The 58,707-nt window shown below is 37.7% G+C and overlaps 3 protein-coding genes across 4 annotated transcripts; 1 reads left to right on the top strand and 2 right to left on the bottom strand.

Moving 5' to 3' along the window:
* Window positions 1–6,735: 6,735 nt before the first annotated feature.
* Window positions 6,736–29,152, bottom strand: LOC124639340 (apyrase-like). The gene is made up of 12 exons (XM_047176650.1): window positions 28,942–29,152; window positions 22,971–23,193; window positions 17,983–18,180; window positions 14,717–14,847; window positions 12,548–12,698; window positions 11,928–12,054; window positions 10,797–10,954; window positions 10,368–10,449; window positions 9,765–9,923; window positions 9,143–9,291; window positions 7,788–8,652; window positions 6,736–7,469 (listed from the first exon to the last, which is right to left on the bottom strand). The coding sequence occupies exons 1-11, from the start codon at window positions 29,049–29,051 to the stop codon at window positions 8,527–8,529; spliced, it is 1,614 nt and encodes a 537-aa protein (XP_047032606.1). The 5' UTR covers window positions 29,052–29,152; the 3' UTR covers window positions 6,736–7,469; window positions 7,788–8,526.
* Window positions 29,153–36,694: 7,542 nt separating this feature from the next.
* LOC124639592 (probable ATP-dependent RNA helicase kurz) lies at window positions 36,695–54,885 on the bottom strand. Of its 2 annotated transcripts, XM_047177032.1 has the most exons (20): window positions 54,669–54,885; window positions 54,218–54,400; window positions 53,497–53,677; window positions 52,677–53,195; window positions 51,988–52,203; window positions 51,076–51,317; window positions 50,441–50,587; window positions 49,796–49,945; window positions 48,303–48,468; window positions 47,056–47,185; window positions 46,622–46,711; window positions 45,987–46,215; window positions 44,563–44,688; window positions 44,058–44,198; window positions 39,957–40,112; window positions 39,348–39,543; window positions 38,612–38,836; window positions 38,039–38,180; window positions 37,326–37,528; window positions 36,695–36,835 (listed from the first exon to the last, which is right to left on the bottom strand). In XM_047177032.1, exons 1-20 carry the CDS (start codon window positions 54,741–54,743, stop codon window positions 36,756–36,758), a joined length of 3,597 nt encoding a protein of 1,198 aa, XP_047032988.1. In that variant the 5' UTR covers window positions 54,744–54,885; the 3' UTR covers window positions 36,695–36,755. The 2 variants fall into 2 exon arrangements, with proteins under 2 accessions (XP_047032988.1, XP_047032987.1); XM_047177031.1 differs by lacking the exon at window positions 47,056–47,185 and having other exon boundaries at window positions 46,622–46,841.
* Window positions 54,886–55,232: 347 nt separating this feature from the next.
* LOC124639787 lies at window positions 55,233–57,324 on the top strand. Its single transcript, XM_047177255.1, has one exon. The coding sequence runs from the start codon at window positions 55,333–55,335 to the stop codon at window positions 57,283–57,285; it is 1,953 nt and encodes a 650-aa protein (XP_047033211.1). The 5' UTR covers window positions 55,233–55,332; the 3' UTR covers window positions 57,286–57,324.
* Window positions 57,325–58,707: the final 1,383 nt, after the last annotated feature.

Below are 58,707 nucleotides of genomic sequence, written 5' to 3' on the forward strand. Positions count from 1 at the left end.
ATATTTACCGGTCGGTAGATTGGTAAAAATCTCGTAATGACAAATTACTCTGATTTTCAAAAGGCACGTTAAATTGGCTCTTTGGCAATAGTCAGAGGCCAGAAAGCTTGACAACCAGTCTTACCAAGGAGCATCGATTATCGGGTTGCCCGGGTTGAGGAGGTCAGGAAGGCAGTCGCTCCATGCAAAACACTGGTATACAGCTGCATCAATCTAGTCTGTAAGCCAAATCCAACATAGTTGGGAAAAAGCTAGGCAGATGATACTATAGGTCATTCACAGCTTCTGTATAATTCTGCAAGCAATCTCCTTGACCATTAGGTAAAGGAAAAAAAACAAATAAACACAAAGGACCTTTGTACCAACAGCGAACGTGAATGACAATGAAATAATTATTGTATGTGACATTCGTACATATGTTTTTGGCTCACGGAAGCCGATAAGAGAAGGATTTCATTACATTATCATTACCCGGCAATGTTTGTCGTGTTTGTCATTGATCTCTTAAACGTCTACACTGAATTTGGTGCGGAGGAAACCGATTAAATACAGAAGAATATTTTTATCAAACCTCATCATCTTCCTAGCCTTTTCCCAACTATGTTGGGGTCGGCTTCCAGTCTAACCGAAAGCAGCCGAGTACCAGTGTTTTACAAAGAGCGACTCCCTATATGACCTCCTCAACCCTGTTACCCGGGCAAGCCAATCCGGATCAAACTAACCTTTAATAAATTGGAATTCTATACCTGTTGGCCGAAAAACTGTGTTCAAAAATGTCAGTCCAGAGCAGGCCTTTGAAAATCATGAACAAAAATGTTCATACTTCATATGAAATTCATAGCTGAGAGCATCAAGAGTAATTGTCACGTCCACGTCCTCAAAATGCGAATAAAAAATAATAAGTAGACATTAAAATGTTTTGGAGTAGCAAAAAGGGGATGTGGTATCCATGTTCATACTGATTATAAAGCCGAAAAGTATGCAAGCATACCGATACTTGAACGATCCGAAAAAAGTGCAAACTTTAAGTGTGCCGATAGTCTGTTTGGGCTCATAAATAAGTAGGTAGGTGACTGGTAGTAAACACATTACAAAGATCAGGTATGTAGCTGGTATCAGACCGAGTGAAAACTTCGATCGGAATACATATTTTCTTTTTAAAAAAATTGCCAGCTTTTCCGATGTTGATCCGATGATCTGTCAGCCGATTGTTCACTTTGTACGCGCGTGTCGCGGGCAGAAACTGCTTTTAAATAATTTATATTTGACTCGAATTATTTTTTGTACACTTTTTACCAGCCGGTCTAATTAGACGAAATCTCGCAGCTTAGTTATAGTTTTTTGCGAAACATGATCAGAACTAGCTTAAATCAAAATATTATGAGAGCCTTGAATTAATTATTTAAATATTTCGCTTTTACGTCAATGATTCAAGACAAAAAATATTTAGTCGCTAATTAAAGAGAGCATTATATAAAATTGATTCTTGTTTCGATCTATATAAGTCACGGAGGATGAAAAGGTATTAGAGCTACCTTAAAGCACTGATACTCAGCTACATCCGGTTAGACTGGAAGCCGACCCCAACATAGTTGGGAAAAAGGCTCGGAGGATGAGCTGCCTTAAGGAAGGTTGGCCAGGCACATATGGCAGGCGTGATCAGTTACTAGAACTAACGAGACATTTGAGTTCCTTGACAAATTGATTGATTGGAGATTTAATTAATAATAAAAGAATGTGCGGTTTCCATGAAAGGCGAGTAAAGGCGGAGCTAGTAACGTTCCTCGTCTCCCGAACACCCGCTACGGCTTTGGCGTGCTACTTTCTTTTGCGTTATGACATCTCCGCTAGTCATTTTGTTCTCCATGATTTAAATCGTGAAATATTATGCTAATCCAATCCTTAATTGAGTGATTTATTTCCTAGTCTAAAAAAACATCATATCATGTCCCCTTTTTCTTTACTCCATGACCAGAACTGTTCTTTATCTATACATATAATAAATCTGTAGAAAAGTAATTTTTGTACATTGAAGAAATTGACAAAAAAAAATAGCCAGCATGTTAAAGGATAACTAACAGAACCCATTTCCATCATTTTTGTCATTTTTGTCTGTTTGTCTGTTTATCTGTTTGTCTGTTTGTCTGTTTATCTGTTTGTTTGTTCGGGATTCACGTAAAATCTACGAATTAAATGCAGACAATGCTTATATACAAAAATTCTACGTAACTTGGGGTATTACTTAGTTTTTGTTTCATCGAAATCGATTCACTCTATCAAAAGATATGATTAATTTTGTGAATTCAAGATGTAAAATATAACGACACGCAATCTATTTGTCAAAACTCTACATTTGAATGTTGTACTTATATTAGTTGATCGGCCTATTATTAATCTTTACACAGAAAATCACACTTTTATAAGTAACTTCGGAAGAAAAAAAAAATGAAAATTTTGTTTAGCCAAGGTTAAAGTAGCTCCATCTGTGGTCAAAGGAGCGAGGTGGTAAATTACAATATTACCATACATTCTTTATAGAGGATTATTATTTCAACAGATGGAGTTGTGTATTTTCCGTAATTCACCATATTTTAACACGTAGTGTAATTTTTCGATAGACATTATTTTCAATAATGTTTGTCAGTTTGCCGTGCCACATCAAAATCCAACTATAATTATTACCTTGATGAAAAGAAAATTAATAGTTCTCAGCCAAATTTAAAATGGTGCCATCTAAATTATTTTTTGAACATTATGTCAAAAATGATGACTTTAGTGGAACAATTAATTATCATTTAAAGTTACAGATGGAGTTCATATCAGGATTTTTTCATAAACATAGTTTAGCTTATCTTCCACTAATGTGGTGGCCTTAAAACAAATTACTTTGAGTGAGTAGTATTAAGTAGACCTTAATTATTTTTCTGATGCAAAATATGTAAACTTAATCCTAGAAGAAATGAGGATCTATCTCTCGCAAGCGCTGCTAAGCGTGAGGAAGGTAATGTAGGATTCTGTAGCTTTAAAAACAAGCCCAGATACAAAGTGCAGATAAGAAATGGGAGCTCTCTCTATTTAATACCATACACACGTAAAATGCTTTATGCGTCTGAAAACGTACAAATTACGCGCCGCATACCAGAGACATGCTTACTTTCAACTTCTGATCGCAAATACACTGTTCACGATTACGAACAGTCTCAGTAAGACCCGAGCCAAGTCTAAAAACCCTAAAAAACACCTTTTATATAAAACTACGTTTGATGTCATTTAATCACAAAGACAGAATTGTTCTCTGTTGCAAATCCTATCCACCTATATCCTATCCTGATCCAGAATGCATTGCAGGTGTGCATTGCACAAAAACCAATGGTATCCTATTCGAGAAGTCAAAAGAGTTGACCTGCCAACGTCAGCTTCTGCGCTAAGCAAGTGTTCTTAATAGTACCATCAGAATTACATTCATCGTTGAATGAGGTGAATAAATTTTCAGAAACCACAATAACAGTAGGAGCCAAAGCGTATTATCACTTCATAGAGCTCTGATTGGCCCCAGGTGACCAAGTCAGGTCCGATTTGTTCGTTCATCAGATCTTTGAAAGTGTTTCGGTGGATACTTACTGTCGTCCTGTTTATGTGTGACACAAAATATGGTATATAAACGTCCTCCGCAAGAGCGAAATTTTCCCGGTGTGCGGCAGTGACGCACAGTATACAACACTTATGTTTCTTTTGATTTGCTGGCTCCACCAAGAAATGACAAATTGCGAGCGTACATTCTGAAAATCTTGGCAAAACTACAGGTTTCAAGTACGAACACATGAAGTGGACTCTCACAGATACGTACATTTTGCCTATTCGTGAACTAATGCAAACATTTCGGTGGAGTCCCGGCTTAGGCCTCCCCCACGTTGCGTTGCATGAGCGTCGCGTTTTGCTGCCCTGCGGCATTTGCAGCGCGCTCGCGGCGCGCACGCGCCGCTCTCCTTGACGTTTAACTGCTAAGGCGTTTAGCGGGCGGCGGGGATAGCAAGCGAAGAGGTAAGAACGCAACTCGAGCGCCGCGTGCTCAAAAAACTATCCTACCCTATGCGCCTGCTGATGATGATGACTCATTTTATCATCCATCCAGCTATTCCCCAACTATGTTGGTGTTGGCTTCCAGTCACCGAATCTGTTTGAGTACCAATATTTTGCTTGGAGCGACTACCTATCTACAATCCAGTCAACTATACAAGACGATATCCATATTATGGTAAGACTGACAGACTTTCAGGCTTCTGATTAGTCGCAGCAGCTGCAGAAAATGTACAAATGACAGCTTTGTCAGACTCAAAGCATGTAGACATAGATTATAGCTGTTTCCTGTGAAAATTATTTACGCACCATACGTAATAATTTTCCAAATTGGCTGAACAACGTCACAAACTTTACTTCTTTTGTTTAGATAAATGGTCACATCCACAACACAACCTTGATCAATGAATCTATGCGACTGCTAAGTGCTAATCCTAATTATACTGTCACGTGAAAGAATGCACCTACGGGATAAGTAGTATTTTGACGATTCTATATTGCCCACGCAGACGAAGTTGCGGGCAACAGCTAGTTGCAACATATAATTAAATTTTAGAAGGAAATGTGGATTTTTACGAGTGCCACTAAGAGTACGCTTTAAAATGAAAATTCCTCAGATAATATACTGTGAAAAACTTGCTCGTTAAATAAGTGTTTATCATTCTACTTAATTAAAGGAACTGTACTTAAAAGGGGAAATTGTAAATATTATCATATAAATGAAGAAAATATTATTTTCTTTTTTTATTTGTGCTACAGATAGGTACAATACCTGGGTGATCGTGAACTCTAGAACGTTTTCCTGTGTGCCTACCTCTTTTAAAATTAAAAGATAACATTAACATATGTATATTTTAATCTTTATTGTTTTCTATATCTATCTAGGTTAATAACTTTTAAAAAATATTTATTTAGACTTAGAAGGTGTTTTTGCTGAAAATGTAACAAAGTATATGTGTATATAGGTTGATAATTAAACAAATTGCTACAAAACTAGAAAAAAATATATACTTTATCAGTTATTTAGCCTCGTGCAGTCGTGTAGTCATAAAGATACTAACACTATTGAATATTCACGTTAACTAATACATTGTATTTCATGAACCCTATTCCGTATTTCATTATTTTTACATTACTGCGACTACAAAGGCTGTATCTCAAAAACCGTAATAGCTAGACAGGGGCACGATTCTGCTATTTTACTTAAGCGACATACGATTCACATCCGACTGAGATCCAATCCCGACTCAATTACAATTGAAGCGCATGTGGCATTCCGCTATTTTTTCTTTTAAATAAACGTTTTTATCCGTTTCTGTGATTCAATAATGAATCATTTTGTCTGCAAATGATTTACGATTGCAGTAGAGCAAACTACCGTATAGACCAAAAATCGCAACCCAAACCCAACCCAAACCCAACCTTTTTGCTGACCTAAAAATCCCACCTCACCTACTACAGAAACCTATTGTGATTCAGGTTCAGTCTTGAAAACACAAGCAAAGGTGTCAAATATGGATGTGTGTTCACTCTCATTAGCGACACGACACCCCCCATTTACCTGATGGAGAAATTTTTGTATGTTTCTGTCTTGGATAGTTGAACCTACTGGATACGTTGCCGTTTCAACTTTGCTCGAGGTATAACTGCCGCTCATACGGAAATGTGCATGTGTGAGTCAAGTTGATACTTGTGTTTGTCAATTTTAACCTGACTTAAAAAGGGAGCTTCTCTGTTTGACCAGTGTGTATTTTTGGGTCGATTATCTCACGTTTGGCTGAACCTATTTTGATGCGGTTATCAGCAGACTAGGCATTAGGACTTTTCATAGGTTTTAGGTATTAATATTGAAGTATTTTTTGTAAAAAAAAAACTCTTGTTTTTGGAAATTCATGAATGAGCTATCACTATTTGTTGCATTGCCTCATACTTGGGCAAAATGGCAAACTTTTTCGTATTATACTTGTGACTTGGCGATTCCGGTTGTTTATATGATCTAAGGTTTTTGCATATAGGTACAGGTACGAGGCTTTGGGAAAAAAGTGAAACGAGCCTTTCGGTCGGAAAAAAAGATTCTTTTTTACGATTATGTTTGGCGTTTTTTGATGGCGGGATGTTTTTCAGCTTTTTAGGGGTTTGTGTGAAATGGAGGCACCTTTATGCCTTTGTGTGGAGTTGTGTGCATGTTTGTCACCGATGTGTTATACCTACTTTGAATAAATAATTTGTGTACCTATAGCTATATTTTATGGTAAGGTTAATTATGAACGAACAAATAATATTTTTTACAAGGCACAATTTTATTTAGGTTTATTCCGAGAAGCAAGTCTGACTACTAAAGGAAAACCATTTTTTTTTTAAGTTATTTAATCGTGTCTGGCAGGTTTTTTGCTTCCTAATACAAAGCTGATGTGTTTTTGTTTGTGTTGGAGGATGTAGATGATTTTAAGCATTTGTAAAAAAAAAGTATTTAACTACGTCCATACTTCTATGTCGTATGAATACTTCCTTGTATTTGTATACCTGCATATAGGAACTTATACCGAGATATGTAGTGTTTCCGGTACTACAGAGGCGTAAGTTCCCGATCAAAGGAAATATGTGAAAATTTTTGAAGACATATTTCTGTATGCACTAAAAAAATTAAAAATACAAGTCTATTTACGAAATCAATTTATTTTTTTAACAATCAATTATTAAGGGTGAAAAATATTCACCATAAATTAATTTGATTTAACAAAATCAATGCAACTGACTACAAAATGGCACCGTTAAATTATTTTTTATTTAAAAACTGAAAAATTACATTCAATCTAATTATAATGACTTTACTTCATAAAGAATTACAATTTACAACTTTATTCCTAAAGGGAAATTACACTGACATTGAAAAACTATAACTTTATTGGATACAAGATGAAAATAAATTAGCCAATCATAACACATTGTTTGATTGAACTAGCCAATTAGAGCCAATCAGAACGCATCACTTGATTGAAGTAGCCAATCAAATGGCTTCATTTGTTCAAAGTCAATCTTTACGCGGCTATATTCAAACCAAAAGTATTCTAGTTGCAATAAGGCACAGAAATCCAAATTATATTAAATCCATTATTATTTAGGTTTCTGTGTATCATAGAAAATCTTAGCATCTAGAAACTTTTTGAAAACATACAAAATTAAATGTATCCGTCTTCTTATTTTGAAATCGAGTTCTACTCGTAAATAAAAAAACAAGAATGAAATGTTAAGATTTTGAACCCCCGCACAATGCAGATTAAACTGTCGGCTCATAGTTGGACGATAGTTGATTAACCGTTTATTTTGAAGATAATTGGAAATCCAATCGAACTTTTTAGTCGGATACATGATCATTGTACAAATAAACACGATTATTTTTCCGACCCAAATATCGACCAATAGAATTGCACCATTCGACGTCACGTGGTACAACCTACATGGTATTATACTGAAAATTTTTTGAATATTTTCTCTGGTCGTTGCTACGTCAAACTGACAGGTTGTGGCCGACATTTGGGACGGAAAAATAATCTCCCGAATACCACACGAGCTTCAAAATTATCGGGTATTTTCCGATAGGTTCGTTGCAAACAAATGAAGGAGTCAAGTTTTTCAGGTTAAAAAATAACGAGCGCGAAGCGCGAGTGATTTTTCCTGAAAAACTTGACGACTTGTGGTATTATAAGTGAATAAATGTTTGAGTTTATCGCTGTCGTGTGCGCATTACCACTGATCTCCATACAGATTTATAAGCCCGGTCAAACTATTAGCAAAAAATTAGCCGATTAAAAGGTTGCAGTGTGCGGAAGTTTTTAGGGATCACTGTTTGACAGCGACTCCTTAAAAATCCCACTTTCAAAAGATGATATATATCACAATGTTTGAAATCATACTTTGTCTTATTGTAGCTAAGTTTAAAATCAGGTGCCTAAATATACATACTCCTGTATGCAGTGACAAATTATATTATTAAATGGACAATGCTTTTCCGGAAAAATCCTTTACAATATGGAATGTTGGTAAGATAATTTCCCAGCAATTGATAAGGTAATTTTCACATCTTGGAGCCCAAGATTTCATAAGAAATTAATTACTGACAGAGAAACAAAGCAATACCATAGAAATGGCTCATAAAGAAAACTGAGTTTATGTTTGTTCTTAAAAATGCCTAATTTGCCACTTAAGCATACACTGTAGATACAATTAAAAGTGAAAAATACCGACATTGAAAATTAATGCAAATTGTAACATTGAACACTATTTACAGGAGTATTAGCCACAGAGGAGAAAACAAATGAAGATTTCACACAGAATCCCTAGTCAGGAAAACAAATGCCCATCGAAGCCTCTTGAAATAAAAACGTGTGACTGAATACTCCATTGTTTAACTCCTCTGTGTAATTCGATTAGAAAGTAAAATTAATTCAGTCAACTATTAATAACGATTCTGCCTTCAGTTTTGATTTTCAGAGGCGAGTGAGCTCTGATGTAGAGTTCCAGAATCTTCTGATCGCGACCGATGTCTTTGGAGTTTTGTTTGCCGTCTCTGAACATCTGTAATTAGGGGAAAATTATCTCTTAAACATATGTAAGATGATTAAGTCTTTGATTGGATCTTGAGTGACCGGCTATCTTCTCATGACAAGTTTCTCTGTGTTCTGTAAGGCACTACAAATTGGCAGATTTTGCCTGTCAATTGAACATCTTTTGCAACTAGTCTAGTCGTTACGGGTAGTGAGAAGCCTGACTTTCAGTCTGACAACTAGACTTTCCAAGAGATTTTGGGATGCCAAGGTAACTGGAATGGTTAGATAGACGGTCGCATCATGTAAAACATTGATTACCTACTCAGTTAAGACCAGCATCCAGTTAATACTAAAAGCCGACCTCAACATTATGTTGTGATGCCAACATTCAGTTTTGGAAAAGGCTGGGCAGATGATGATTTCTAACTCCTCATTGAAAATGTGTGCCCAAAAATAATTTTATTCAATTTGGCAAATAAAATATAAAAATAATTAACTCTTAATTATAAAAAACTTACAGAGAACCCATCTCCTCCGTCAGACAGGTATGCTGGTGCCGTCACCCAATATATTTCCTCATCATCCAGTGGAGTAGACTGCTCGCCTACCAGTACTGAGGTGATGCGGTTACCTTCAGGCATCGTCACGTTGTATGTGACTTGGAGTCCTGGAAGATGAGGAAGGTGAGGGTAAGAGGAACTTTAGCTATTTTTTTTTTGTATCAATTCCTCTTGTTGTATAAATGAGCACATACTCAGGTAAATTCCGATTCGTTTCGCCACTTTTCACTTCTGTTAAGTGCCCAGAAACTACAAACTTTTAGTCGGCCAACAGAAGTGTGATACAGTAGTGCCATAAATCAGTATGGGGATGAACGTTGGTGCAAACATTACAACAAACAGGTACTCGGCTGGTATGAGACCGAATTAAAAGTTTAATCATATTTATATTTACGTATTAATTAACTGTCAGTCAACCTTCGAAACCAGCTATCACCTGAATGTCTAGTCTGTAGTTTGCGGGGGCTCTACGTATTTCAGGACCTTGGAGTCCAATTTCAATGAGATACCATAAAAAAACTGTATTTCAAACCATAGAAGATGCTAATTGAATAACCGAAGAAAAAAACCTTCAACTCACCAGCAACTTGCAATAACCAGGGTCCTTTAAAAGGGCTGAATCCCCACGCGTCACTAACACTTCTCTCCAGCGCTAGACGCACATACTTTCCTTGCAGCTCAAACAGCTCAACACGGTCGTTGAACGGCAGCAGCTCGAAGATTGAGCCTTCGGTTATAACTGTAGAAGAATAGAGAAGAAAGTTATTTATGGTATTTGGCTAAGAAATAAGAGGGTCAATAAGTCCTTACTATGTATTTGACATAGGGACAGCAGTTAGTGTGCTTGTCTGTTATGGGCTTGGATTTTGTACAAGAAAGGGAAGTTACAGCGGTTCCACACGACGGAATTTGACCCGCATTTATGTGTTATTTTTTACGCGCGACAAAAAACCTGTCACGCAGTTTCAGGTGTCATAGTTTGTACCGATAGTAAACAATTGTTTGTTTTCGCAAGTATAAGCGTGACACCACCCGTACGAATTAAGCGGAAAATCCGCTAATGCAAAAGCGTTGCTAGGTCTTGGTTTCAGATATCAGAATACCTATATCAAGACAATTAGGAGCTAAATAGAAAGCAGGTACCCATTTCTAGTAAAACGTTCAATAATGTGGCCAAACTTACTTCCTTGCATAATCGAAGACTTGATGTTACCACGCTGAATGAATGACACCAACTGGTGATTTGAATTGGCTGTCTTCTTAGCCTGTGAACAGAATAAGTTAACTTCCAGACGTATATTCTTTCACAATATTTTATTTTTTATCCTGGACAACCACGGAAGCTATCAACCATGGTTTCACCTGCATCTCGTGAAAACAACTCCACGAACCCAGATAAAAATCCTACAGCATTCCCCGATAAATGGGCTATCTATGTAAAACTGAAATATTATATTTTTTCAAATTGGACCAGACTTCTAAACAAACGATCTCTATAGCTTTAAAATATTATTACAGATGTACACTTGATAGCGATAAGTTTGGATTATTATACTTAATTTAAGTTTCATCAACTTCACGAAATTATTGAAAATTAAAATTGTCTACTCACAAACTCCAGCTGAGCATCAACCAGCATGTCTCCAATAGTGCACTCCCCGAAGACACAGTCGTCGAAGCGCATGGTGTTCTCAGTAGACCCCACGGGCACATTCTCAGCTTCGTGCACCATTTTCGCGTAGGGCGCTAGTTTCTCTTTTATTGTTTGATCTGGAAGATGATTTAAATTAATTTTTGCTATGTAGAATTAATAGAAAAGTTGCTTTAGCTAGCTGTCTAGCTCTGCAGAAAGTAGTTCTACAGTTGTACTATTACTATATATTACAACGGCAATATTACAGCCGCAAAACTACTTTCTGCAGATCCTAGCACCAGACTTGTTCCCTTCGTGCTAAGGTTAGCCTTTCACGCTTTAACTTATGTAGGCTTCTACATAATTTGCAGAAACGTCGTTGATAGAATTCCACTATCAGCTATCAGGCGGATTTGAGAAAACTCTGACACGAGGGCTTGCTAGATCATTAAACCTGCATTCGATAAGAAGAAGAAGATTGGTTGAAACTATCTAACAATTTTATGTAGACAATTACATACGTACTTACAATGTAAATTGTACTAAAACAACTACATGATGTTAAATGTTATTGGCTAATCTTAATTGCAACAACTAATTAAGATCAAGTTCACTTCACATAAGGTTATCAATTATATTGATTCATGCAGTATTTATTAATAACTAATTAATAACAATTTTAAGGTTGATCTATGAATAGATGACCTCCAGTCTATCAACAGTAGCAGAACTTTGCGATCAAAATATTTATTAACAAAATCGTCTAAAACAATTTTTTTTTGTATTGACAATCTTCCCATGTGCATCCTTATCTATTTCTTTATTAACTCCGTAATGTACATATTTCCGTATAGATATATTTCCTCTATGTAGTACCCTTATCTACTCTCCTATGTAAATCCACCCCTTCCTTTCTACGTCCGAACATTACTTACCGAAAACGACGGAACCGATTTAGATCAAAGGTTCATAAAATTTTAGAGACTGAAAAAAGACGAAGGATTCTTTTAATCTGATTGAGAGAAGTAGTTCTCCCGGTACATTAAGTTTATAAATATACAATATTAAATGTCAAGGAAATAGTGACTTTCTTTCAGGTTTCGTTCTTACCTTCAGGTATGGATCGGTCCAAGAAGAGAGGGTTGCCTTCCCACTTGACGTAGTCTCCTCGGAAGTCGAAGTAGACCGTCAGGTTGCCCATGTACTTGGTGAAAGCTGAGGCTTGGACTATCAGAACCTGGAATATAATGAGAACAACATGTAATATATGTAGGTAAAAACACTGGCCACCCCAACTTAGTTGGGAAAAGGCTCGGAGGGAGATGATGAACATGTAACATAGATCTTTCTAGTCTTGCTATGGCTAGTGGCACCCTTTATTTGTTATTTCATCGTCAGACTCTTTCGTTGTCCCCACTGTAGGCCTCTTCTCATAAAAAGAAGAAATTAGTGTTAATCACCACGCTGACCCAATGCGGATTGGCAATTTCAGACATCCAAAATTTCAGGGTTCCTCAAAATATTTTCCTTCACTTTCTCAGGTGACTGAGTAATGGCGTAGAAAAGGTCCATAACATAGTTAGAAGGTGAATATAATTTAGAATAGTTAATGAAAAGTGATACTGATAATTGCCTTCTTGAAACACACGCACTTGAGGGGGCTGGTTCTTTAACTACAACGCTACCACAACTTTTATAGAAACATCGAATATTCTCTATTGTTCCTTTACCTGATGCTTCTTATTCTCAGTGCTCTCAATGAACACGGGGTAAGGTCCAGCCACAGGTTCCCCGCTCGGAGCGTCTCCATTCCAGAGAAGGGAGTGAGTATGTCCTCCAACAATGATGTCTATATGCTCTGCGAAGTCTTTAGCTATTTCCCTGAAAAGAGAGAAAATGGGTCACAATTTTGGTAAATGGAGCTATAAGAAAGGAGGCTGGTTTTATGATCATTTGCCAATGGATTAGTGCAATATTTAGACCCAAAATCCACCAAAGAGAAGCAGAGTCTAAAGTTTTTAAACAGAGAAAGAAATGACCGAACTAAAGTAGGGGAATGCCCAAGATCGGGATAGTTGGATCTCATCGGGAGAAATCTACGTTCAACAGTGGACAGCAATTGGCTGATATGATGATCATAGGCTAACCGAATTTATACCTCAAAAATGGCGTCAAATACGTGAAGAAATCACTTAGAAATAGCTAGAATACGAACTTAGTGATAATAATATTCGGAAATAATACGTTAGAATACAATACGAGGAAACAGAATAAGATAAAACAAATAAGACGTGCATAATGAATACATAATGAAATAATTTGCATACTTTATAGAATAATAGGCATTTGTATTTCCCGTACCTAGTTGTTTATTTTAATTGCTTTCCCTGATAATGCTATTGGTGTCTTAAGACTTGAACTTATAAATTCACTGGCTTCTGCCAGTTTTTTAACCCGCATCCCAAGAGAACTACTATGCACATCCGGACAAAAAGGATATAATACCTATATGAGATTGAAATAAGATTTCTAACAATGCTAGTTTTTTTATAAAGCGGTCCAGTAGTTTCTGACAAACAGACTCTTCAATTTCAAAATATTCGCCTAGATAGGCCGTTTTAACGGCAAAAAAAATCCTCTAGACCATAAAATGACATCACCATATCAAACAAATATTTAGTCATTGAATGACCCATTATATGTACGTACGAGTATAGTTCAAGTGATAGACCATCCTCGGAATTCATACGATTAATTGAGCAATTGTTCTGCTCAACTCGACAGAACAAAGGATCCTTTGATCAGATGTTTGATAAAAATAATTTATTATTATTACTACCTACTAGATGTTATTTCAGCTATTTTTCTAGTGCCTTCCGATTTTACAAATACAGATTCTAGAATAAAATCGGTTCAGCTATTCAACAATTCCTTTATCTGATATATTGGAAAAAAATGTTCATGCCGTGACCAAGTCATCACGTTTGTTTAGTCGTAATTAAAAAAGCTGTAGGTGTTTAAAAAAAACATCCAAAAAACTGGACAAACGAGACCTCAGACTGTCCTTTAGAAAGGCACTTGCAACACGTCAATATGGTTTGTATTCTAAAGCCCACAAGGTCCTTTTTTGCGCAACATCGAAATAAGAAAAATAAGGAAGCTTGTGAAGCGTTCCTCTAATTTCCTGCCATGAACCGTTTCCCAGAATGTCATGTTATTTTCTTGTCAAGAAGTATCTTATAGGAAGGAAGACAGAAATCTTCTTGTCTTCATCAAGTAAGTAAATGCCTATTAGGAGAATTGAAGATAACTGTAGATATCTTACAATTGCAAAGTGGTTCAACAATGACAGGTCTTGTCATTGTTACAACATCTTAACCGTTTTTGACCTCAGGAGACAATAGACTCACATTTATTTACTCCTTAGGCGGAAGAACTCCTAGACAGGCCTTTCGCGTGCCGTCTGTTGGGACTGGTCAGCTCCAGCCTCATGTGGCTCTTTCCTCAAAAGGCCATTCCAGACCGTACATGGTGACACTCACACATAATAGTATTTGTAACATGTTTGGACTTTAAAAGAGACTATGACCCTTAAGTTTGTTTCAGCGTTTCTTCTCAGGGATCAATTAGTTAGGAAATGCCGACCTCAGCGTTCTTAAAATGACGTGTAAAAGTGATGTAATGTCCAACTTGCAAAATAAACGATTTCATTTCATTTCGAATTTCATTTAAAATAAAACTTATAACTATCAGTGTAAATAGTCTATAGCCTGAAAAAGGATTTAAGTTACCAGTATAGTTTACTAGGTTGGGGAAAGATTTTCTCTCGGGACGTGGGTGAAACAGCGAAGAAAAATTAGTAGCGCTGTAAGACACAGAATAACACTGAGGAAACTTACTTGTCAATCTCTAATCCACAATGGGACAGCAGGATGATAATATCAACTCCTTTTTCGTACAATATTTTAGCTTCACGCTTGGCCGCCGCCTTGGGGTCAGTGAACTTAACCTTGCCGGGCGATGATAGTTTCTGCAAATAAAAAAATATTCTATGAACACTTTGGAAACATAATACAGGAAACAATTTAATACTAGTGTTATTTGGTATGAAATTATAGGAGACTTGGTTACTTGTATGTAGATACACGGAGAGCACGTAAATGTTAGTCCTGCGACTGATATCTCTCCGTTCGTTTCGGATTACCGCCCCATCGGACTATGAGAGTGCAGGAATAGGAAGTGGATCTATAATATGTCCTGTGCAGTTGGCTGACGTGTTTATATAAGAACAGCTGCCGTGGCCGATAATCGGCTTGGAGGACATCATCATCATTACGAGCACATCAACATTTACCTACACACAAGTATAGCTCACCCGGTCTCGTGAGTTACAAAATATCTATACCAGTGTTTTGCGTGGAACAATTCTATACAATAAAGAATAAGAATATGGAACTGTAGAATGAATCATTTTCCTGCAACATACTTTTAAAAGAATACAGACATAAATTACTGTTATATATTCATGTAAGGACATTCAAAATGATTGCATATTCAGCTGTCTGGTTATGTTGTTAAAAGAAGTACATATTTATTCAGACTGTGCTAAAACAATATAGAATTTTAAGTTTTGTCAAATCATGCAGATCTGTAATTTGGTTAGAATTTATCACCACTTGAAACTGTATGCTTTTTGGTAAAACCAGATTTTTCACGCTGTTTTACACTCAAAATATATCTATAGTATAAAGAAAAACATCTACTTCTGAAACCCCTTATACTCCATTTCACCCATATCGCTCTAACGTTTTCTAAAAGATAATGAGCATTAAGATTTTGATGAATTCAGAACCACCCTTTTGGGAAGTCGGTTAGTGAGAAAAAAAGTAGTAAGGTTGTAGCCTTTCAAAATAAGTTTTCAATATAACCTTTTGATATTTTGTCACCATTAAGTTTAAAGTAAAAATACCCTCGCGTGTTTCACCACCGTCATACGATATATTTCCGCATTAAACATCCGCATAGCCATTTAAATAAAAAGCCAACAAACACGAAAGGTATACAAATCTTAAAATATGAAGTGCTCAAAATTGAGTTGTGTTGGTGAGCACGCACGCGTAATGTTAACTGTGCACGTGTTACACGCTATGTGATAACACGTATATTGTTAGTGTGCACGGACTTCTATGCACGAATGATAGCTGTCAATGGTGTTATCCGTGATATGAGAAAGTAAGATAGTAGATATCTCAATGCAGATCAATATTATCCAAAGTTTCTAAAGAATCCTGTTACTGTATCCCTTATTCTTTTTCCTGCTACGTATCCCTCGTGGTGGTGGGATCAGCTTAGCTAATTTCCTTCTCCACTTCGCTCTATCTGTGACATCGCTCTTGGACACCTGGCACTATTTCATAACTTTCGCAACTATGTTCCGTCATGTAGTTTTGGGGCGGTCTCTAGATCTTCATAAAACCCAGACTAAGATCAGTCAAGATCAGAGATACCTCAAAAGTAATTTCAAAAAGTCTTATTTTAAACCTAAAGAACTATTTTAGTGTAGTATAAGTGCAATATACACGGAAGATACATAGACAAACTTTTTAATTACATTGAACTGTATAGACACTGGTCTGTATAAACCTAATAATTTAGTATTTTTCAAAGTAAAATAAAAAAAAAAATTTTGAAATATTATGTCACAAGTACACATTGTGTACTTGCTTTGTATGTGCATGGGAGAACACGTTAATGTCGGTCCTGCGCCTGATCTCTCTCCGGTCGTGTCGGATTGCCGTAGCCATCGGGCTATGAGAGTGAAGGAATAGTGAGTGCACTAGTGTCAATGTCATGCACTTTAACTATTGCCCCAAACTAAGCATGCCTGCATTTGAGTGAGTCATAAAAAACAATATTACCTATTGAGGGAATTATATCTAACATGAGAATCATACATCACGATGGCTATTCGAAGATTTAAGATTAATGACAGTTTGACACCTAACTATCTATACTGACATAAAAGTTATTTCACTGTAACCATTCTTGGAAATTGATTAAACAATGCTTGATTCCTCTCGAAGATTAAGAGTACCCATACCTACACTGTAAACTAAACAGTCGGCCGACAGTTGTCCTGATGTGGGAAAAAAAAATCTTGATTCCAATCAAAGTTTTCAGTCGGTCTGATACCGGCTAAATACCTGATCTTTGTAATGTGCGTACGACCATTCATCTTCATACTGATTTATGAGCCCAAACAAACTATCGGCCGACTATAAGTTTGCAGTGTGCTCTTAAGATTACCACCGACAGCTTGACATTTGAATATCTCTTTAACGATCTTTATACCTAGGTCTTTGAACATCCTTGGCAGTCGTTACGGGTAGTCAGGAGCCAGTAAGTCTGAAACCAGTCTAACCAAGGGGTATCGGGTTGCCCGGGTAACTGGGTTGAGGAGGTCAGATGGGCAGTCGCTTCTTGTAAAGCACTGGTACTCAGTTACATCCGGTTAGACTGGAAGCCGACCCCAACATGGTTGGGAAAAAGGCTCGGAGAATGATGATCTGTGTACCTAGATACGTAACGTAGTTTTTTCACAATAACCTTTCTTCGAGATAGATAAAACAATAGATCACACGTACAATAGATGAAGAGGAGGAATTATAATAGAATAACATCAGGAATCTTTCTCTATACGTGTATTTTGTTATTTCTATGGTCGAGAGGTATGCACAAACGGTGGATAGTATCATCGAACAATACCTACCAAGTATGTAGATTATTTGAATCTTTGCTCCGTGTATCTATAAGATGAGGTTTGAAACAAACCGAAAATTTTAGATATTTCAGTATTTAGGATTTTAAACGTTCTTGTTGCTTATTTACACGCTTGTGGGCGACACATTTTTGCGCATACTTTCTCCTCTGATTGTTAATTAAACTTGATAATAATTGAGTATTTATAAATTTATCTTTTCTTCTACAAGTTATTATCTTCCTCTGCCTCTCCATGCATCTACACTCATACTCATCCCTCCCTTTATTACGTGTGTTTCATCCCTCTTTCATATTTTTTCTCTATCATAAGATCATCAATCTAGTTTTTAGTTAATTTGATGCATCCTAACAGGGTATACATTTTGCATTAAATAAATTCTCTTACCGCAGTATCAGGCGTAATAAGTCCAATTAATCCGATCTTCCTGCCTTTCCTCTCCGCTATGTGATGAGGCTTATACAATCCTTGCAGGACTGCTTCTTCAGTAGTATCCATGTTCGCAGCCAGCACTGGTGCTTTCAATGCTGAGAGGTACGGTGCCAGCCCTTCGGGACCGTCATCAAATTCGTGATTGCCGATTGCCTGAGGAAATAGTATTGTTTGGATAGTAGTAATAAGATTATCAAGGTCGATTTATTGATGTTTTTTTAAACAGGTTCTGTATAGAAGAAAATGCGTAGGTACCTATGTCAGGAAATTCAGGTTAGCTGTTATCACATTTAACATACCTATTACAAAAGTGAAAGTTTGCATTAAGTACATTTTTGGTACCCTTTCACGCAAAAACTACTAAACGGATTTTGATGAAATTTGACAGTAATATAAGCTTGTAACTTCCGAATAATATTAAGACTGCTTTTTATCCAGGTGTAGGAAAAAATAATTGGGTACACAGGTGAAGCCGAAGGGAACAGCTAGTCAATCTATATTGTATACTACTATACGTAATTAACAGTGCCTATGACGTATATGACTATGACGCAGCCTTACTATCAATTCTTTTAATTTTCTTTTAATTACCACATCCATTATCATTCGGTATCACCCGCAACAGAATTGTATTTCCTAACAATAAACTTAGATAAGCCACATTATTACATCCGATTAAACATTGTTGCTCAATATCTGAACATAATCGTAAAATGCTGTTTCAGCTTCACTGAGTAAAATATAGCCTCTGTCATCGAGGGAATAGTGTAGCTTGATAACAGTGGAATAGTTTTTCAAATCTGTTGGACCTGTTTGTGTACTAGAAGCAATATATTTTTTCTTTTTATAACATTAGTTTAGATATTTTAATGAAACTACTTTTACGGATGTTATCGCGGTTATTATTTTTTGACTCAAAACGGGACATTGTTTTATTTAGGTCAAATCATAGGTAGAGAAAAAAAAGACACTTTTGTAATGTTATTTATTGAGAAAAAGTTAGTTGGCTTAAAAGTTACGAATCACAAAATATATGTAGGTACCCAAAATGTTTAGTTATATTTATATTTATCGGAAGAACAAATTTTTTTTAATATATCTGGTGACGATTTCAAATAAGAATGAAACTCCTGGCATGTTTTTTTTATATTCACCTTAATTATCAACATCGCCTTTAGAACTGAAATTTGTAACTGAGTTTTCTCAGATGTCCACAATTTATTCATAATAGAAAATACTCTTTCTACTGGAGCATTTGTAGCAGGCAAACATAAAATATATTCAATAACAATACAAAAGTTTTCATGCTGAAGATTATTGGCGCGAAAGTGTTTGAATATTTCCACCCAACGGGTTTCTGTGGAAACATTTAAATTATTCCATTCCGTTATTTTTTGTGATGTAATGTAATTTGAAATTAAGGAAAATTCGTCAAAAACTTCAGTATCTTTATTACAGTCAATATATTGCTTTTCAATTAATAAATCCAGAGATTTTTGAATGTCTTCCCATGTGGGAACCTTTTTTAAATCTGCCCAATAAAATATCTCCATTTCTTTGGTAAGAAAGGAAGTCCACTGCTCCAGATATTCACGGCTTGTTTTATAAAATTCTGTAGCCGTCCTTTTCACAAATTCTTCATCAATATTAGTACCACTATCTTTCAATTTTAATATTAATTGACGGACCATAAATGGAAGAAACTGATTGGTCTGTTTCTGAATTAAATTGTCTTTTAATTGATTGATTTCTTTTGCAGCTTCTATTGCCGATACAGTCTGACCTTCAAGTTTCAAGACAGCTTGATGAAAACTTGCTGACTGGGCGTGTAAAAAATAAAACCACAATTCTGATGTGGGATCTTCAAAAAAGATTTTTAGTAACTGGGGACATTTTTCAATACTCAAAAAGTAGTTTTTTAACGGCTGATACATTTTTAAAACCCTCTCTAAAGCAGGCATAAGAGCAAGCCATCTGGTTTTGCTATAGCCGAGCATTTGTTGATATTCCGTTTCAGTTTCGGCACAAAACTCTTTTAGAGCTTCAACTCGAATCGTATAGATATAAAAAAATGAATATATCTTCACAATAACGCTTTCGTAATCTACGGGTAGTCCATCTGCAGCGGATTTTACTGCATTGTGAATAACATGGGCTCCACATCCAATACCTATTAATTCTTTTTTCAGAGATGATTGTAATTTCGTTAATACATTGTTAGTTCCTCGCCTAGCTGCACCTCCGAAATTGACGTTGGCATTGTCCCCGCAAAATGCTACGACTTTTGCTGTCAAATTATTATCTGTCAACACTTGGCTTAAATAATTGACAATGATGTCAGACGTTTCACCGGGTTGGTCTTGTAAATCTAAAATTTTTACTTGCACACCTACGTAAGGTTGAAAAAAGCGCACTACAATGGGGTATATTTTCTTGTTACCGTGGTTTGACGCGTCGTTTAGTATTGTAATGCAATTGCACTTATCAAGGTCATCTTTTAATTCTTTCATTGCTGTAGGCGTCAAAACATTTACTACAATAGCTTCTGATTTCGTACGCGCGCATGTAAATTTGGGATCAAAACATGATTGAATCAATTTCGATGCACAATCATTAGAACGAAAACTGTGGTTTTCTTGTACCGTGTGATAAGCCCAGACGCCTTCTGCCGCGGCGATATCCAAGTCCTTCAAAGTTGGCGCGTCCGATTTCTTGAAAAAGTTTAACATCGTAGAACTCGAAGCCGCGGCACGATCGGCATTTTTATGTTTGTCAGACTTTAAATGCTGTTCAATATCACCGCCACCGCTGTGGGCAACACTAAATTCTGTACGACACTTTTCACATCTAACATCTGATGGAGTATTTATTTGCTTGATAAACGGATATTTTGCTTGTAAGCTAACATTGAACGAACACTTGCGTTTCGGCATTTTAACTTGTGATTCCAAACCAAAAGAAATTTAAATTATTTACTACACAAGCACCAAACAATAACAAAACAAATAGCGAGAAATGGGCAAATGAAAGTTTTTCAAGCAATAGTCAATAAGTCAACAAAACACGAGCGATAATTATTATGAGTTGACGTCTTGGCCACTATCGGCTGTCGCTGCGTCGACGACGACGCGGTCTCGCTCTCGCACACCGCTAGCTCGCGTCCGATTGGTGCGGGCGTCACATCGCGGCGGCGGGCGGGCGGTGGCCGGCCGTCGGCTGTTCAAATTTTCGCGCGGTTTCTGAAAACGGGACAATTGTGCGTCCCACAGTCCATTTCGGGGACACCGGGACTCGTAATTGTAAAAAGGGACAGTCCCGTTCAAAACGGGACGTCTGGTCACGGTGATACCGTATCACCCGCAACAGAATTGTATTTCCTAACAATAAACTTAGATAAGCCACATTATTACATCCGATTAAACATTGTTGCTCAATATCTGAACATAATCGTAAAATGCTGTTTCAGCTTCACTGAGTAAAATATAGCCTCTGTCATCGAGGGAATAGTGTAGCTTGATAACAGTGGAATAGTTTTTCAAATCTGTTGGACCTGTTTGTGTACTAGAAGCAATATATTTTTTCTTTTTATAACATTAGTTTAGATATTTTAATGAAACTACTTTTACGGATGTTATCGCGGTTATGTTAATATTAGGCCTTAATTATTGTATGCCCAACAAGTCGTGGAGGCCTAGTGGGCAAAGAACCAACCTCTACAGTATGAGGGCGCGGGTTCGATTCCAGGTCAGGCTAGTACCAATGCAACTTTTCTAAGTTTGTATGTACTTTCTAAGTATATCTTAGACACCAATGATTGTGTTTCGGATGGCACGTTAAACTGTAGGTCCCGGCTGTCATTGAACATCCTTGGCAGTCGTTACGGGTAGTCAGAAGCCAATAAGTCTGACACCAGTCTAACCAAGGGGTATCGGGTTGCCCGGGTAACTGGGTTGAGGGGGTCAGATAGGCAGTCGCTTCTTGTAAAGCACTGGTACTCAGCTGAATCCGGTTAGACTGGAAGCCGACCCCAACGTAGTTTGGGAAAAAGGCTCGGAGGATAATGAATTATTGTATGCCCAAACGGGCTGATTGTTGTAGGTACTGTAACTATATCATTATACCTTTTTTTTTTTTTTTTTTTTTGTTGTCGCTGGGTAAAAAATGCTATTACGCATGCCCTTCCCGTCGGGGGACGGGAGAGGGGTATGTGGGACTCCCCGGTAACGACGTTCCCGGTATACCCACTAAAAAGGCCCAGCGGCACTCCGACCTCGCCTGAGTGGAGGGGGTCTGGGAATCTAGTGCATCCAGTCCCTATATCATTATACCTAACACCTGTAACCAACACAATCAATACAATAAAGATTACTTTTACTCTTACTATTATTTAATCCCGACGTTTCGGATCCTTTACAGCATCCATTAAGTGTCAGAAATCAATTAGTTTGGAATGTTTAGATGTCCTTAACGTCAACTTTAAACAGCCCATTCTTAATAACTTCCCTGTCCTATGAGTTATAAGTTACAAACACCAATTGTTTCGGTAACTATTTTGTCTGCATCAAGGATAGTGAAGAGGATAAAATTATTTCCAAAAATCAATACTTTTGTTGCTTTCCACATGTATTCATAGGTGGTAATACTTGTAAATAGTTCACATGGACCCTGTCGGGCACAGCAAAATAAGTAAGTTAGGAGAGAGGAAGCTCTTATTGGCTATGTTGCTTATTATTGTTATGACTAACGGCCAGTTTCTTCATCAAAAGTTAAAGTAATGTCTAAAGTAAAAGTAACGGTCAAATTCGTTTTTTCAAGGCTAAAGTGACAGCAAAACTAATAGAAAAATTGAATTTAACCGTTACTTTTACTTTAGACATTACTTTAGCCATAACTTTAACTTTTGATGAAGAAACTGGCCGTAAGACTAAAGTAGTTTTACTTACATGAGCATCATGAGGTATCAAATTCATGAACTCCTGGGTCACATTCCACTTCAGCAGAGTATACCAGTATGTACCCTGGAAACTGTCACCAGCATTCAAGACTATGGAGTCAGGTTTCTCTTCCAGGAGTGTGTGGATCTCCTGGTAAAGCCTGGGAAAGCCGCCAATGCAAGAATTGTTGTTGTACCTACAGGTTGGCGTGTCCACTGAGGTTTCTTCAAATCTGGAACAGGAGTTTTTGAGATGGTTAGTGATAAGAAGACAGGATAATGTTTAGTTGGATAGTCTTTTGTTTTGTGTTTGTTGTCAGGTATATAAATATTTGCAGGTAATTTAGAGTAAATGACGTCACACAAAAGTAATTAGGAATATTACGGTGGAAGTGGTCGCCTTATATTTTTAAATGATGATGGTACAATAAAATTCATAGTACTTAAGTAAATGATTAAAAAAAGTATAGGTGTTGTTATCTATTATATTGATTTATCACCTGTGGTTATTATTAAAGACCAAATACCATTTGTTGGTAGAATACAAAAACAATTGAATTATTCATCCATTGTTTTGAGCATTTTGCGAACTGACTTTCCGTGTATTCGCAAAATTATTATCAACAACAAAAATTAACAAAATACTCTCAGTTTAATAAACGAGTTTCTCGCAAAAATACCAGTTTGGTTTCGTCACAGAATCTTGACATTATATCACTTAGTGAATTGTATCAAGGTTGATTCTGACTACGACAACTTACAACATAATAATAATTGCGACCAGACCGATTGTCAGTCCAGGCGGCTGTTCTCAATAAGGAGATCAGCCAGCTGCGCAGGACATATTACCAACTAGCCGTTTTCCCGCGGTTTCGCCCGCGTCCCGTAGGAACTACCTATGTACTGCCGGTACCGGGACCAAATATAGCCTTTGTTACTCGGGAAGAGTGTAGCGCCCCAACAGTGAAAGAATTTTTCAAATAGGTTCGGTGGCTTCGGAGCCTTTAGGGTACAAACAAGAAAAAAAGAATCATCTTTATTACATTAGTAGATAACCATTTGCACACAGACAGGTCACAAGGGACACAAGACATTATTACTGCCCTCTATATATATCTTGGACACCGATGCCTGAGTAAAAGTGAAGGAAAACATTTTGAGGAAACCTGGACATAAATTCTGAGATCGCCAATTCGCATTGAGCAAATGTGGTGATTAACGCTCACTCCTTCTCTATATGAGAAAAAGCCTATGTCCTGCAGTCTATTCTAGGTAATATTATAAAGCTGAAGAGTTTGTTTGTATACTTGAACGCGCTAATCTCAGGAACCACTGGTTCGATTTGAAAAAATCTTTCAGTGTTACATACCCCATTCATCGAGGAGGGTTATAAGCTACTTTTTGTCCGGGTTCGTGCAGAGGTTCCCACGGGATGCGGGTGAAACCGCTGGCAGAAGCTGGGTGGACAATAAAAAGGCTGATGTTGTCATTCATCATCATCTCAGCCATAGGATGTCCACTGCTGAACATAGGCCTCCCCCTTAGATCTCCACAGATATCTGTTGGAGGCGACCTGCATCCAGCGTCTTCCGGCGACCTTTATAAGGTCGTCTCTCCACCTTGTTGGTGGACGTCCTACGCTGCGCTTGCTAGTCCGTGGTCTCCACGGATGATGTCATTATTCTAAACTATTGTTTCATGAAACTGATACGCAATATATTATGACGATTCCATGACTATCAGTAGGTAGGTATTATGTTTAGACTATAATAAGCTAAAGCTTTGATCTGGTTTCTTTGATTTCTAAGAAACATGCCTAGGACGAATATAAAACAAAAGGATTTGTTATGGTTAAAGTAAGAAGGTCTTTACCTATGTGTCTACTCTACTTGGAAAACTACAAACCTAGGTAGTAATTGTTTTTAAACAGATGTTCCTTTTGTCTATATTATTGTAATATTAGAAAATTAAGTTCTTTCTGAACACCGGCTGTTCCCCGCAGTTCCACTCGCGTCCCTGAATAACTACTTCCCGAAGATGGATAAACCTTACCTTATGTTCTTTATCAAGCTTTAGACTATCTATGTAGACTGCAGGCACCAGATTTGATTTACATCGGTTCAGGACTATTGGCGTGAAAGTGCGATAGACGGACAGAAATACTTTCGCATGTGCAATATTAGTATGGACTTACTTTACTCAAACTTGTATTGACTAAACATAGACTAAACATCTGTTAGTCTGCAACGCTCTCAAATCTATATTTCACGTAATATTTTATTGTAGTCGTGGTGGCCTAGTGGGTAAAGGCCCAACCTCTCAAGTATGAGGGCGCGGGTTCGATCCCAGGTCAGGCAAGTACCAATGCAACTTTTCTAAGTTTGTATGTACTTTCCAAGTATATTTCAGACACCATTCACTGTGTTTCGGATGGCACGTTAAACTGTAAGTCCCGGCTGTCATTGAACATCCTTGGCAGTCGTTACGGGTAGTCAGAATCCAGTAAGTCTGACACTAGTCTAACCAAGGGGTATCGGGTTGCCCGGGTAACTGGGTTGAGGAGGTCAGATAGGCAGTCGCTTCTTGTAAAGCACTGGTACCTACTCAGCTGAATCCGGGTAGACTGAAAGCCGACCCCAACATGATTGGGAAAAAGGCTCGGAGGATGATGATTTTATTGTAATAGTTAGGTTTAGTTATCTTATTAAACACTCTGTTAATGTTTGTAAAGATTTAGAAGAAACATCTACCGACCTATTGAAAAAGGTAAGACCTGTGATGATAGTTGTTGATTTGGTCAATAAATTAATGAATAGAAAGCATTATTAAACGGGTGAAACCGCTGGCACAGCTAAAGATTAACATACTCATAACTATTGTTTATAATGGGTGAAATTATTATTATAAAATGCTTATACGTCACGCCATTGATACCTACTTAGGTATGCATCACATGTTGCCTACTATAATATAAAAAAGAAAAGGTTTTATAATCAATTATAAATAAAAAGGTCATTTATAGTTACCTATTATAATCGCTTGTTTTTATAGAAAACCTCACTTATAGTTTCTAAATTTCTCTCTCATTATGAAAACAAAAGACAGCCGGTCCGTACCTACCTACCTATAGTTTTCACAAAGCAGCCCGGAGTCTAGAAGTTGGTGATTGATACACCCGTGCATCGGAGAGCACGTTAATGTCGGGCCTGCGCCTGATCTCTCTCCAATCGTGTCGGATTGCTATTCCATCGGGCTATGGGAGTGAAGGAATAGTGAATGCACCTGTGTCTGCGCAAATGCTTGTGCACTATAATAATGTCCTGCGCAGTTGGAATATCTCGTTACATGAGAGCAGCCGTCGTGGCCGATAATCGGCTAGGAGGACATCATGATTTTCAAAGCAAACGGAAGAACGAACTACCCAAAAAGCTAATTAAGGACGATTCGAGACCTACCTCTACATTTACCTAGTTGAAAATAGGCGGAGTTCCCATTCGTCCCACTGACCTCGTCACCCGTCACGTTTTAAGCCTGCCATTCATCAGTGTTAATGAGTTCACTAAGTTCCTACGGTTCGCCTACGGTTTCACCCACATTCCAATCGACCTATCTATTTCTCGTATCCCAATAAACAGAACCTAGTCAAGTTTTACCTAAGTGCTAGCTGTCGCAAACGCGGCTGCTGAGATAAAATAATATAATCACCCTAAACGCATATACCTGCTCCGTTCCGTCGTGGGTAAAAAGGAACCATTTTTTTTGTTTGTTTATACCCTAAAGCCCGAAACTAAAGAACCGATTAGAAAAACTACACTTTCCCCGAGTAACATGGGCTATATTTCATCCATTTACGGAAAGAAGTTCCCTCAGGACTCGGGAAAACCACGGGAAAACAGCAAATATTTCATATTCTAATCTCATTCTACTAAGTCATACGAAGTCGCTCCTTGTAAAGCACTGGTACTCAGCTACATCCAGTTTGGAAGCCGACCCCAACATAGTTGGGAAAAAGGCTAGGAGGGTGATGAGAATGATAAGTCATACGAAGAACATGCGTCAGTAAAATGTTATTTATTTACAAGAGCAGACATAACGTGCTATTGAGTATTACGAGTACGTGTAGATAAGTTGATCTCATCTCTTATTTGATAATAATATAGTTTTATCAGCTGTCTTATCTGTAGAAACGTGAAAGGCGTGTGATGTGCGGGAGCTGATTATAATATACTTTTGATTATTTCTAAGTAGTTATTTCCCGACAATTTCAGGAGAACCAAAAATACCCCTCCCGCTATGGGTGCAGCGTGAAGGAGTGTCAGACTCTTACTGACTAAAACCCATCATGTTCCTTCTTAAGCCCTTTATGTACCAGGGCCGCGGTAACTCTTTGGAATAATCCCGCAGCCTCGGCAAGAGGACCTTGTTCCAGGATCAGAAGTAGCTTCTATGCTATCCTGATGTTGACATAAGCTATTTCACGGCCAAGTGGCATCTAAATCCATTCGGTAGTTTTAGGGTGGAAGAGTTACAAACATCAACATTAGATTTTTATGGCCTTACTACAAAAACTTTAACGTCTGTTTTACACTTGTCTAAAAAAATTGTGGCTGCAAAATGAACCATATGTCAACGTCATAATTTGACATTTTTTTAGACAAGGCTTAATCTGACGTTTAAAAGTTTTTGTGGTAAGACGGTTTATGTTTGACAATTATTTAAACAGTTTCCTCGCGTGAATAATATTTTCCTGACCTTCCTTAAAGTTTCAATCGATTCTCATACCAAGGTTTTACAAACATACAATTGTAGATACTAAAGTATGGGAGAAAGGGGTTTGTTGTAACAAGGGTAGGTAGAAATAGCGGCTTTTAAACAATTTTTCAAACATTGTTCACGGTTATACGACTGCAGAATCCGCATAAACTTAGTAAATATATTTTACTTATTTTTGTAATGAGGACAATCATTCTTCACACTAATATTATAAATACGAAAGTTTTTGTATGTTTGTTGCTTCTTCACGCGCAAACGGCTGAACGGATTTTAATGGGCTGTGATAAATAGCTTATCAACATCAAAATACCACATAGGCTACTTTTTATTTGGGTGCTGAAATTAGTTTCCTCAGGAAGCGGCTGAAACCGCTGGCGGAAGCTAAAAGGTCGAAAAAAGGCATTGCGACCAGGAAGAGCCTCTCTCTGCCTCTTAAGTAAATAATATACTTAACACTAATAACATAAATGCGAAAGTATGTTTGCTTTTGTACTTTCACTATACAACAAAACTGAAAGTTTATCCTGGAACATTAACTGTTCCTACTTACATACTCTGACTCGGGTGAAACCGCGGGAAATAGTCAGTCATACTTATAAATTTCAGTATACCTATTATATTAGGTATCTAACTCCTGCCAGCGGTTTCACCCGCATTCCGTGGAAACCTCTGCACGAACCCGGATAAAAAGTAGCCTATAGTCTTCCTCGATAAATAGGCTATCTAACACTGAAAGAATTTTTCAAATCGGACCAGTAGTTCCTGAGATTAGCGCGTTCAAACAAACAAACAAACAAACTCTTCAGCTTTATAATATTAGTATAGATTATCCTTTAAAATTACACAGGAGAAATAATTATATACTTAGCAGGAACGCAAACCTTATTGTTTATTTATACTAACAATTTGACGGATTACTTGAAAGTAGTGACCTTTACAAAAATCGATAAACTTGCTATAAATAAATTAGAGTAGGCACTTCATTATTCCAATTGATTAAACAACATACAGATAAGTTATTTAGACAGTACTTAGTTAAACCGCCTTGCTTATAAATCGATTTTTGTTAACTCTTAAGCTACTGAAAAATATAAACATTTACTGCGTTTATTCTTTCAGAATTTCGTGCAATACAGGAAGTGATACCCTTCCGAAATTAACGAAGGATTTTTTTGCGTAATTATCCGCAAAAATATGTTAAAACTTACCTAGCATGAAAATCATTATAGTGTATTATATCCAACTTGTACAACCCTTCGAAAGGTAACGCAAATCCATTTGTGTAACCACACAAAAACACTAAAGTCACGAAAAACATTTTAGGGTTATTTAGTACCTAGTTCATATATTTTTTTATTTATTTTTTTACATCGCGCGCGTGCGGTCCCCTCGGCTGTCGGATAGGTACTGACCACAGAGTACATTTGGTACTGACCATCAGGGGTGACAATCTTAATGGCTGATTTACATTGAGTCAGTAACTGACGTCAGTCCACTGACAAGTCAGTGCTGACCCGGCACTGCCATCGTGTAAATTGATTTGAAGTCAGTACAGTACTACTGACGAGACACTGACACCACACTGACTTCGTGTAAATAGCACGCGTCAGTTTTCGGCGCCTACACTGACGTCAGTTACTGACTCAATGTAAATCAGCCTTAATAGTGGCAAACGAGAAAACGTATCATTATAGGTCTGCAAAATGAAGTGAGACAGTAAATACATTGAGGTCCTTACATGGAAGTGTCATTTTAATTTGGTAGTATTATAATGTAAGATATTAAAGAAACTGAAATATAGATGGCGTTATTTGTAATGACGATGATGCGCGATTGCGTAGTAGTTATGCTTAGGTGTGTAAGAGGGCGCTATCACATCTTTTATTGGTTCTACTCTTACCCTATCTTTTTTTTCAGCTAAAATAAAAAAATAAATAATAAAAATTTTGAGTTGCATATTGAAGCAATTACTAAAATTTAATGTTTATTATCAATTAGCCAGAAATAAAATAAAATTCAAGAATTTATTTTCTACTGGCAACATTAAATCCATTTTCTACATGCAACATTATGCAAAAATTGTCAATCAAACAAATTTGGCTGCCGGTTTGCGCTGAAGTGCTTTTCGGTGTCTTGTTTGTTTTTCCAGATTTTTATCCCTATTAGTGCTTTATCCACCTAAGTCCGTTAAGTTGAGCCTCTGCTCCTTCGGCCGTGTCGATTTTGTGCTTGAGGTGATCGAAATCTTGTGAATTTTGTGCTTGAGATAGGACTCGTTGACCCGTTTTGTGATAATTAATATTTATCATGTCTAATAGAAAGTGTTGTGTTCCCGGATGTACAAATGGCTTAGGTAAGCATTTATCAACATCCTTAAAACAAATAGTCGTCATTTTGTCACGACTCCACTGAATTCTAACTTGTTACCCTTTTTTTCAGACACTACGGGGTATTTACATAAATTCCCTAATCCAGATAAGGATAGGCAGCTATTTAATACATGGGTCTTTCATATTGGTGGTGACATTTTGCAACTTGAAAATAACCATATTTTCAAATACCGCCGCGTCTGTAATGATCATTTCGAACCAAAATATTGGTGCCGGAATAACCGACTTGCCAAAGGAGCTGTACCTACAAAAAACATGCCAGGTTAGTTTTAGTAAAATACCCAAATTAAGGTACCTGTTTACCTTAAAGAGTACCTAAGTCTCAAATTTCTAGAGTTGATGTTAGAAAGAAATAAACAGTCATGTTATTTGAGTTTAAAGTAAACTTTCCAAATCACAAAATGAAAAGCTGCAGTAAGTCTAAAACATCTGAATAGAGATTTCTTTGGAGCCACAATTTCTGTATGTACGCAGTATGTCATACAAGAGTTTCTATATTACATTTCAAAATTTACTATATTTATAATTCATATTATTTTATCGTTGTTTACAGGATTATCTTGCTCGAAATTCAGCATTGAAAAAAGAGCACTAAGACCTCTTCAGATTTCAGGACCGTCTACATCAAAAGGTATATTTTATCATATACATATAAACAAGCAATTCATTTTTATACATACATACATACATTTACATTACGTATGTACTAGCTTCCACTTGCGGCTTCGTCCGCATGGTGTATTGATAAAAAGTGGCCTATGTCTTAATCCAGGGTATCACCTATCTACATACCAAATTTCAACCAAATCGGTCCAGCCATTTTTGAGTGAAGTTATTTCAAAGATCATTTATTCCTACAAATTAGGCTGAAATTGAGTAACTTGAATGTCACATTTACCAAAAATCCTTTGCTATTTTTAATTTGTTGTAATACTTAAATAGCACTGCATTACACAATTTTGGTACCCTCTTGACTGAATGAATAGGTAATGAATCATAGATCAAATGTTCCAAACATAATATGTGGTATCCATAACGTCTAGTTTTCAAGGTACATGTCAATTATGATTTCTACTACTCTCACTTAGGCATACAAAAAACCATTACCATGTCTGAAATAATTTACTTTTGTATTACTTTGTTTTGTTTAATACTTGTTTCTTTTCAATAATGTCAACATATTTGTGCATAATATGCGGCACCCATGCGGACAGCATATAGTGTAATTGATAGATAGACACTAGCAATAAATGATGTAATAATAACATATACTAATCACTGAATATTATTATTTACAGAACCTGCGCATCTACATATACACTCACAAGGTTCAATTGAAGATGTACAAATGAAAGAGAATCTTGGTGAGTGATCCTACATACAAGCATTTAATCAGCAATTATTTTACACATATTCTGTCCTGGAACTCCTTCATGCGCCCGGATAAAATGTAGCCTCTCTCGATAAATGTGCTAATTTACCTTAAAATCATCTTAAATTGAATTATTTTTGTTGTTCCTGAGTTATAATTTTGCAAACAATTAAAGTAAACTAGCCTCTCTATAAACCTATCCCTTAAGACAAGAGTGATTGATGAAATACAGTTTGTTAAATTACATTTATATGTCATATGCATAAGTCCTAAAATGTTAACATCCTTATCACTACATAGTATAAAACAAAGTCGCTTTTTCTGTCATGTGTCATGTTGTATGTCCCTATGAACGCTCAAATCTTTAAAACTACGCAACGGATTTTGATGCGGTTTTTTGTAATAGGTAGAGTGATTCAAGAGGAAGGTTTTTATGTATAATAACATACATTAAATACTGGGGAAATACTGTTATCCCGTGCGAAGCCGGGGCGGGTCGCTAGTTGATATTATAAACTATATAAAAGAAAAAGTAACTTTGTCTAGTAGTGGGCTGGCTTTAATTAATTCAATATGATTCAAATAATGGTTACTCAATATGAACTGCTACATTCATGATGATGGTAATGATCATCAGCTTAATTGGTTTGTATATAATAGGCACACATTTCTTACCAAATATGTTAATGACCTTTCAGATCCTGTCACTTCAGAATCTCAGTCTGTACACAGTGATAGACAGCCTCATAGTGAAGAAGAAAATGTTGAGGTGGTGAAAGATCTTGGTAAGCAACACAATTGTAATCAAACTTAATAACTTCAAAGCTGAGTTTGCTTGTTACACTCACTATCATGGTTTATTAACTAGGTACTGATTTATAGATTTAATACATATTTCAATCATGGGATACTTTCACACACAACTAGCTTTGATGCTATCTCACTCATATGTACTCTTAAATTCTGCAATTTTTATTCATATGATTCTTATTATTTTTTCAGTGCATCGCAAAGTTAAATGTGTTAGTAAGAAGGCGGTAAAACAGGTTGCTGTTACGAAAACTGAGCGTGCTCTGTATCAGAAAATGCTGCAAGTTGGTGTGAAACTCAGCAAATGCCGTAGCAAGGTTAAAAAGCAGGCAATCAAGATCAAGGCCCTGCAAAATATTACTACAAACCCTCAATTTTTAGAAACTCTAGACAAAATGTCTAGCACATCAAAAATTTTAACTTTGCTGCAGTTCAGGGAGCACAAAAAGGAAAAAAAAGGCCGGCGTTTCACATTAGAGGAAAAAATTGTAGCTTTGACTATCCTCAAGCAAAGCCCAAAAGGATACAGATTCCTGAGGAAAATCTTTATCCTGCCATCACGCCAAATTTTAATAAAATTAATTAATATGGCAGATATAAATGCTGGTATCAATAAAAATTTGATGGCACAAATAAAAAAAGCCACACTTAAAATGAAACCAGAGCACAAATTATGTGTGGTTCTTTTTGACGAAATGTCACTAAAACCGAATGTGGCATACAATGAAAGGAAGGACAGAGTGAGTGGGTTTGTAACCAATGGGCAAGAGACACTGCCTGAGTATGCAGATCATGCGCAGGTATTTATGATAAGAGGACTTATAAAAAATTATAAGCAACCCGTTGCATACACATTTTCTCAGTCTGCCACAAAGGGACCAGAACTGGCAAAACAATTAAAGGCTGTCATCACAGAACTACAAAATGCTGGTCTTAATGTGGTAGCAACAGTGTGCGACCAAGGAACAAATAATGTTAACTGCATTAAATTCTTGTTACAAGAAACAAGAGGTATTCTGTTAAGAAAATCAGAAGAACCTGAGGGAAATATTATTTTAATAAATAAACAGGAAATCATTCCCTTGTATGACCCACCTCACTTAATGAAATGTATAAGAAATAATTTAATAACGAAAAATCTACTATATAAAAAAGACAACAAAATGCTAATGGCAAAGTGGGAACACATAACTGCACTGCACCAAGAAAACCCAGGCTACAAAGGCATAAGACTGGTGCCAAAATTAACAGACTCCCACTGCATTCCCAGTAAAATTCCACGGATGAAAGTTAAATTTGCTACGCAACTATTCAGCCAAACTGTAGCATCAAATATGGGCTACCTAGCAGGTAAATAAACTTTATTACATAATGTTTTCACATTGCATTATTTTATCGATACTTATATATTATAAAGCTGAAGATTTTTTTGTTTGTATGTTTTCTTAACCATGCTAATCTGAAGAACAAGAAAAGTTTTCACAAATTAAAAACTGCTCCCAGTTCAGATTTAATAATAACAAGTTTCTTATTGATGACTAGATGCCATAGTAGCCAGTGTATCTGCCTGCCACAGGAGGTCGCGGGTTCGATTCCCGCATAAGTCAAACATTTATGTGTGTGGGTGTTTCTACATATGTACACTATGTTATGTTATTTATAAAATATTTATATTTATATAAGTTCATTTATTGGTTGTCTGCTGTACCCAAATTACAAGCAAGCAATGCTTTGTTTGGGACTAGATTGCGTTGTAAGAACGTGTGAGGAATATTTATTAATATTTTTTTTCTTATTTTTTTGCAGAAAAAGGAATAATCTCTCAAGATGCGCAAAATACAGCGGACGTCATCTTGTTTTTTGACAAACTTTTTGACTCCATTAACGGAAGCTTCGGGAAAAGGAAGCACAGTAAACCACTGCTGGGACCTGCGACGCCGAACTCAATACATCACAAAACATGGATGGAGGCAAAAATATTTTTAAAAAATATGAAATTTGTGAATGTAAAAACCTCGAATGTGGAGTATGTTCCCACCTTAAGTAACTGGGTATGGACACTAGAAGGAATAGAACTGCTTTTAAAAAAAATTGCTGCGAAGTACGGAGTGACATCGGTTTGGTTGCGGCATCTGAATCAGGATCCAATAGAAAATTTTTTTGGATCGATAAGGAGTCAAGGATGCCGCAACGTAAACCCTACTCCAGATGGATTTGAAGCAGCATTTAGCAGCCTTTTAATAAACAGCCTATCTAGTGTCCATGCCCCAGGGACAAATTGTGAGGCAGATAATTGCCACGCTTTGCATGAAGTTCTCATCACAAGCGGGGCCTGCAAAGAACAAATAAATTGTGAGCTCTCTGAGATTCCGGACATTGAATTTACAGCCCTTGAAGACAAAAGCGACCCCCGTATAATTGGGGGGCTACAATATGTTAGCGGTTATTTTATTAAAACCGCTAAGAAGAAAGTCTTCAAGGGTTGTAGTGAATGTAAAAAAAATTTAATGTCCGATCAGGAACACGATTATTTAAAATATAGAGAGTATGCTAATAAAAAATGGCTTTGCAGTCCCAGCGACTCTCTCTTAAATTGTGTTTCGAATCTGCAGGATATAAATTACACAATAATTAAAAAATGTTTGGAAAAAAAATATTTAAAAGATTTCATCAAAACATTAATATTTATACATTTGAAATTCGATTTCATAAAATGTGAAATTCATAAAGAAAAATTAATAGACTTTTTAATCAATATATCCTGCAGATTCTTTATTTACAATTACTGTAAAGATATTAATAAAATATTAATAAATAGGAGAGAGTGTGATGATGATACGGATTCCTATAAGCTAAAAGCGAAAAAATTATACATGAAATGTTTTAAAAGAAAAAAATAAATTATATTAAAGGTTATCAGTGTTTTATTTATTGAAAAACATCTTATAAATATTAAACAAAAAGAAACAAAAATCTACCTAGACCCAGTAACCACTGCTTTATGTAGCTATATGTATATATATTGACAAATAGTTTCTTAAACCTGCGTTCAGAAGGCGCCACTTGTCTTACTTAGTTTGGTAGTCGAGTTGGACCTCTATTTCATAATATAAAAAGTACTCTGTGCTGACCATAGAGTAGTTTATTATATAGATAGGTACTGACTGACGTTTTGTTAGGAGGGGCGCGCGTAGATATTGATGTAATTTTGTGAATGCGCAAGGAATGACTTGAACAAGTATGAAGTACATTGTACGTACAGTCAGCTTTAAAAGTAGGTTTACATATCGTCGTTTTCCAGTGTGAATAACAACGTAATCTATACTTATATAATACCATTATAAATAAGAATAAGACCAGTCTAACCAAGGGGTATTGGGTTGCCCGGGTAACTGGGTTGAGGAGGTCAGATAGGCAGTCGCTCCTTGTAAAACACTGGTACTCAGCTGCATCCGGTTAGACTGGAAGCCGACCCCAACATTTTTTTTAATTCTTTCACTTTTGGAAAACTACACTCTTCCCGAGTAACATAGGCTCTATTTTATCCCGGTACGGGCAGTAGTTCCCACGGGATGCGGGTGAAAATGCCGGAAATCGGCTAGTGCATTAGAATTTCTTAATAAAATAAACGCTAAAATTTACTTAACATTCTTTTATATAAAGTAGGTGAATATTTTAGTAAGTTATCGACTTTATGGACTTTATGTAAACCAGTTTTCAAAATTCCGATGTTTAGCTACTTTTGAGGCTGACTGTACCTAATAAATGTATATGCAACAGATTTAAGAATTTGCAATCGCAATATCTCCAATTTTTTCGAGTATTTATGCAAAATCAAATAGCAACACAGTCTGTCATAGATAATAAGATCCGAAATTATTTAGGGTGCGTTCATCTAATAAATAAATGAAGTATAACTTCGATTAATTTCTGTACTATATTACAAATTCTTCTTACTGCTGTTTCCAATTTTATTTGAGATTGTGCGAATATGTTTTGTGCACCCATCCCTCTCTGCCACTAAAATTAAAACATCAACATTCTCTCTCATCTTCAACTTTTCTTACTGCAGAATTTTATGTCAAAACGAAACTGGGTTTTTACATTAAAAATGTATGTAGGTATATTGTATAGAGTCTATAGAGATGACTTTTGGTTTGCAAGGGAATTATAAAAAGGCCCTTTTTTACATATTATAAATTAAAAAATAATTGTATAGGCATGTTTTTAGCAATAAATATTACGATAAAAACTATCAATTTCCGGATAGGTACATAAAAAATGGTTTATAGGCAGCGTCCCTATAATTTTCCGAGCCGCCATTAAGTACGCCTCGAAGTACCTAAACATATATTTAATTGAAGGAAATTATTCAATGAAACTCCAACATAAGGTCAATATAACATTTATTTACAATATTTACAAGTACATATTATTATTTCTTGTTTATTTATTTCAATGGCGGCCAATATAAGCTGACTTCATTGTGGGCTGATTCCGGCACCCATTTTAGGTACTCGTCGAGAAGAACTGAAAATGAAAAAAAGTTGTTTTAAAAATACTATAGGATAGGACTAATATAATATTTCTTTTTGTCAAAAGAAGGAAATCGTATGGGACAATGTCACAAAATCGTGTTACATTTTAAGGCGACTTACACTATTTAACTATAGCGATAACCGAACAATTTTCAGTTTTGCCGATTAACGATTTGACAAATAAGGTGACAAGTACATAAACGGCTGGGTACGATTTGTTTATCGTAATAGTCACAACGGTGCAACTCACCCTTAACAGTAAAAATACATTTTAACAACAACTTATGTTATGGCAATTATCAATTCATAATCTTAAATGACTTCGCCTATTTCGTTACTACAAAAAAATATGAAAAGTCCAATCCCAAATCTTTAGTATTATGACAGTCAGACCGACAGGATCAAGACCCCATTTTAACCAACTCAAAAAAGAGGCTCACAACACAACAAATTTTGAAAAACACATCAAAATAAATACTTACAATTACTATGTGTCTCCCAAACTTTTTTCAAAGCATCTTTAGTACCAGCCCTCCTAGATATTAATGCTTTCAGGAACACTTCTGTCCTAGGCTGTAGTTTAGCCCAACTTTTGACCATAGTTGAAGGCGGTGATAGGAGAGAACTCGTGTATTTCTTTAGTTTAGGAAATACTACGCCTTCTAGTATGAAGCGAGCGAACCATCTGTGGAACAAAAACAAAATATAATTAATCAGTTAAAACGCTATATTATATATTACAATGATATTTAAATTCCTATGTATACAACTACATACCTATTCAATATATTACAAATAAAATTAACATATTTACAAAAATAATAAGAAAGAGGAAAAATTAACCAGTTGTTCTTTTATAGCAAGTTGGCTGGTTTTTCGGCGGTTCAACGACCCGGAGGAACTTCTTAACGAACTCAGATACAATATACTTCGCAACAATCAAAGAACTTTTCAAATCGATTTAGCAGTTATACAACAAAAAACACACAAACAAACTGAGGGTACTATTTTCCGCACATGAATACATTGTCTAAGTATTTATTCATAACTTTCTCCAAATTTCATCTCAATTACTTCAGTTTACCTCTGTGCTAGTTAGACCATTTATCAAGGAAAGCTATAGACTACCCAGGTACGTAAATAGCTTCCACGGGACGCGGGTAAAACCGCTAGCTGCAACTAGTTATCAACACACCTGTATCTTTCAGTCTTCTCAGGATAATCGACTTCTGACGTGGGTAGCTCCCAGCCAGCTTTGCCGAAGGTGCCTTTAAAGTGACACTTAACACGGCCTGACTTCTCATCATATCTTGGAGGCGGGTCATCCAGGGGCTCACCTAGGAAATAATTATAATTAATAACTGGCTTTAATGTGGAACTTTATTAATAATGTACCCTGTAGAACAGTTTATTTTAGAAATGTTTTATTTCTAGGGATCTATACCCAAAGGGTAAAGCGACCTTATTATTAACACTTCACTGTATGTTTGTCACCAAACTGTATTTCCAGAACCGTGATAGTTAGACAGCTAACATTTTCACATGTAATGTATTACATTAAAGTGACGTTAAAGCAACAGATACTAAAAATTACAATAAACTAATTATTTTAGACTTTTAGAGGTCTCCCATACAACAAACGTAATATTTTGGTCGTTTTACAGACAGTGGTGAGGAACCAAAGGTACGCAAGTGTGACTCGCTTTAATTTCCCCCATTTCTCAAAACTCCCTTTTAAGATACCCAAAAAAAAAACAGATTTACTTACCCAAATTACACAAATGCGGTACCAACATAGCTAACCACTCCGGTTCTATCGCAGTCACATTCCTCATTACCATCTTCCTCCGATCCTCGCCACCAGTTTCATACAACTCCTGGAAGACCACCCACTCAGGTATGGTCTTCCGGAGTATGGAGTCGGAGTGAAGATGCACTGGTTCTTCTAGCTCGCCGCAGTGGTAAGCGTATTTGAATTTGCGCTTGTCTTCGCCTGGTGGATAAAATTGTAGTTATGTAATGTGAAGGTAAATAACAGCTGCAAGGGTTGATGAATTATAAAGCACAATTTGGTGCAGTCGGTCCTTGGATGGGTAATCATTTTGTCATGTCGGAATGATATAATATGAGGAAGACAGGAATGTATGAGGGGAAAAGGGGCAAGTATTAGACATACAGTTCAAGTTTATATCTTACGAAGAGAATCTATGATTACTGACCTTGATGGCTGTGGTTACTCTATCGACTTATACTGTAACAGTAGAGGGGAGATAGGGAGGGGAAGATATAAAACAGGAAATAGGGAGATATATTGAAAACGAGGGGAGATGGTAGGAGAAAATTGGAAGACAGAAAAGGCGAAAAACGTATAGAGCATGACGGAAGAAGGGGGCAAAAGGGCGGAAAAGAAGGAGTAAGTGAGACAGCGTAAGACAGAGACAGTTTAAGGAAGGGAGAAAGATGACGTGGTCTTTATCCCGGTGATTGAAAAAGAGGAAAATTACCTTGCTTAACCTCATCCAGCGCGATCTTCTTCCCGACCTGGTCTCCTAGGCCGCTGAGCAGCAACTGCCGCAGCAGCCGCGCCTGCGAGTCGTTCGGCGGCTGCATTTGAGGGTCTACCGTCACATCCACCCCCGATACACTCAGGTTTATCTCGGAAGTTAACTGTTTGCGAAGTTTACGGATTTCTTTGATGGCCTGGGCAAGAGATTAGTTGAATTAGGAACTTCAACTTAGGCTTAGAAGTTTTATTTTTTTCACAGGTCCGAATGACAGCAGACCTGAATATTTGATATAATAATTCCAACTTGTTACTCGCGTTTCTGAGTAAAAAGGCCCGTAACAGACACAAATGGACGGACAACAAAGTAATCCTTATAAGGGCTAAATTTTTTTTCTTCATGAGACACGGAATTTTAAAACAAATATTTACTTAGCAATTTATGACGAGACGAATAATTTCGTACTCATTGTTTCGTCAATTATTTTTTATTACTTTGAATAGTAAATGGCAGGGTACAATAAAGATGATTTGATTTGGAATGCGTGGAGAAAAATTTTTGTCTTCAGGGAAATAATTCAATCGCAAAATAAGTATATAAGAACCTCACCTTCTCCCTCAACCCATATTTAGCACAAAACAGTTCTTCCTCCCCCTTAACGAACGCGTACTCAGCAGCGCCGACGGCTCGCAGCATGACGCCCGGGTCGCCTAGCAATAGCACGTTGCCCGTCGCCGGCCAGCTGTCTGATTTGCCTGACATTAGCTGAAAGATAGATTGGGTGGTTAAAAGGAGTCGAATAGAACAATCGAATTGTGATTGTTCTGCCTTTTTGGAAAGTCGGTTGGGAAAAGATTATAGTGAAGAACAAGTATGGTAATCAGTCTTTTTATTTTATTGCTATACATGTACATTACATAGAAAAGTCGTGGTGGCCTAGTGGGCAAAGAACCAACCTCTCGAGTATGGAGGGCGCGGGTTCGATTCCAGGTCAGGCAAGTACCAATGCAACTTTTCTAAGTTTGTATGTACTTTCTAAGTATATCTTAGACACCAATGACTGTGTTTCGGATGGCACGTTAAACTGTAGGTCCCGGCTGTCATTGAACATCCTTGGCAGTCGTTACGGGTAGTCAGAAGCCAGTAAGACTGACACCAGTCTAACCAAGGGGTATCGGGTTGCCCGGGTAACTGGGTTGAGGAGGTCAGATAGGCAGTCGCTTCTTGTAAAGCACTGGTACTCAGCTGAATCCGGTTAGACTGGAAGCCGACCCCAACATAGTTTGGGAAAAGGCTCGGAGGATGATGGATGATACATGTACATTACATACAGCCACACTAGGTTACAAGCCTCTTCTCATACAGATAAGGAATGAGCGTTAATCACCATGTTTGTTCAAGTGATTGGCTATATCAAACTGAATGATCTAGGAAACCAGGCCTATCCCATTATAGTTTCTTAACCATTCGTGACAAAAAAAAAATAGAAAATACATATGACTAATAGAAGTACTATGGTATTTCATAGATTATACCAAGGCCGAAGTTCACTGACAACATAAACGTCGCACACGTCCTATATCAATTTTCAAATAACTGGAATTATTCAAACAGCACAACTAAAGTAGTAGGCGTCACTTCGCCGCACCCGGGGGAAATATAATGGAGTTGATAAACCTCAACGCCAACATCTTGCCGTATCGGGGGAACAGGGGGAACATGGGGGAAGACGGGGGAATAGATAAACCAACTGACCTCAGGCACAGTCAACGCCGACACGAGCGCGATGGTATACGGCAACAAGTCCTGCTGATGACTCAACGCCAACATCTTGCCGTATCGGGGGAGCAGGGGGAATGCCGACACTGCCTTACCTAGGGGAGTCACTTTAACTGCCTGGGGAATAATGGGGGAATAGATAAACCAACTGACCTCAGGCACAGTCAACGCCGAGACGAGCGCGATGGTATACGGCAACAAGTCCTGCTGATGACTCAACGCCAACATCTTGCCGTATCGGGGGAGCAGGGGGAATGCGGACACTGCCTTACCTAGGGGAGTCACTTTAACTGCCTGGGGAATAATGGGGGAATAGATAAACCAACTGACCTCAGGCACAGTCAACGCCGAGACGAGCGCGATGGTATACGGCAACAAGTCCTGCTGATGACTCAACGCCAACATCTTGCCGTATCGGGGGAGCAGGGGGAATGCTGACACTGCCTTGCCTAGGGGAGTCACTTGGTACCCGGGGGAAAGATGGGGGAATTGATAAACCAACTGGCCTCAGGCACAGTCAACGCCGACACGAGCGCGATGGTATACGGCAACAGGTCCTGCTGATGACTCAACGCCAACATCTTGCCGTATCGGGGGAGCAGGGGGAATGCTGACACTGCCTTACCTAGGGGAGTCCCTTTAACTGCCTGGGGAATAATGGGGGAATTGATAAACCAACTGGCCTCAGGCACAGTCAACGCCGACACGAGCGCGATGGTATACGGCAACAAGTCCTGCTGATGACTCAACGCCAACATCTTGCCGTATCGGGGGAGCAGGGGGAACATGGGGGAAGACGGGGGAATAGATAAACCAACTGACCTCAGGCACAGTCAACGCCGAGACGAGCGCGATGGTATACGGCAGCAAGTCCTGCTGATGACTCAACGCCAACATCTTGCCGTATCGGGGGAGCAGGGGGAATGCTGACACTGCCTTGCCTAGGGGAGTCACTTGGTACCCGGGGGAAAGATGGGGGAATTGATAAACCAACTGGCCTCAGGCACAGTCAACGCCGACACGAGCGCGATGGTATACGGCAACAGGTCCTGCTGATGACTCAACGCCAACATCTTGCCGTATCGGGGGAGCAGGGGGAATGCCGACACTGCCTTACCTAGGGGAGTCACTTTAACTGCCTGGGGAATAATGGGGGAATAGATAAACCAACTGACCTCAGGCACAGTCAACGCCGACACGAGCGCGATGGTATACGGCAACAGGTCCTGCTGATGACTCAACGCCAACATCTTGCCGTATCGGGGAAGCAGGGGGAAGCTGGGGGAATAATGGGGAATAGATAAACCAACTAACCTCAGGCACAGTCAATGCTGACACGAGCGCGATGGTATATGGCAACAGGTCCTGCTGATGACTCAACGCCAACATCTTGCCGTATCGGGGGAGCAGGGGGAACATGGGGGAAGACGGGGGAATAGATAAACCAACTGATCTCAGGCACAGTCAACGCCGAGACGAGCGCGATGGTATACGGCAACAAGTCCTGCTGATGACTCAACGCCAACATCTTGCCGTATCGGGGGAGCAGGGGGAATGCTGACACTGCCTTGCATAGGGGAGTCACTTGGTACCCGGGGGAAAGATGGGGGAATAGATAAACCAACTGACCTCAGGCACAGTCAATGCTGACACGAGCGCGATGGTATACGGCAACAGGTCCTGCTGATGACTCAACGCCAACATCTTGCCGTATCGGGGGAGCAGGGGGAATGCTGACACTGCCTTACCTAGGGGAGTCCCTTTAACTGCCTGGGGAATAATGGGGGAATAGATAAACCAACTAACCTCAGGCACAGTCAATGCTGACACGAGCTCGATGGTATACGGCAACAAGTCCTGCTGATGACTCAACGCCAACATCTTGCCGTATCGGGGGAGCAGGGGGAACATGGGTGAAGACGGGGGAATAGATAAACCAACTGACCTCAGGCACAGTCAACGCCGAGACGAGCGCGATGGTATACGGCAACAAGTCCTGCTGATGACTCAACGCCAACATCTTGCCGTATCGGGGGAGCAGGGGGAATGCTGACACTGCCTTGCCTAGGGGAGTCACTTGGTACCCGGGGGAAAGATGGGGGAATAGATAAACCAACTGACCTCAGGCACAGTCAATGCTGACACGAGCGCGATGGTATACGGCAACAGGTCCTGCTGATGACTCAACGCCAACATCTTGCCGTATCGGGGGAGCAGGGGGAATGCTGACACTGCCTTACCTAGGGGAGTCCCTTTAACTGCCTGGGGAATAATGGGGGAATAGATAAACCAACTAACCTCAGGCACAGTCAATGCTGACACGAGCGCGATGGTATACGGCAACAAGTCCTGCTGATGACTCAACGCCAAAATCTTGCCGTATCGGGGGAGCAGGGGGAATGCTGACACTGCCTTGCCTAGGGGAGTCACTTGGTACCCGGGGGAAAGATGGGGGAATTGATAAACCAACTGGCCTCAGGCACAGTCAACGCCGACACGAGCGCGATGGTATACGGCAACAAGTCCTGCTGATGACTCAACGCCAACATCTTGCCGTATCGGGGGAGCAGGGGGAACATGGGGGAATAATGGGGGAATAGATAAACCAACTAACCTCAGGCACAGCCAATGCTGACACGAGCGCGATGGTATACGGCAACAAGTCCTGCTGATGACTCAACGCCAACATCTTGCCGTATCGGGGGAGCAGGGGGAACATGGGGGAAAAATGGGGGAATAGATAAACCAACTAACCTCAGGCACAGTCAATGCTGACACGAGCGCGATGGTATACGGCAACAGGTCCTGCTGATGACTCAACGGCAACATCTTACCGTATCGGGGGAGCAGGGGGAATGCTGACACTGTCTTACCTAGGGGAGTCACTTTTACCTACCTGGGGAATAGTGGGGAACTGATAAACCAACTGACCTCAGGCACAGTCAACGCCGACACGAGCGCGATGGTATACGGCAACAAGTCCTGCTGATGACTCAACGCCAACATCTTGCCGTATCGGGGGAGCAGGGGGAATGCCGACACTGCCTTACCTAGGGGAGTCACTTTCAGTACCTGGGGGAAGATGGGGGAATTAGGTGAAATTCAATAATGTTTGTTTGTCATGCAGGGAGAAACTAGCTCTTATCCATTCACATTTATTAAATTAAGGGCTAAGAGGAAGTACATAAGAGAGTATATAGAGAGAAAACATGAAGTTGTAAAGAAGTATATAGAAGTAATGAGAGCGTAGTACAAAGGCAGATAACATAAATGAATACATAATGCCAGTACATGAGGAATTATATACATTTGTATAGTACATTATTTACCGCCATAAAGGAGTATATAGTACTCAAAGAATATTTAGGGGGGTATATATGGGTATACATAAGAAAGTTCAACTATAACTAAGGAGTTAACACTTTATGTGACTTACTTCTTCCTCATCTTTCTTGATATTCTTCATTGGAGGCTTCTCCAGTATACCGAGGGCTTCAAGTCTTTTCTCGGCTAAACGCAGCTGCATGCGATCGGGAGCAGTCGGGAATGGGAAGTTAACCACCTGTGGACAAGAGAGAAAGAAAGATAAGATTAAATCATCATTATTCCCATCATCATTGATACTGGGAATTTTGTTTATCACCGTTACTTCTTCCCTGCCAAACCAGGAGCGGTAAATGGGGGGGTAATTGGAACCCTAAAATAATGGACACGTATTTTTTCCCTTCTCTCACAAACATATAACAACAAAGATACAACACGACAGAATTTTGTATTACGTCACTTTAAAGTACATATTTTACATAGTTGTGACGTGACAACCCCCACTCCCAACCAGTAATGCCTTATATCTAACGTAAATTTTTAATTTTTAATTAAAATAAATAATACGTGTATAATAATAGAAAAAAAAGACGGCCTTATGAAAATTCCTTTTTTAACCCTGTCATCACGCCTGTAGTCAATTTTCTTGTAACAAAAGTTACCTCATCGATCCCCATACACTTCATGGTCAGCACGAGGTCATCGACGGGTCTCCTGCACAGATCTGGCGGGTGCTGTTCCGGACACTGGTGCTGGAACACGGCGCTGCTGTAGAGGCGGCACGAGTGTCCGGACCTCACTGTACCGCTCTGTACTTACTGAGAGTGTTGCTCAAACTGATACTGCATATGTCAGGATGTTGATGTAAAATGGTTGGAGAGATTCTGATGGAATTTGGTATGGATATAGCCAGAAACTTGAGGAACGATATAGAATACCTTTTACATCCAAATGGAAAAAGTAGCCACCTAAAAACTCCGCTGAAAGACTGATAAAAAATTATGGACCCAGAAAGACACTTGTTTTTACAAAAAATCCTACCTTATCAATCCCCATACACTTCATGGTCAGCACGAGGTCATCGACAGGTCTCGTGCACAGATCTGGCGGGTGCTGTTCCGGACACTGGTGCTGGAACACGGCGCTGCTGTAGAGGCGGCACGAGTGTCCGGACCTCACTGTACCGCTCTGTACTTACTGAGAGTGTTGGTCACACTACTGTGTATGTCAGGATCCTGTGTATGTTAGGATTGCTCTGTAAAGGCTGGACACATCCTGATGAAATTTGGTATGGATATAATTAGAAACTTGAGGACTGATATAGGATACCTTTTACATCCAAATGTAAGATTTAACCACTTAAGGGACCTTTAAAAGGACGTAGCTGAAAACACAGAAAAGAGCATAACATAGTTGTTTTACCTGAATAGAAGAAGTAGCTACCTAGAAACTTCGCTGAAAAACTGACCAAGGATTTCTAAAAGACCACCTCAAGATATTGCTAAAATTGCACAAATAATATTTAAGGCTACCTACCTTATCGATCCCCATACACTTCATAGTAAGCACGAGGTCATCGACGGGTCTCCTGCACAGATCTGGCGGGTGCTGTTCCGGACACTCGTGCTGGAAGACGGCACTGCTGTAGAGGCGGTAGGCGTGTCCGGCGCTGACGCGTCCGGCGCGTCCGGCGCGTTGGGCGGCGCTGGCTTGTGACGTCCATACTACGCGCCATGCGCTAGCGCCGGTTAGGTGGTCGTAGACTCTGGAATTAGTTAAAAGAGGAAATATATCGCATCTTTGTCAAAAAGTGCAAAAATATATTGAAAACTAATGTGATAAAAAAAAATCGAGCTCTGGGTCCCAGAACCATGTATTGTCAGGACCTATTTCATTTGGGACATCCGAAAATTATATTGTACCGATCATTTTATACTAATTTCTTAATTGTTTTATTACATATATTACGTACTGGTCAGTCTTTCAAAATCAATCCAGGTGTTTATGAGACGAAAGATTAACACGGAATAAAGTATCTAAAAAAATAAAATATCCAAAATCAGAAAAATATCACTTCTGTCACAATTGCCGTTATTACAATCTATCTATCAAAGAAAGCTTTTTAGTATCACAATTTATTTTTTTAAATCTGTAAATTTAATAATACTCACCGCATCTTCTTCTTCCCAGTATCAACCACATATCTGACAGCGGGTATCGTAATAGAGGTCTCAGCGACGTCAGTGCTGACGACACACAGCCTGGCCCCAGCCGGGGCCGGCGCGAACACGCGAGCCTGCTTGCCCTGGTTCAGCATTGAGTACAGAGGCAGCACCCACAGCGGCTGACGACAGGCCTTTATTGCGGGGGCTAAGGAATCTTCTTCCGCATCTGAAGATATAGGAATCAATTTTATAGCCCCCCAAAAATATCTACAATCACTTTGTCAGACAAAACTGTTCATAACTTTTAAACCAGTCATCGGATTGTCTTCAATCATACCTATGAATGATCCCTAATAAACTAGCTATCGATTGCAAGAAACTGCATCAAAATTGGCTGAGCCATTTAGGAGCTATCAGCATTTAAAGTCTCGAAACACAGCCTGGCCCCAGCCGGGGCCGGCGCGAACACGCGAGCCTGCTTGCCCTGGTTCAGCATTGAGTACAGAGGCAGCACCCACAGCGGCTGACGACAGGCCTTTATTGCGGGGGCTAGGGAATCTTCTTCCGCATCTAAAGATATAGGAATCAATTTTATATCCCCCAAAAAATTACAAAAATTACCCTTTCGTATAAAATCGGTCATAATTTGTAAACCAGTCAACAGATTTTCTCCAATCATCCCCAAGAATAATCCTTAATAAACTAGCTATCTATTGCAGGAAACTGCATTTAAATAAGCCGAGTCATTTGGCAACTAATCCGACTGGAACAGATTCCATTATAACAAAAAAACCGGCCAAGTGCGAGTCGGACTCGTGCACGAAGGGTTCCGTAAATTACAGTTAAATCAACCTATCTCAAAAACTATAAGAGATACTTTGATCAAACCAAAAATCGTTGAAAGAGTTAATTAGCATGCATCACCTCTATTTTTTTTAGAATTTTATACCCCGTAGTTATAAAAATAGAGGGGGGGGGACATACTTTTTACGACTTTGAGAGCTGATATCTCAAAAACCGTTCACTTTAAGAAAAATGTTTTTTAGAAAACTTTATATCATTTTAAAAGACCTTTCCATTGATACCCCACACGGGTATGTACATCGAAAAAAAAAATTTCATCCCTCAGTTACATGTATGGGGGGCCCCACCCCCAATTCTTTTTTTTACTATTTAGTGTCATATTTTTGTAGCGGTTCATACAACACATATTCCCATCAAATTTCATCACTGTAGTACTTATAGTTTCCGAGTAAATCGGCTGTGACAGACGGACAGACGGACAGACGGACAGACGGACATGACGAAACTATAAGGGTTCCGTTTTTGCCATTTTGGCTACGGAACCCTAAAAATCGTATGAAATTGCAACTATGCATTGCAATTTTTATGCATAGGTATATTTAGAACAGATATTTTATGTTTGTAGCTTAATGTGCATATACTACATACACAAGTGAAAGTAAATGCACATCGTCTTTGTATAACTCGGCGACTCGGCCACTACTACACACCCGAGAATGCGCATACAAATATGTATAATGTGACAATACATTTATTTATGCACTCAATTATGGTTCGCCCACCTTCGAGAAATGAAACATCATACATAGCTGAAAAGTAATAAACGTTTTATCCCAAAACATACAAAAAACAACGTACAATCCTTCTAACAACTATCACCAACCTGAATCACTAAGATGTCCCTCGCTATCCTCTTCATCATCCACCAGGTCAGCCTGGCCATCGTCCTCCGGCATGTCATAGTCATCCAAGTTGATCTTAGGCAAGGCTTTGGACTTCTGTTTAGCTTTCCTACGCGCTTTGCGGGCGCGTTTCATTTCTTTTTCGACCTAATTGGTGAAGAAAAAAATTACAGCCGCACTACAAAAACTTAAACATCTGTTGAACGCTTGTCTAAAAAAAGTGTGGCTTCAAAACGGACTTGTATTTCAAAGTCATAATCTGTCATTTTTATTTAGACAAGTTTTCAACAGACGTTTAAAAGTTTTTGTGGTACGACGGTTAGTTTAAAAAAACACGCTTTTAGCAATTACTAGATTTTTTGGATTGATTGGATTTGTAATGACGTTTCTTAGCTAGTCATGTATTGTCATCAGAATTAAGAGCGTGTGCAAAATTTCATTCTAATCGAAGGCCGGGAAGTGGGTCAAATTGAGATTCCAAGATTTTCTTACATACTTAGTTACAAGTGAAACTAATATAAGCGTTAATAAGGTTGTTTTTAGATAGGGAATTTGATTTTTGATTGGCATTATATTTTCATGGGAATTTTCAATATTCAACTATATTAAGAACGTATTGCATGTTTTGGAACTAGCATGCCATAGTCACCCAGGTTGATCTTAGGCAAGGCTTTGGACTTCTGTTTAGACTTCTTGCGCGCTTTGCGGGCGCGTTTCATTTCTTTTTCGACCTAATTGGTGAAAGAATAAGGTTCAATTTTGGTAGTTCGAGAATTTCAATTGAATCAGTTTTCGTGTTTTAAGAATAAAGTTACCTGATTTTTTATTTTTGTTATGAAACTATGTCACTGTAGAATAAAAATATAACTTTTTGAACATTATTACACTTGCTAACTTTAACTACTTTTGCTATAGTTCGGCCATTCAGAGAATGCGTTCCTGACACGTCGCGATTGAACTGACGACGTAACTTTGCAATGGCGTTGCAGTTACGATAAAAATATTTTTGCTGGTTGTTTACCGTTTTAACAATTGAGGAGCATTAAAACAACATTATTATATCAATAATCAATGAATGTAGTTACGTCGTCAGTTCAATCGCGACGTGTCAGGAACGCATTCTCTGAATGGCCGAACTATAGTTTTAATCATTAAGTTTCAATGAACGTTCTGTTTCCATACCAAAGCCAATGGAGGGAAAACATAACAGATTTTACTCAACCATATACCTATGTTATACACTTTTACAGAAATTGTATATTATGTAGGTAGTTAAAATACATTAAATAACAAAAATCAAGTTTAAGTACATTAAGTAGATTTTTCAGTCGCCAGATAACTTATCTCAAGAATATGTTTTACTTTTTAGCAGCTTTTATACAGAAAATATATCAAACCGCTACATTTACTCCTTAGATATAAATTAACTGAAAAATCGGCCCTAAAACATACCCCATATATAAATTATTATTACCTCATCATCATCAGACTCAATATCCTCAGGTTCCGAGTCCAGGGCTGCATCAGCATCAGACACAGGCTTAGTCTTCGTTATTAACTTGGTATAATCCACGTCTTTGCGGTACGGGAACGCTGCCCTGAGTTTTCTGACTAGATAGTGTACCTTGAATTTTAAAAGGGAACAATTTATTTATATATAATAGACACAAGTTGAGTAAAAAGTTGTGGAAAAGTAGTAGCAGTATATTGAATGATAATAAAAATAATTGATTTTTGGAATGTACAAAATAGTTTCGAGCATAGGTACACACTAGGAGATAAAATGACAAAAAAGGACGAAAAAGGTTTTCATATAATTTTATTTATAACACTGGCCGCTTTTTTATACCTCCCGAGGGAACTACTTCATGTACCCGAATGGGAATTAAAAAGTATCCTGTGTCCGTTTCCCGGTTCTTTGCTACATCCCAATCAGTTTTCATCCAAATAAGTTTAGTCATTCTCGAGTTATAAATAGGTAGCATAACTATTAACTAAAACGACTTTCGTTTACATTGTGCAAGATTACATTCAACGAATTTTTATTCAGAGAGTACTAACTAAGCAAAAACTTTTCATTTTATTTTATGCTTTCTTTTCGTATATTATAAAATCTTACCTCTTGTTGTCCAGTAACAAATATAAGAATTCCTCCTTCCGGCAACCGGGTGTGTATTTTAACTGCTTTCTTATACGCCTCCTTTAGATAATCACTGTTTGTGTTCTTATTGAAATGAGTTGTCACTGGGAACTGTCGCGAGTCAATCTGGGAAGGAAAGAAAGTGATTATAGGAAGGAAAGAAAACTATTTTTTAGGGACAATCCGTCAGTTGCACAAAGCTTCATTAAATCTATTGCTGCCACTTTTTATCTTGTGGACAAAGAAAGAGTCAGCAATAGATTTAAAGAAACATTAACTTTAATGGAGCGTTGTGCAACTGACGGAATTTCTTTTAAATAGTATTTATTTATTTAATTTTAAAGTCTAAATACTTAGACTGTTTATTTATTTGCACACCAATAATAGGTAACAACATAAATTTTTATTCCTGCAGAGGTATCAATCTTCGCGAAACAAAACTTCATCTAAAGTGGTTTAGCCATTTTAAAGTTCATAGTGACAGACAGATAAAGTAACCTTTAATTACATTATTAAGTATTAAAGCTTTTTGTGCACGCTCTCTTTCATCGAGCGCTTAAAAATCTACCCCTAAGATGTCCCACTGACAAAAAAACTCCGTAGCCGTTCCTTACCTTAATCACTGGAGGTGGTTGCTTAAACAGCCTAGTATTTTCCGTGAAATCCTCGACCCTCAAAGTAGCAGACATGATGATCAGCCTCAGAGGCGACCCTCGCTTCCTCCTCAAAGGTATAATCCTGGACAGTAAGCCTAGCAGTATATCCGTGTAGACGCTACGTTCGTGAGCCTCGTCGATGATCACCACGGAGTATTTGCTCAGAAGAAAGTCGGATTGGATCTCTTTGAGAAGTACACCTGGAAGTAATTTTTAGTTTTTGGGTGTATTTGGTAATATACGTATAAAAGAAGGTGATTTAATAAAGGTTCTTATCCTCTTACATTGCAATTATGAAGTTAGCCATTTCACTCTTTGGTTGTCTCATCATCCTCCGAGCCTTTTTCCCAATCATGTTGGGGTCAGCTTCCAGTCTAACCTGATTCAGCTGAGTACGTACCAGTGCTTTACAAGAAGCGACTGCCTATCTGACCTCCTCAACCCAGTTACCCGGGCAACCCGATACCCCTAGGTTAGACTGGTGTCAGACTTACTGGCTTCTGACTAGCCGTAACGACTGCCAAGGATGTTCAATGACAGCCGGGACCTACAGTTTAACGTGCCATCCGCAACACAGCCAATGGTGTCTAAGATATACTTAGAAAGTACATACAAACTTAGAAAAGTTGCATTGGTACTAGCCTGACCTGGGATCGAACCCGCGCCCTCATACTTGAGATACTGGTCCTTTACCCACTAGGCCACCACGACTTTTTTTGACTCTTTGGTTGTCTGATGTTGGTTGGAAAAATGTAAAAAATGCGACGAGAACGGTGCGCGTTTCGTGATGCATTTTAGCAAATCGGGATACATTATAATATAAAAAGTAATTTAACTTTAATGATTCAAGGATACAATTCCCATACTAACCGTCAGTCATAAACTTGATCTTCGTATCCTTAGTGACATTGCCTTCGAACCTCATCAAGTAAGACACCTCTTTGCTACTCAGCCCCAGTTCATACCCCACTCGAGCGGACATGGCTACCGCTGCCACTCTTCTTGGTTCTGTCACGGCTATCATTTTGTGTTCAGCGTAGCCAGCTTCGTAGAGAAATTGGGGTATTTGGGTTGTTTTTCCACTGCCTAGAATTGAAAGAAGTTACTATGTAGTAAATACACACATAGGAAGTGGTGAAGGGCAGGCGTTCTGGGGGCTGTCTTTGGTAATTTTTGATGTTCAAAAAGTATAGTTTTGCAGCCAAGTCTGAATGAATGATATTTGAGTTTGGATTTAAATTAATAATTGCATTGAGACACCTTTTGACACATGGTCAGTTAAGGCCACGTGCTTATGTGATAAAATGGATTAAAATCTTAAAGTAGTAATATATGATGCCTTAGTTAAAAATTACCATAAGAATCTCTTCTTTATTCTCTTCATTATTTACTTTTTTAACGTTAATAATATATCTAAAATTAATACAAATACAAACAAAATTAAGAAAATTGTCACCTTTGATCTAAAAATGCACAAGCATAATTACAATGCATAAAACATGTATTTTTTTATCCATTTTTAAAAGGACTTATATGAATATCTCAATTAATTATCTTACCTGTTTCACCAGCAACAATAAGAAATTCATTCTCGTTGATTAACTCCATAATCCTTTGCTCCTCACCCAGTATTGGTAATTTCAACCTTGCTACCTGTATCTTAGGGTCCCTTTTCACTTCTACATGAACTGTATTATGTTCTAGCAAAGGTTTCTTTTCGATTTTAACTTCCTCAGCTTTCTTCTTATCATTAGCTTTATTTTTATTCTTATTTGCAGTTTCTATTTTTGGATCATCTGATGATTTTACATCACTTTTGGAAATATTTTCTTCAATTATATCAGTATTTTTTGTTTCTGCATCAGGGATTTCAATAACAGCGTCAGAATTTTCATTTTTAGTGCCTTCATCACCTTCTATTAATTCTGGTTTATCATCATCATCATCATCATCATCATCAGATTCTGATGTACTTTCATCAGAGGATTCCTCTAGACCAACAACATTTGGATCATATTTCTTCTTTTTTATTTTCTCAGCATTATCCATCTTTAAAAGGCGGAGACGTTTTTTGGCACCTAGAAATCAATTAATACCAAATTATTACAAAGTTTTTTATTGAATACTTTTTATTTAAAAATTCTCAATTCCTCTACATGCTATGAGAGCAAGTTTTAATAAGAAATGTAAAAATTAATCTATACTAATATAATGTAGGGGAAATTTTTCTGTTTGTCTCTACTGAAGCAATTTGAAAAATTATAATTACACTCCTCTTGGGTAACATAGACTATATTTTAACACAAAGTAGTGGGATGCTGTTGAATAGGCTAGTAATCAATATAAACTCAAATTACTACAAAAAAGCCTAAAACATACCAGCAATACTGCTAAACTTTTTATTCTCATTTTCCTCTGAAACCTCTTGCGTTGTCAATTCCGAGTTCAGTTCATTGAGCTTCCTCAATCCTATCGTCTGTACTGCAGATATGCCTGTTAACTGTTTGACTTCTTCTGCGGTAGCTTGCACTTGTGATAGTGACTCTAGAAGGGACGCTCGCTGGAATATTGAAAAAGTATGTTTAGTAAATGGTGGTAGGCAATTTTGAAATCTTTGTGCATGAGTTAGGGAACTGTTTTTCACTGAATTCTTTGATCTTTGATAAATATTATGAAGAGGGAAACCGGCCTCGGCAAACGTAGTGTAGGACATCCTCAGGCACGGTGGAGTGATGACTTGCGCAAGACAGGCAGACAGACTTGGCAGGAGCTGGATGCGAGAAGCTGAAAATCGATCTCAGTGGCGTGCACTTGGAGAGGCCTATGTCCAGCAGTGGACTGCGATAGGCTGATGATGATGATGATGATGAAGAGGGAACATTTTTTCTCTGTTTTTAGGTACCCTAGAGGCTCAGAAAATACATTTTCTCACTTTTTCCTGTTGAAAAAATGTTCACTATTGGGAAGCTACATTATCAAATCAAATGATACTCAATAGAGCACTCAGGCAATACAAGCTGTGCTTAGTAAGTGGTTTCATGTAACCACAGTGTAAGGTAACTTTTACATACATAATATTAATAAAAATATTTGTACTTACATTTTCCTTCTTCTGTTTCTTCTCGACAATCTTCTCTAGTCGTTTCCTCTGAGCTTTGGAAAGGAATCTGGTCTTCTCTTTCTTTTCTTTGACCACCTTAGTGTCACGTTTCTTCGATGGCAGAGCCAAAAGATTGGTAGCATCACTGGATCCATATTCATTTGTTGCAAACTCCAGTTGTATCTGAAATTACAAATAAACATGTGAGTGGGTAATATATTAGTATATTTTTAGTAGTAACTAACAGCTTCATATGATTCACATTCTCACAGTATGATCCAAAATTTTGAAAATAAGCTTATAATCAAAACAGGTTAATTTTTTCTTATTTAAATAATGTCCTGCTGCTAGATATTATTAAAACACTTGTACGTAATTATATTCCTAGTCAAGACGATTTGAGATCTCGGAGAAGGGCACATTTTCAAGAAAATATTGTTTAATATTTTACCTCATTGGTTTGAGAGTCATCTATGTTCGTCTTCACAACTTGTCGCGCTTTAGCGTTGTAGCGTGATTTACCCATCGTTAAGGACTTAAATTGTAACACTACGAATTAAAGTTTAGCTACGGTTTTTTAACATTTCATTTAAAAAACATAACCATCAGAACCGTGAAATAAAATCCATCAAAATCCAACGTGTTTTTGTTATGACTTTATTTTTTTTAATTCGTCTATCTACTAGAGATTGACCAAAATTAACTTACTAAATGTTTATGATGTCACAGATAAAAATATATGTACGTTGATATTCTAGCAGAACAAACAGAATACTGAAAACAATATTAAGTGTATTCATTTCAATGTTATTATGCTTTAAAACCAACAAGGCAGAAAAAAGCGTAGGTAATTAAATAAAACAAAAAATAATAGTAAAAAGTTGCATATTTCGTGACATTTTTGGAGTCGTTCAGGGTATTTTTTACTAAATAAGCGTATAATAGAATCTCTTAACTTTTGATCATTCGGCTACTGAAAAGAATGCTCCCAACACATCTTTGCAGTGACACTGAACCATCTGTCACTGTCACATTCACGTTTTTACCTAGAAAAAATTTATAAACAATGTGCGAAGTGCGATTTTATTTCTAATTCATTATAATAGTATACGAAAATGGGTCAAGAAACGTATTTCGAACTGACAAAAAGAGCTGTACCTATCATCAAGAACGAAACTTCTCACATAAAATGGCGAAATTCAGTAATTACTGTTGTCACCAACAAACGCATACATTTTCTCGAATATGCTTATAATTTGGAGTGTTTGGAAAGGCATATAGACTTCAATGAATTTTCTATGGCTAGCCCTAAGAACAGTCCGGCGACAGGTGTATGTAAAGCCAAGTTTTTGAAGTCAGAAATGCGGAATTTGGACTACACAGAAATGATAGTCGACTCAGCCTTTTGGCCACATAATCCTGCTTTAGCTCAAGAAATGACCAGTGCGGTGATGTGTAAATGGTCACCACTGAATAAATCAAAAGGTGAATGTGTGTTAGCAGTCCTAAATAACATTGGTGGGGTTGAATTCTTGACGGAACAACAATGTCAGTGGACTAGCATTTTGAATCTATCTCCTTACATGATAAAGGTTTTAGAACATAATAAAGCAGTAAAATCCTTTGAAGAGCTTAAAGAATCTGTGTATATACTTGAAACATCAGCCATATGTTGGGCAAGAGAATTCAATGCAAATAATTCATGCTACTTCGTAACAGCGCAGAAAAGTGGCACAGTTCTATTTTGGCAATTATTTGATAATAAAGATGTAGATTATGTTAAAGTGAAAGGACGCATAGAAACTAATATGAAGGATATAACTGCAATTAAATGGATACCAAAATCAGAAAACACATTTTTTCTAATATGTGCCGACGTGTTGGGGCAAATCTACGCTTTTGATATGCAAATAGAAAATGAGACTTTAAGTCTTATAGATGGTGTCCCGCTTTGGCCCCACAAAGATAGGATGATTGCCATCAGTTTAAAATACACCATCATTAACAATCATATTGTTTTCATATGCGGTAAACATAGGCACTTACTTGTCCAAGTCATTGACGATAAAGGAAAGAAAATATCAGAATACATAAATAATATTAATGACCACCGAATAACAGACATCTGCTACACAGAAGAAGGAATTTATTTATCAACAGTGAACGTCAAAATATACAAAATTAATGTAACACTGGATGACAGTAATTTGAACGTGGGTTTAACACAATTACACCTCAAAGATCCGTATTCAACATACGAATTGTATAGTATGCAATTCTCAAGGAACAATGTTGTGTGTGCATTAGCAATGAATGACCGAAAAGTTCTAAGCAGAAAAGAAGCCTACCGATTAGAAGTTATTTTCATCAGTACAGAATCAAAACTTGAATCAATGCTACCAACACTCTTAAACAATCCGACAGAGAAATTAACATACTACTGGGATTGCATTGAAGTTCTACGATTTCAGATCAATAAGTTCAGAATAATTCCTAAGTTAGACTATACTAAACTGTACGAAGAAGCCAAACAAAATCTTTATAAGCTAAAAGTATATTATATACTCATGATTTATATTACAAACCTGAGAAAGGTTTTAAGAATACATTCAGAATTAATTTTACCAGAAACGTCTCGGGATACCATAAAAGAAAGAATGCTATATTTACATGCAAACATATTGCTTAGTAAGTTATGTAAGAAATTCAAAACTGAGGGAAACCGCAATAATTTGGATATGGAAACTTTACAAGGTAGTAAAAAATATTTAGAGTTTTATGAGAAAAAATATAAAATCGAGATCGGATGTGACAATAATGTACGTGAATGTGAAAATTTGTTCACGGAGAACAAATGTGAGTATATTTGTCAATGTTGTGATGAAAAACTTGAAGGATTGACATGTAAAGATGGACATTTAAACATGTTGTGTATGATCACTTTTACTCCGATAACGGGCGATGATTATTTGTACTGCCGGAGCTGTGGGTCTACCGCTCGATCTGATTTAAACAGTGAAAATGTGTTATGTACTTTCTGTGATCTACACTTAGTTAAAACTGATTGAATTCCTTTGTTTGTGGAATTAAAATTGAGTTGTTTCTAATATTTGTTTTATTGGATGTCCAACTCTCGAATCGACTAACTATCGACGATGACCGCCTTGGTGCAATGGTCATAATGCCGAACTGCCGAACTGATTCTCCCGGTTTCGATTCCCGGTACGGTCAACATTTTTGTGATGACCAAGCATGCGTGGTGGCTGTAGTTTGGGTGTTATAATATGATATGTATTTATAAGTATATATAGTTTATCAGTTGTGTTAGCACCCATAACACAAGCTAACAAATAGCTTACCAACTGTGTGTCGCGATATAAACAAAACTCAAATATCCTAAAAAAATGCAGAAGCTATAAAATAATTAATAAAAATTAAATTCAATGGAAAATTATAGAAAATATACCAATAATGTCAGCAATCATTATTGGTATATTTTCTATAATTTTACAGCATATAGCATACAGCAACTATCTACTGATACCAAAAGTGGCGTGTTATTACAAGTAAAGATTAGTACTTAATAAAACTAAATCTTATCATCATAGAATTAAAAGAAATTGTTTAGTTTGTCTTCGATACGATATCAAAGAAATTCTTGAAACTCATGCTGATTTTCCGTATTTCGCCTGAAAAGATGGATGGATTGCCTGAAAGATGATATGAATAGGAAGGGAGTGAGTGTCAGTATGACGAGTGACAGGGGAAAATGGGAGAAAATGACATATTGCGCCGACCCCAAGTAAAATTTGGGAACAGGGCAGGAGAAAGAAGAAGAAGCCTAAGCCGAAGAAGTTTCATAAATGCATCACGTTTGATGCCGCTTTCGATGCTTCTGAGTAGGTATACTTAATGCTTCTTTACTACTTACTCACAAAGAATATGTTTTCATGGACAATATTCTCTGATCTCGATCTCCGAGGAAAATTATCGTAGGTACAGCAAAAAGAAAACAAGGACATTGTGAAGTTATCGGCACGAATCTTGAGCTATGAACTACATCTGCGCAGAAGTAATTTATTGGGTCCCTTTTGTGGTATGAAGTGAGGCGCGGGAGCGGGCCAAAGCGGTGATTGCATCGCGTCATAGCCGTCACTCGGGATTGGTTCTTTGCTAATAAATCACTTCTGCGCAGATGTAGGTCAGAGCTCAAGATTCGTGCCGATAACTATACGCTTAAGTGCTTGGTTTTCTTTCAGATCTACCAGTAAATATTTTCTTACAGCCTTACTTATAAACGTGAATTAAATATAAGTAATACTTAAGGGCTGTTTAAGAAAATTCTTACTTATAAACGTAGCTTAATCATGTCTTAACTAACATTTAATCACTACTTAAGACTTTAAGTAGTGATTAGTTAAAATGTTGCTTAGAAGGTGATTAGAGATTTTATAAGTAAGGGGGTTAGAGCTTTAGTTCTGAAATAATCG

Source organism: Helicoverpa zea, chromosome 19 (assembly GCF_022581195.2).
Source record: "Helicoverpa zea isolate HzStark_Cry1AcR chromosome 19, ilHelZeax1.1, whole genome shotgun sequence".
NCBI classification, from domain to species: Eukaryota; Metazoa; Arthropoda; class Insecta; order Lepidoptera; family Noctuidae; genus Helicoverpa; species Helicoverpa zea.

What these genes read in the sequence shown, in the direction of transcription:
- LOC124639340 (XM_047176650.1), bottom strand. Translation starts at nt 29,051, where the DNA reads ATGTTTTTCGTGACTTTAGTGTTTTTGTGTGGTTACACAAATGGATTT. An exon ending in CTGAGAATAAGAAGCATCAG is followed by an intron (nt 12,055 to 12,547) that starts GTAAAGGAACAA and finishes ATTATATTCCAG; the next exon opens with GTTCTGATAGTCCAAGCCTC. An exon ending in ACGGAGGAGATGGGTTCTCT is followed by an intron (nt 8,653 to 9,142) that starts GTAAGTTTTTTA and finishes CCCTAATTACAG; the next exon opens with ATGTTCAGAGACGGCAAACA.
- LOC124639592 (XM_047177031.1), bottom strand. Translation starts at nt 54,743, where the DNA reads ATGGGTAAATCACGCTACAACGCTAAAGCGCGACAAGTTGTGAAGACG. An exon ending in AGAAACAGAAGAAGGAAAAT is followed by an intron (nt 53,678 to 54,217) that starts GTAAGTACAAAT and finishes TCAATATTCCAG; the next exon opens with CGAGCGTCCCTTCTAGAGTC. An exon ending in GGGACATCTTAGTGATTCAG is followed by an intron (nt 46,842 to 48,302) that starts GTTGGTGATAGT and finishes CTATATCTTCAG; the next exon opens with ATGCGGAAGAAGATTCCTTA.
- LOC124639787 (XM_047177255.1), top strand. Translation starts at nt 55,333, where the DNA reads ATGGGTCAAGAAACGTATTTCGAACTGACAAAAAGAGCTGTACCTATC.